The 72,089-nt window shown below is 44.8% G+C and overlaps 2 protein-coding genes across 2 annotated transcripts; one reads left to right on the top strand and one right to left on the bottom strand.

Annotated features, from left to right (window-relative positions):
• Positions 1–42,931: 42,931 nt before the first annotated feature.
• On the top strand, positions 42,932–44,397 carry LOC123402388 (salt tolerance receptor-like cytoplasmic kinase 1). The gene is made up of 2 exons (XM_045096301.1): positions 42,932–43,519; positions 43,606–44,397. The coding sequence occupies exons 1-2, from the start codon at positions 43,168–43,170 to the stop codon at positions 44,298–44,300; spliced, it is 1,047 nt and encodes a 348-aa protein (XP_044952236.1). The 5' UTR covers positions 42,932–43,167; the 3' UTR covers positions 44,301–44,397.
• Positions 44,398–46,088: 1,691 nt separating this feature from the next.
• On the bottom strand, positions 46,089–51,772 carry LOC123404360 (aldehyde dehydrogenase family 3 member F1-like). The gene is made up of 10 exons (XM_045098276.1): positions 51,439–51,772; positions 51,241–51,309; positions 51,047–51,143; positions 47,844–48,050; positions 47,590–47,714; positions 47,394–47,498; positions 47,114–47,274; positions 46,905–46,995; positions 46,678–46,827; positions 46,089–46,557 (listed from the first exon to the last, which is right to left on the bottom strand). The coding sequence occupies exons 1-10, from the start codon at positions 51,649–51,651 to the stop codon at positions 46,321–46,323; spliced, it is 1,455 nt and encodes a 484-aa protein (XP_044954211.1). The 5' UTR covers positions 51,652–51,772; the 3' UTR covers positions 46,089–46,320.
• Positions 51,773–72,089: the final 20,317 nt, after the last annotated feature.

The following is a 72,089-nucleotide window of genomic DNA, read 5'->3' as shown; positions in this document are numbered from 1 at the left end:
GTTATCGTCATGAACTAATCAACGATTATGGAGGCATTCGAGGTGTTCTAAGAAACCGACAGGCATGAACTTCGAGGAACTAAGATCAAACTCTAATGGTGGAGGACTGACCTGGTGATGGCGACCGGAGGCGACCGAGGAAGATCCGCGGCGAGTGATGCGCGTTTAGCTAGCGTCGGGATGCGTCGGATGCGACGGCCGGATACGGAGGTCTTCGGGCGGCAACGGAGCTCTCGGTACAGTCGCAAGGAAGAAGGGGACGACAAGATGGGTAGGTGGAAATGTTCCTTGTCCCTTCCCCCAGCCTATTTATTAGGTCAGGCGCTGGAATCAAGACGCCTCGCGCGGGAACTGCCAATGGGATAAAGAATCGCTATGAAGGCGCCCAAAATTTTCGGGATATCTGTGCCAAAGGATCCGTTGGGGATTGCGTCATTATCTCTTCCAAGATTAAAGGGATAGGATGATGCCAACAAGAAGTGGTTCGGCGACTTAGGTATCTCCACAACAGATGGTGGTTTAAGTGTATGATGCATAAAAGGAGCAGAATGAGTCGCCCCTAACTAGGTAAGAATATTGGCGTCAACAGGTTCAAGTCAATCTGGGGCCTAATTGGGGATATTATCTGCGGTGTGACCCGCCCTAGTTGGGCCGGGTCACCAAGTGGGCAACTCATCCTTTTGCGATTTAAGCTTTGGCCCAATAGGCCCGGGAGCTGGATGGCGGTTCAAGATCCTCGTGGAGAACCAATTATCGGGGAGTATTCCAGTCTTGGAAAGCACAGCGACTTAGAGATAGAAAGACTCATGACTTGCATGAGGGCAAGGACTCTTGTAAACCCTAAGGGCTCGACCTATATATAAAGGCGAGTCCCAGGGAAGGAGGGGTAGGTTAGAAATCATCGAGTGCTAGGTCAGGCGAGTTATGCCCTCCTTGTAATCGAAACACCATCAATACAACACTAAGCAGGACGTAGGCTTTTACCTCCTTATGAGGGGCCGAACCTGGGTAAATCTCTGTCTCGCTCCTGATCAACCCCTTTGAGTCTCCACCAAGGTGCGATGGCTCCAACACTAAGTCCTTTCACGAGGACATCTGTCGTGACAAAACCACGACAACTCTGGAGTAGTACACGTCCTTGTCGACCTAAGAGGTTTGGTAGTGACTTGATCCGAGGCTTCGTGGTCACTATCATCAGCTTCCACTTCAATTGGTGTAGGCGCCACAGGAACACCTTCATGCGCCCTGCTACACACTGGTTGAAGTGATGGTTCAATAACCTCATCAAGTTTCCACCGTCCTCCCACTCAATTTTTTCGAGAGAAACTTTTCCTCGAGAAAGGACCCGTTTCTAGAAACAAACACTTTGCTTCCGGATCTGAGATAGGAGGTATACCCAACTGTTTTGGGTGTTCTATGAAGATGCATTTATCCGCTCTGGGTTCGAGCTTATCAGGTTGAAACTATATCACATAAGCATCGCAGCCCCAAACTTTTAAGAAACGACAACTTAGGTTTCTCCAAACCATAGTTCATGCGGTGTCATCTCAACGGAATTACGTGGTGACCAAATTAAAGTGAGTGTGGTTGTCTCTAATGCCTAGCCCAAAAAACGATAGTGGTAATTTGATAAGAGAAATCATAGTATGCACCACATCCAATAGGGCGTGGCAATGACGTTCGGACACACCATCACACTATGGTGTTCCAGGTGGTATTGGTTGTGAAACAATTTCCACAATGTCTTAATTGTGTACCAGATGCGCAACTCAGATATTCATCTCCATGATCATATCATAGACATTTTATCCTCTTGTCACGATGATCTTCAACTTCACTCTAAAATTACTTGAACCTTTCAATAATTCAGACTTGTGTTTCATCAAGTAAATATACTAGTATCTACTCAAATCATTTGTGAAGTAAGAACATAATGATATCCACTGCGTGCCTCAGCACTCACTGGACTGCACACATCAAAATGTATTACTTCCAATAAGTTACTTTCTTGTTCCATCTCACTGGAAAACGATGCCTTCAGTCATCTTGCCCATGTGGTATGATTTGCATGTCTCAAGTGATTCGAAATCAAGTGAGTCCAAATGATCCATCTGCATGGAGTTTCTTCATGCGTTTATACCAATAGACATGGTTCGCATGTCTCAAACTTTTCAAAAATGAGTGAGTCCAAAGATCCATCAGCATGGAGCTTCTTCATGTGTTTTATACCAATATGACTCAAGTGGGAGTGCCACAGGTAAGTGGTACTATTATTACTACTTTATATCTTTTGGCATCAATATTATGAACATGTGTATCACTACGATCGAGATTCAATTAACCATTCATTTTAGGTGCAAGACCACTGAAGGTATTATTCAAATAAACAGAGTAACCAATATTCTCTCTAAGTGAACAACCGTATTGCGATAAACACAATCTAGTCATGTCTATGCTCAACGCAAACACCAAATAACAATCATATAGGTTTAACACTAATTCCGATGGTAGAGGAAGCGTGCGATGTTTGATCACATCAACCTTGGAAACACTTCCAACACATATCGTCATCTTGCCTTTAGTCAGTCTCTGTTTATTCCGTAGCTTTTATTTCGAGTTACTAACACTTAGTAACCAAATCGGTATTTAATACCCTGGTGCTACTAGGAGTACTAGTAAAGTACACATCAATATCATGTATATCCAATATACTTTTGTCGACTTTGACAGCCTTCTCATCTACCCAGTCACTAGGGTAGTTCCGCTCTAGTGACCGTTCCCCTCATAATAGAAGCACTTAGTCTCGGGTTTGGGTATAACCTTGGGTTTATTCACTAGAGCAGAAGATGGTTTGCCTTTCATGAAGTATCCCTTCTTGCCCTTGCCCTTGTTGAAACTAGTGGTTTTATTAACCATGAACTCTTGATGCTCGTACTTGGTTTCTACCTTCGCGGTGTCAAACATCGCGAATAGCTCAAGGATCATCTTCTCCATCCCTGATATGTTATAGTTCATCACGAAGCTGTGTAGCTTGGTGGAAGTGATTATGAAGAACTATGTCAATCACCATCTCATCCACTCGATTCAAGCAATTGTAGCACTCACACAATCTGAGCAAATGCTCAACGATTGAGATTTTCTCCCTCACTTTGCAGACAAAGAATCTTGTCGGAGGTCTTATACCTCTCAACATGAGAACGAGCATGAAATCCCAATTTCATATCTTGGAAAATATCATATTTCCCGTGACGTTCGAAACGTCTTCAGCGCCTCAATTCTAAGCCGTTTAAGCATTACGCACTGAACTATCACGTAGTCATCAAAAATGTGTATGTCAGATGTTCGCAACATCCACACACGACGCTCGAGGTTCAGCACACCGAGCACTGCATTAAGGACATAAGCCTTCTGTGCAGCAATGAGGACAATCCTCACTTTACAAACCTAGTCCGCATAATTGCTACTATCATCTTTCAACTAAATTTTCTCTAGGAACGTATATTAAAAACAGTAGAGCTACATCGCAAGCTACAACATAATTTGCAAAGATCTTTTGACTATGTTCATGATAATGAGTTCAATCAATCAAATTCTTTAATGAACTCCCACTCAGATAGACCTCCCTCTAGTCATCTCAGTGATACATGATCCATACGACTAGGCCGTGTCCGATCATCACGTGAGACGGACTAGTCATCAATGGTGAACATCTCCATGTTGATCGCATCAACTATACGACTCATGTTCGACCTTTCGGTCTCTCATGTTCCGAGGCCATGTCTGTACATGCTAGGCTTGTCAAGTCAACCTAAGTGTTTTGTGTGTGTAAATCTGGCTTACACGCGTTGTATGCAAACATTAGAATCTATCACACCCGATCATCACGTGGTGCTTCGAAACAATGATCCTTCGCAATGGTGCACACTTACGGGAAACACATTTCTTGAAATTTCAGTGAGGGATCATCTTATTTATACCCTCGTTCTAAGAAAATAAGATGTAGAAACATGATAAACATCACATGCAAATCATAAACTGACATGATAGGGCCAATATCATCTTGTGCCTTTGATCTGCATCTTCGGGGCGCGGCATGATCATCATTGTCACTGACACGACACCATGATCTCCATCATCATGATCTCCATAACTGTGTCTTCATGAAGTTGTCTCACCAACTATTACTTCTACTACTATGGCTAACAGTTAGCAATAAAATAAAGTAATCATATGGCGCTTTTCATTGACACGCATGTCATATACTAAATTAAGACAACTCCTATGGCTCCTGCCGGTTGTCATACTCATCGACATGTAAGTCGTGATTCCTATTACAACAACATGATCAATCTCATACATCACATATATTTCATCACATCCTTTTGGCCATATCACATCACATGGCATACCGTGCAAAAACAAGTCAGACGTCCTCTAATTGTTGTTCCAAGCTTTTTACATGGTTGCTATGGGTTTCTAGCAAGAACGTTTCTCACCTACGTTACAGCCACAACGGTGATATGCCAATTCCTATTTACCCTTCATAAGGACCCTCTTCATCGAATCCGATCCGACCAGACTGGGAGAGACAGACACCCGCTAGCCACCTTATGCAACAAGTGCATGTGAGGCGGTGGAAACAGTCTCACGTAAGCGTACGTGTAAAGTCGGTCTGGGCCGCTTCATCCCACAATGCCGCCGAATCAAGATAGGACTAGTAACGGTAAGCAAATTGACCAAATCATCGCCCACAACTTACTTGTGTTCTACTCGTGCATAGTATCTACGCATAGACCTAGCACATGATGCCACTGTTGGGGAACGTGGTAATAATTCAAAATTTTCCTATGTGTCACCAAGATCAATCTAGGAGATGCTAGCAACGAGAGAGGGAGAGCATCGTCATACCGTTGAAGATCGCTAAGAGGAAGCGTTACAATGAACGCGGTTGATGGAGTCATACCCGCGGCGATTCAAATCGCGGAAGATCTGATCCAAGCACCGAACGAACGGCGCCTCCGCATTCAACACACGTACAGCCTGGGGACGCCTCCTCCTTCTTGATCCAGCAAGGGGGGAGGTGAAGTTCAGGGAGAGCTCTGGCAACATGACGGTGTGGTGGCGGTAGAGCTCATGGTTTTCCGGCACAACTTCGCTAAGCACTACAGAGGATGAGGAGGTGTAGGAGGAGGAAGGGTTGTGCCAGGGGCAAGGGGTGAGGCTCCCATGCGCCTGCCCGCTATATATAGGGATGGAGGGGGCTGGTTTCTTGCCCTTCAAGTACAATTGGGGCGTTGTCAAAGGTGAGGGGAAATAAATCCCATCCTTTCCCTTCCCCTCCGATTGTTATCCCCCCCTTTTTAGGGATCTTGATCTTATCCCTTCGGGATATGATCATATTCTTTCTTAGGGGGGGGGGGGTCCTGGTGCGCCTTAACCAGGGGTGTGGGGCTTTGATACGTCTCAAACGTATCTATAATTTTTGATGGTTTCACGCTGTTATCTTGTCATCTTTGGATGTTTTATGTACCTTTTATATATTTTTTGGGACTAACTTATTAATTCAGTGCCAAGTGTGAGTTCCTGTTTTTCTGTGTTTTTGGCTCTTTTTAGATCTAATTTTGGAACAGAGTCCAAACGGAATAAAATCCCTGAAATGATTTATTCCCGAACAGAAGAAGATCAGGGGGGCTCCTGGGAGCCCACAAGCCCCCACTCCGCCACCAGGGGGAGGCCGCGGTGGCAGGGCTTGTGGCCTCTCTGGCCGCCCCCTAACCTAGATCATTGGCCTATATATTCCCTAAAATACAACAAAAAATCAGGGGCGCCTCGAAAACACTTTTCCACCGCCGCAAGCTTCCGTTTCCGCGAGATCTCATCTGGAGACCCTTCCTGGCGCCCTGCCGGAGGGGACTTTGGAGTTGGAGGGCTTCTTCATCATCATCATCGCCCCTCCAATGACTCGTGAGTAGTTCACTTCAGACCTACGGGTCCGTAGTTAGTAGCTAGATGGCATCTTCTCTCTCTTGGATCTTCAATACAAAGTTCTCCATGATCTTCATGGAGATCTATCCGATGTAATCTTCTTTGGCGGTGTATTTGTCGAGATCCGATGAATTGTGGATTTGTGATCAGATTATCTATGTTATATATTTGAGTCTTTGTTGATTTCTTATATGCATGATTTGATATCCTTGTAAGTCTCTCCGAGTCTTGGGTTTTGTTTGGCCAACTAGATCTATGATTCTTGCAATGGGAGAAGTGCTTGGTTTTGGGTTATACCATATGGTGACCTTTCCCAGTGATAGTAGGGGCAGCAAGGCACACATTAAGTAGTTGCCATCAAGGCTAACAAGATGGGCTCTGTCGTTGATATGAGATTGTTCATCTACATCATGTCATCTTGCTTAAGGCATTACTCTGTTCTTTTGGACTTAATACACTAGATGCATGCTAGATAGCGGTCGACGTGTGGAGTAATAGTAGTAGATGCAGAAAGTATCAGTCTACTTGTTTTGGACGTGATGCCTATAGATATAATCATTGCCATAGATACCGTCACGACTTTGCGCGGTTCTATCAATTGCTCGACAGTAATTTGTTCACCCACCGTCTACTTGCTTTCATGAGAGAAGCCACTAGTAAACACTATGGCTCCCGGGTCTATTCACATCTATCGTTTACACCTTCGCTTTTACTTTGCTTTGTTACTTTGTTGCTTTCAGTTCTCACTTGGCAAACAATCTAAAAGGGATTGACAACCCCTTCATAGCGTTGGGAGAAAGCTTTTTGTGTTTGTGCAGGATCTTGTGATACTCCTCCACTGGATTGATACCTTGGTTCTCAAACTGAGGGAAATACTTACCACCGTTGTGCTACATCACCCTTTCCACTTCGAGGGAACACCAATGCAAGGCTCCATAGCCGTAGCACAAGGATTCCTGGTGTCGTCGACACGACTATTCCTGTCACCGTTGCCAGGGAAGCACAGCTGACATCAGGCCTTACCCCCACTACCCACGTTCATGTGAGTCCCCCATGCAGGTAGGCCCCACTCTGGAACCTTCTAGAACCTTCTCGGTACAATACCGAGAAATCCCGAACATTTTTCGGTGACCAAAATAGGACTTCCCATATGTAAATCTTTACCTCTGGACCATTCTAGAACTCCTCATGACGTATGAGATCTTAACCGGGACTCTGAACAACTTTCGGTAACAACATACAATTCACATTACAACTCTAGCGTCACCGAACCTTAAGTGTGTAGACCATACAAGTTCAGGAACCATGCAGACATGACCGATACACCTCTCCGGCCAATAACCAATAGCGGGGTATATATACCCATATTGGTTCCCACAAGTTCCAGGATGATCTCATCGGATGAACCACGATGTCGGATTCACTTAATCCCGTATACAATTCCCTTTGCCCATTGGTATATTACTTGCCGGAGATTCGATAGTCAGTATCCCTATACCTTGTTCAATCTCGTTACCGGCAAGTCTCTTTAATCGTTCCGTAACACATGATCCCGTGGCTAACTCATTAGCCACATTGAGCTGATTATGATGATGTATTACCGAGTGGGCCCAAAGATACCTCTCCGTCACACGGAGTGACAAATCCATGTCTCGATTCGTACCAATCCAATAGACACTTTTGGAGATACCTGTAGTGCACATTTATAGTCACCCAGTTACGTTGTAACGTTTGATACACCAAAGAATTCCTACGGTATCCGGGAGTTGCACAAACTCATGGTCTAAGGAAATGATACTTGACATTAGGAAATCTCTAGCAAACGAACTACACGAACTTGTGCTATGCTTAGGATTGGGCCTTGTCCACCACATCATTCTCCTAATGATGTGATGCCATTATCAACGACATCCAATGTCCATGGACAAGAAACCATGACCATCTATTGATCAACGAGCTAGTCAATGAGAGGCTCACTAGGGACATGGTGTGGTCTATGTATTCACACATGTATTACGGTTTCCGGTTAACACAAATATAGCATGAACAATAGACAATTATCATGAACAAGGAAATATAATAATTACCAATTTATTATTTCCTCTAGGGCATATTTCCAACATCTAATGATAGAAGAAGTTGGTCTGGCATGCTAGGAAGCAAAGATTGTATGCATTGGACTTGGAAAAAATTCCCAAAGGCATGGTAGGGAATGTATTATGGCAAGTCTTGTGATGCAACAATTATGCTAGAGGTCGTAGTATCCGAGGATTTATGGATTTGGCATTTATTTTTTGAAATGCTGGGTACTCTCAATGATATCAATGTGTTGCAACGGTCTCATTTATTTGTTAGGCTTGCTAGTGGTGATGCTCCTGCTTACAGCTACACTATCAATTAAGGGGCATGAATACACAAAGGGGTACTATCTTGCATATGGAATATAGCCTCATTGGTGCACATTTGTCGAGAGCATAAAAGACCCCCAAACCAGGAAACAGTGTAAATTCGCAAGGGCACAAGAGGCAGCCCGAAAAGATATTGAAAGAGCATTTGGGGTTTTGCAATCTAGGTTTTCCATTGTTCGTGGTCCTGCTTGTTTTTAGGACAAGCGGTCCTTGAAAAACATCATGACATGTTGTGTTATTCTTCATATGATTATCAAAGATGAGGGAGGCATGAACTTGGAGTTCTTCTATGACAATGTGGGTAGCCGTGTCAAACCAGCTAGAGACCCTAACCGCATTAGAGCTTTTCTTCACACCTCCAAGGAGATCGAAAATGCCCCACTTTCAGCTTCACGAGGATGTCATTGAGCACCATTGGCAAAGGTCTGGGCATTAACACATTCCATTTTCCATTCATTTTCATTTAATTCATGTGTGATTTGTATTCGAGCAAGTTTTGTATTGAATTATTTAGTTTGCTTTGGTAATTTCAATAATTATTGTAAGTTGAACTGGATTATCGGAATCGCTTTCAAATTAGCCTGTTGGGTGTTTTCGGTTTGCGGTTCGACGCGGCAGCGCCCGAGAAGGCCCCGCGTAGCCGACCCATAAAAGAACATCTTCTGCAAATATCCTTTTTACGGGTCCATTTTGCGTGGTCTAACTCTACCCTGACCTGCGCCTGCCCGCAAAGCCGTTTTTCCGCAAACTGTAAACGCGTTTTGGAGGTCAGCATTATACGGGGTTTGCTAGAGATGCTCTAAGGGCGTGTTTGGTTGCCCACATAAGGTCCAACTATTGGGGATCGTAGTGATTTCAAAATTTTCCTACGCCATGCAAGGATCTATCTATGGAGAAACCATCAACGAGAGAGGTTGTAGAGCATCTTCATACATTTGAAGATCGCTTAGCGGAAGCGTTACTAGAACGCGGTTGATGGAGTCGTACTCGCAGCGATTGAGATCGCGGTGGATTCCGATCTATGCGCCGAACGTCGGTGCCTCCGCGTTCAACACACGTGCAGCCCGGTGAAGTCCCCAACACCTTGATCCACCAAGGATGGAGGAGAAGTTGAGGGAGAGCTCCGGCAGCACGATGGTGTGGTGACGGTGGAGCTATGTGGTTCTGGGGCACCGCTTCGCTAAGAACTACAGAGGACGAAGACGAGGAGGAGTATGGCTGCACCGTGGAGAGATCAATTGTGTGTCTCAAAAGGGCCAAAACCTCAAATATATATAGGAGGAGGGAGAGGGGCCTTGGCTCCTCCTCCAAGGAGGAGGAGTTCGGCCGAACTAGGGAGGAGTCCACCTCCCACAAGGGAGGTGGATTCCTTTTTTTAAAATCCTTTTTTGCCTTATCTCTTTATCCCTAGCCACATGGGACTTTAGGGAAGGGCTTGGCCAGCCCAATAAGGGCTGGTACACCTCCTCTAACAGCCCATGAAGTCCTTTGGTCGTCACACCCCTCACGGGGTCGTCAGGCACCCTCCCGGCACTCCCGGTACACTACCAATGAGCCCGAAACTTTTCCGGTGACCAAAACAGGACTTCATATATGTCAATCTTTACCTCCGGACCATTCCGGAGCTCCTCGTGATGTTCGGGATCTCATACGGGACTCCAAACAACCTTCGGTAACCACATACACTAATTCCCTATAACCCTAGTGTCATCGAACCTTAAGTGTGTATACCCTACGAGTTCGGGACACATGCAGACATGACCGAGACATCTCTCCTGCCAATAACCAACAGCGGGGTCTGGATACTCATGTTTTTTCCCACATGTTCCATGATGATCTCATCGGATGAACCACGATGGCAAGGATTCAATCAATCTCGTATGCAATTCCCTTTGTCTATCAGTATGACACTTGCTCGAGATACGATCGTCCGTATCTCTATACCTTGTTCAATCTTGTTACCGGCAAATCTCTTTACTTGTTCCATAACACATCATCCCGTGGATAACTCCCTAGTCACACTGAGCTCAATATGATGATGGATTACCGAGTGGGCCCAGAGATACCTCTCGGTCACACGGAGTGACAAATCCCAGTCTCGATTCGTACAACCCAACACACACTTTTGGAGATACAGGTAGTGCACCTTTATAATCACCCAGTTACATTGTGATGTTTGATACACCCAAAGCACTCCTACGGTATTCGGGAGTTGCACAATCTCATGGTCTAAGGAAATGATACTTGACATTAGAAAAGCTTTAGCAGACGAACAACACGATCTAGTGCTATGCTTAGGATTGGGTCTTGTCCATCACATCATTCCCAAATGATGTGATCCCATTATTGATGACTTCCAATGTCCATGATCAAGAAACCATGATCATCTATTGATCAACGAGCTAGCCAACTAGAGGCTCACTAGGGACACATTGTGATCTATATATCACACATGTATTACGGTTTATGGTTAATACAATTACAGCATGAATAATAGACAATTACCATGAACTGGAAATATAATAATAACAACTTTATTATTGCCTCTAGGGCATATTTCCAACACCAACCAGACCCATGCGGAAAGAAAATATCCTGATTAGTTGTCGGCATACACTATTGGGCCTACATCCCATGAACTTTAAAGCAGTCATGAAGCACGCTCAATTCGGTGGTTTCTCGCGAGCAAGGCCCGCACGAGGCACGTGGGGGGCGCGAGCTCCACGCAAGGAGTCACCATAGAGAAGCCGCATTTCTTCCCTCACCGCTCTCTTTCCCCTCTCCGCTCTTCCCTCTCTCCACTCACCTACGTCGACGGCGGCGTGTATCAGATTGGAGAACAACAAGTCGACCTCTGGCCACCTTCACCAGCATCTGCGGCGCATCACTTCGGCAATAGCGGTAATCAATTTTTCCCCTCCGCGCCTACTACTTTGCATTTGATTCGAGTTTAGGGTCGATTCGCGTTAGGGGAATGGGAATCGAGGTATCATAACATCATCATGACTAGTGATGGATATGAGGTTCCCGATCCGGATTGAGTACAATAGGGATGGGGATTGGGGTTCATCTTACACAGTACGCATGGATCTTAGCCTCGGGGACCCCGGAGGCGATTGGAGCGGCGGGTGGCCTTGGACTTGGTCTTGGTTTTCTCCTTGACCTGCACCACCTTCTTTTCTTCCTCACCGGAGTCCAGCTCGATGGGCATGCTTTCGTGTCATGGCTCTGCCGTCCTCACAATCATGGCCACTGCATCTTCTTCCACCTTCATAGACACCGGTTTTTTTATTCTTCTCCAAGGCACCACCATAGTGTTTGTGGTGAAGTACACTGTGACACGATGGTCATGAGGATGCCGGTAGTGTGTGTACTTGGCCCACTTTCCCCTCTGTCTAGCGTCATCAAAGTCGGCCTGATTCATGGCCTAGGAAATATGTCGACTGAAATAGCGCCCTTCGCTGGGTTAGAAATCAGTGTCTTCAACTCCTCCGATGTGGCCTTCTTCACCATAGCAACTGACTCTTTGTGCAACTCTTCCATGCTACTGAAGTTTGATCACACTTCCATGGTGTTCTCAAACTTGGCGCGGTCACCGAGCGAGCACCTAGGAAGAATGCCCTCCATCCAATGCCCCAAGGGGTTGGGGTGGGCATGGGGTTGGGGTTTGACTTGTTATTGGAGTTCATGTCGATGGGTTGGAGGAAGAGTGAGAGACATATAGGTGGAGTGGTGATCACTAGGCTGGCTAAATAAAGGGGTTATGGGCGATGTGTTTTAATGACAATGTTGCAATTTCATATTGCAGATCTTGACCATTTGAACCTCTTCATAATGTAGATCGACACGGAGAGCAAGTTGAAGGAGGTGGTGCCACCAAAGGAGCAAGACTAGGGCAAGGACATGGTGCTGCCCTCAGAGAAGAAGCCCGTCCAGGTGGCACCCGTCTAGAGCCCTCGCATGAATGATGACTAGCCAAAGGAGCCCCCGAGAGGCCAGTGTCGGAACTACGACCTCTACCATGAGATGGGAGGGCCAACCAACTTCTGTAAGGTGATCATGGCCCCCAGCTGGAGGCCACACCTATGTCGCTGGACTTCACGAAGCACATCTTGGCGGTGTCCAAGAGTTCAAGGTGAATACGAACACGGCTGCTCCCGTAGGGTGATTGTCCGGTTATCGAACATTAGGGTCACCCTTGATCAGGCCTGGGCCACCTTCGTTGTCGTCCATCAGATTAAAATAGGCTTCATGGTGAACTTCAAGCTGCTCGCTTCTCACATGCTAAAAGTCATCGTGTTCAATGAAGATGGCATTGAAGTGGTGACGAGGTGTGAAAAGCACGACGACGCCTTCACCGTGAACCCCTAGGACAACCCCGACATGCTCCACATGCTTTCAGTATAATCTCGAACTAGTTTGCGTTTAAGCTGATGTGCGTATTTTAATTGTGGCATAATATTTATATCTGCTTACTATTATGTTCTATTATGTGTGTTTTTCCTGAGGTCGTTGTGTGATGGTAACCTCACCATCGCATCCAAGAGGTTACCACACAACACGTGGTGCATGCCATCAAACAACATATTGTGTGTTTACGCGTACACAAACAGACAATCAAACATATTGTGCTCACCTCAAGAAAAAAAACTCACCTAATCTTTTGAACAAAACTAGTACATACTAAAAAATTCTCTAAATTCTGCATGAGTCACGGCACACCGTGCCTACACGCTCACTCCGCCACTGCAAACAACATGCCTAGATTGACACCTCATGCATCTAAAGTATGTATAGACAACCAAAATAAATGCAAATGTTAGTTTTGATCTCTTTTTACCTTAGTCAAGTGTTGTTTAACCAGGTTCCGCGGATAAGTCCGAGCAACTACGCCTACCAAACACGTCCTAAGGGCAACTCCAACGGGCCAACCCAAACGGACGACGAATTCGTCCGCTTTTTGTCTGCTTGGGTCGGCCCAGCGGACACGAATGTCCACTTCGGCGTTTGGGTTTGTGCAAGCGCCCAACGCTGGCCTGGACCATTTTTGTCGGCTTGCGCAAAGAAATATAAGTATTTGCAAAATTACTAAACATGCATAATTAAACATTAAAAGCCAGCCACGAAGGCTGGCGAGAGTCCAGGCGTCCGCATTACATTAATTAAACATAGAAAAAACCTAAAACTACGAGGCAACCCTAGGCGTCGTCGTCGTCGCCGTTGGGGCCGGTGAGGCCGGTGATGAAGTGACGGAGATGGAGAGAAGCTGGTATGAACTCGACCTATCTCATTTTTGTAAATATGATTAGCTCATCGTTCTCGATTCAGCTCGTTATGGATTGAACAAGTTTGCAATGACAATTATAGATTATAGTTACCTATGTCATGCTTAATTAGCTATGAGTGAATAATGGTTTGTCTTGAGTGCCAACATACATATTAAAATGGTTGTGATGTAGTTTGATAGAATGGTATCCTCCTTCGAATGATTCGAGTTGCTTGACTTGGCAAATGTTCACACATGTAGTTGAAACAAAACCAACATAGCCTCTATGATGTTTATGTTCATAGTGATTTATATCCTACTCATGCTTGCATTCAATGTTGGTTAATCTCAAAGCATGTTTATGACTGTTGCCGCTCTCTAGTTGGTCGTTTCCCAGTCTCTTGCTAGCCTTCACTTGTACTAAGCAGGAATACTTCTTGTGCATCCATTTCCATAAACCCAATGTTGTTCCATATGAGTCCACCATACCTACCTATATGCGGTATTCAATTGCCGTCCTGAGTAAATTTTCATGTCCCATACTCTAAACCTTCAAACAAATATTCTATTTTGTATGCCCGAATCGCTCATGTGGTGACCAGGGGCTATCAGTATCTTCCATGCTAGATGGGTTATTCTCATGATATGTGTTGATTCACTATGATTCACGAGAAAGTGGATGGTAATCCGGATGCCTAGTTCCATGCTCAAAAGTCAAAACAAATTTAATGAAACAAAACTCCCCCATGATTGATGTTTGTATGGACGGTACCCGTGGATTTGGCCCGCCGTGGAATATGATTGATTGGTGGAGGGGGAGTAAAAACTTTATTATTCTGTTTGGGAACCGCCTATAATGTATTTAGCATGGAAGATATTGATAACTCTTAGTTGTTACATTGAGAATGAAAGCATACCATCCAAAATTTTGATTCAACCATGTTTTAAAAAGCTCCAGCTCTCGCACCTCTCCAAATCAATGCTTCCCTATGCGAAGGGCTTGTCTATTTTACTTTACTGTTGAGTCATCCTCTTCTTATAAAAAAGCACCAGTTAGAGAGCACCCCTCTCATTTGTATGCTTTGTTATTAAATGATATTGAGTATCAGTATGACTGGATCTCTTTTACCATGAATTACAATGTATTGTCAGTCCTTATTCTTCAAAAGTGCTTTGTATTTATGTTTGGCGGTCTCAGAAAGGGCTAGCGAGATACCAGTTTATCATATTGTATTATGATTGTTTTGATAAAATTGTTGTCATCCAAGACTTATAATTATTGATCGCTAGTTTATTATGCCATTGATATAAGTAAATATAACACCTAAATGTTATTGTGAATGTGGTTAGTCTATAATTTGAGCTAAAAAATCTAAACATAAGTTAGACATATTTACAACAACAAGATCAAACAGAGTTTGTAAAAGTTTTTCTTTATCACTTTCAGTTTATCAACTGAATTGCTTGAGGACAAGCAAATGTTTAAGCTTGGGGGAGTTGATATGTCTCCAACGTATCTACTTTTCCAAACTCTTTTGCCCTTGTTTTGGACTCTAATTTGCATGATTTGAATGGAACTAACTCGGACTGACGCTATTTTCAGCAGAATTGCCTTGGTGTTATTTTTGTGCGGAAATAATAGTTCTTGGATTGACCTGAATATTTACGGAGAATATTTCTGGATTTAATAAAAAATACCGGCGAAAGAATCTACCGGAGAGGGGCCACCCCTAGGTCACAAGCTTGCAGGGCGCGACCCCCCTAGGTCACGCCCCCTTGCTTGTGGGACCCCTGAAGCTCCACCGACCTAGTTTCCACTCCTATATATTCCTATCTGCAGAGAAACAAAATCAGAGAGAAGAGTTCATTGCGTTTTACGATACGAAGCTACCGCCACCTCCCGTTCTTCCTTGGGATGGCAGATCTGGAGTGTGATTTGGGCTCCGGAAGGGGAAATCGACGCCATAATCATCACCAACCATCCTTCATCACCAATTTCATTATGCTCTCGATCGTTCGTGAGTAATTCCATCGTAGGCTTGTTGTACGGTGATGGGTTGAATGAGATCTATCATGTAATCTGATGTCAGCTATGCTAATGCACAAAATTCCTTCCAATGGCACCAGAAACAGGTGTGTCGACGGCAACAGGAATCCTTCAGCTGCGGCTACGCCTTAAGGGACTTCCTAGGCAAGTATGCAAAGGATTTCCCCCGTGGCCTTGGAGCCTTGCGTTGGTGTTCCCTTGAAGCGGAAAGGGTGATGTAGCACACTGATGGTAAGTATTTCCCTCAGTTTGAGAACCAAGGTATCAATCAGGTGGAGGAGTATCTCAACACCCTGCACAAACACAAAAGCTTGCTCCCAACGCTATGAAGGGGTTGTCAATCCCTTATAGATTGTTTGCCAAGTGAGAACTGGAAGCAACAAAGTAACAAAGCAAAGTAAAAGCGGAGGTGTAAACGATGGATGTGAATAGACCCGGGGGCCGTAGTGTTTACTAGTGGCTTCTCTCATGAAAGCAAGTAGACGGTGGGTGAACAAATTACTGTCGAGCAATTGATAGAACCGCGCAAAGTCGTGACGATATCTATGCAATGATTATATCTATAGGCATCACGTCCAAAACAAGTAGACCGATACTTTCTGCATCTACTACTATTACTCCACACGTCGACCGCTATCCCGCATGCATCTAGTGTATTAAGTCCATAAGAACAGAGTAACGCCTTAAGCAAGATGACATGATGTAGAGGGATAATCTCAAACCAATGATAAAACCCCCATCTTTTTACCCTTGATGGCAACTACTTGATGTGTGCCTTGCTGCCCCTATGTCACTTGGAAAGGTCACCAAATGGCAGAACCCAAAACCAACCACTTCTCCCATTGCAAGAATCATAGATCTAGTTGGCCAAACAAAACCCAAGACTCAGATAGACTTACAAGGATATCAAATCATGCATATAAGAAATCAGCAAAGACTCAAATATATATCATAGATAATCTGATCACAAATCCACAATTCATCGGATCTCGACAAACACACCGCCAAAGAAGATTACATCGGATAGATCTCCATGAAGATCATGGAGAACTTTGTATTGTAGATCCAAGAGAGAGAAGAAGCCATCTAGATACTAACTACGGACCCGTAGGTCTGAAGTGAACTACTCACGAGTCATTAGAGGGGCGATGATGATGATGATGAAGCCCTCCAACTCCAAAGTCCCCTCCGGCAGGGCGCCGGGAAGGGTCCCCAGATGAGATCTCGCGGAAACGGAAGCTTGCGGCGGCGGAAAAGTATTTTCGAGGCTCCCCAGATTTTTTGCAGAATATTTGGGAATTTATAGGCCAAATACCTAGGTCAGGGGGCGGCCAGGGAGGCCACAAGCCTGCCCACCGCCGCCTCCCCCCTGGTGGCGGATTGGGGGCTTGTGGGATCCCTGGAGCCCACCTGGCCTGGCCTAAAGGTCGTTTCGGGGTTTTTCTTCTGTTTGGACTCCGTAACAAAATCAGATCTGAAAAGAGTCAAAAACACGGAAAAAAACAGGAACTGGCACTTGGCACTGAATTAATAAGTGAGTCCCAAAAAAGATATAAAAGGTACATAAAACAACCAAAGAAGACAATATAACAGCGTGGAACCATCAAGAATTATAGATACGTTTGAGACGTATCATAATCGAGTTAGTTTTGTTAGGGTTTGATCCCTAGTATGCATTATGTTCTGAGATTGATGTTGCTATGACTTTGCTATGCTGAATGCTTGTCACTAGGGCCCGAGTGCCATGATTTCAGATCTAAACCTATTATGTTTTCATGAATATATATGTGTTCTTGATCTTATCTTGCAAGTTATAAACACATATTACGAGTTATGATGCGCATGCCCCAGGGTGACAATAACTGGGATTCTTTCTAGTGATTACCATAGTTTGAGGAGTTCATGTATTCACTAAGTGCTAATGCTTTGCTCCGGTTCTCTATTAAAAGGAGGCCTTAATATCCCTTAGTTTCCATTAGGACCCCACTGCCACGGAAGGGTAGGACAAAAGATGTCATGCAAGTTCTTTTCCATAAGCATGTATGATTGTATATCGAATACATGTCTACATTACATTGATGAATTAGAGCTAGTTCTGTATCACCCTATGTTATGACTCTTGCATGATGAATGCCATCCGACATAATTATCCATCACTGATCCATTGCCTACGATCTTTCCACATATTGGTCTTTGCTAAGTTACTTTTCCGTTGCTACTGTCACGATCACTAAAAAACTGCTACTGTCACGCTTGCCACCATTACCATTACTTCCATACTACTTTGCTACTAAATACTTTGCTGCAGATATTAAGTTTTTCATGTGTGATTGAATTGAAAACTCAGCTGCTAATACTCAAGAATATTCTTTGGCTCCCCTTGTGTTGAATCGATAAATTTGGGTTGAATACTCTACCCTCGAAAACTGTTGTGATCCCCTATACTTGTGGGTTATCAGCTATCTTCTGGTAATGTGGGTACCTAGATTTGCATGGGGTGAGCACTTCTAACACGTAGTAGACTAGCTTGTGCACCCCGGAACTTGTGACCCTCATCCCCTTGTTCGACAACGAGAACCGCACTGACCACTTAATTTGTGGCTAAAATGTACAACAACATTGGTTCACCTATATGGGGTACTGCTAGTATTGGATTGCTATCCAATAATGTTTTAATTTCTTCTAGTGCGGTCGTTTCTTCGTCGGTCCATTCGAAGTTTTTGGTCTGTTTGAGTAGTCTGTAGAGCAGTAGTGCCTTTTCACCAAGTCGAGAGATAAAGTGTCTTAAAGCCGCCATGCATCCCACTAATTTTTGAATGTGCTTCAACTCCATAGGGATCGCTAGTTAGGATAATGCTCGGATTTTAGCCGGATTGGCCTCTATTCCTCTATGGTAGACGATAAATCCGAGCAGTTTACAAGCGGGAACCCCGAAGACGCATTTGTGTGAGTCGTATATCGTAAGCCCATAGATTATCAAATGTTTGGCGGAGGTCGTCCACTAACTGGCTGACGTGTTTTGTCTTGATGACCACGTCGTCCACATATGCCTCGTCTGTTTTGTCGATTTGATTTTCTAGGCATGTATGAATCATGCACTGGTATGTGGTGCCTACGTTTTTAAAATCGAAGGGCATTGTGTTGAAGCAGAATGGCCCGTATGGGGTGGCGAAGGCGTTTGCGTCTTGGTAAGTTATACGTCTCCAACGTATCTATAATTTTTGATGGTTTCATGCTATTATCTTGTCAAACTTTGTATAATTTGCATGCCTTTTATATTTTTTTTGGGACTAACTTATTAACTCAGTGCCAAGTGCCAATTCCTGTTTTTTCCATGTTTTTGACCCTTTCAGAGGAGATTTGGAAACAAAGTCCAAACGGAAGAAAATCCCCGAAAAGATTTTTTCTGGAAAATATCAAAAATACCGGAAGAAAAAGATACCGGAGAAGAGTCCCGAGGAAGCCACAAGCCTGTGGGGTTCCCCCACCCCCCCGGCCGCGCCCCAAGGGCTTGTGACTGCCTCGTGGGTCCCCCTGACTTGTTCTCGATGCCTTATGGTCTTATAAATACGGAAACCTCCAGAAAGAAACCAAGGTCGGGAGTTCTGCCGCTGCAAGTCTCTGTAGCCACCAAAAACCAATCTAGAGCCCATTCCGGCACCTTGCCGGAGGGGGAATCCATCTCCGGTGGCCATCTTCAACATCCTGGCGATCTCCATGACGAGGAGGGAGTAGTTCTCCCTCGGGGCTGAGGGTATGTACCAGTAGCTATGTGTTTGATCTCTCTCTCTCTCGTGTTCTTGAGATGTCTTGATCTCGATGTATCGTGGGCTTTGCTACTATAGTTAGATCTTATGATGTTCTCCCCCCTCTCCCTTCTTGTAATGGATTGAGTTTCCCCTTTGAAATTATCTTATCGGATTGAGTCTTTGAGAACACTTGATGTATGTCTTGCACGTGTCTATCTGTTGTGATCAACTTGCGGGTTTGTGACAATTGGGAACCTATGCAGATGGGTTGGCACGCGTGGATTCATGTGAGTACTCGATGTATGTTTTGGTTATCAACTTGCGGGTTCGTGACATTGGGAAGCTATGCATAGGGGTTGGCACACGTTTTGACTCTCTGGTAGAAACTTTGGGGCACTCTTTGAAGTTCTATGTGTTGGTTCAATAGATGATTATGAGATTATGTGATGCATATCGTATAATCATGCCCACGGATACTTGAGGTGACAATGGAGTATCAAGGTGACATTAGGGTCTTGGTTGATATGTATCTTAAGGTGTTATTCTTGTTGGAAATATGCCCTACAGGCAATAATAAAATGGTTATTATCATATTTCCTTGTTCATGATAATCGTCTATCGTTCATGCTATAATTGTATTAACAGGAAACAGTAATACATGTGTGAATGAATAGATCACAATGTGTCCCTAGCAAGCCTCTAGTTGGCTAGCTCGTTAGTCAATAGATGATCATGGTTTCCTGATCATGGACATTGGATGTCATTGATAACGGGATCACATCATTGGGAGAATGATGTGGTGGACAAGACCCAATCCTAAGCCTAGCACTAGATCGTATTGTTCGTATGCTAATGCTTTTCTAATGTCAAGTATCTTTTCCTTCGGCCGTGAGATTGTGCAACTCCCGGATACCGTAGGAGTGCTTTGGGTGTATCAAACGTCACAACGTAACTGAGTGACTATAAAGGTGCACTACGGGTACCTCCGAAAGTGTCTGTTGGGTTGGCACGAATCGAGATCGGGATTTGTCACTCCGTGTGACGGAGAGGTATCTCTGGGCCCACTCGGTAGAACATCATCATGAGCTCAATGTGACTAAGGAGTTAGTCACACGATGACATGCTACGGAACGAGTAAAGAGACTTACCGGTAACGAGATTGAACAAGGTATAGGTATACCGATGATCGAATCTCGGGCAAGTTCTATACCGACAGACAAAGGGAATTGTATACAGGATTGATTGAATCCTTGACATCGTGGTTCATCCGATGAGATCATCGTGGAGCTAGTGGGAGCCACCATGGGTATCCAGACCCCGCTGATGGTTATTGGCCAGAGAGGTGTCTCGGTCATGTCCGCCTGTCTCCCGAACCCGTAGGGTCTACACACTTAAGGTTCGATGACGCTAGGGTTATAGGCAATTGTTATACGAGATTACCGAAAGTTGTTCGGAGTCCCGGATGAGATCCCGGACGTCACGAGGAGCTCCGGAATGGTCCGGAGGTAAAGATTGATATATAGGACGGATGGTTTCGGACACCGGAAGTGTTTCGGGCATCACCGGTAACGTACCGGGACCACCGGGACCACCGGAGGTGGTCCTGGGGGACCACCGAAGGGGGGTGACGACCCCGGGAGGCTAGATGGGCCAAGTGGGGAAGGGAACCAGCCCCTAAGTGGGCTGGTGCGCCCCCCACCCAGCCCATGTGCACCAGAAAAAAGGGGAAGGGGGGAACCCTAACTAAGGTGGGCCTTAGGCCCACCAGAGGGGTGCACCACCCCTCCTCCTTGCCCTGGCCGCCACTCCCCCCATCTGGGAGGGCTGCCGCACCCCCTAGGGTGGGAACCCTAGGGGTGGCACCCCCTCTCCCCTTCCCCTATATATAGTGGGCACTTTTGGCCTTTGGAGGACACGGTTTTCCCTCTCCCTCGGCGCAGCCCTGCACTTCTTCCTCCTCCTCTCTGCCGGCGCTTGGCGAAGCCCTGCCGGGAGACCTCGTCTCCCCACCAACACCACGCCGTCGTGTTGCTGGTCTTCTTCCCCAACCTCTCCCTCCTCCTTTCTGGATCAAGGTGCGGGAGACGTCACCGGGCTGCACGTGTGTTGAACGCGGAGGTGCCGTTGTTCGGCACTAGATCGGAATCGCTACGAGTACGACTCCATCAACCGCGTTCTAGCAACGCTTCCGCTTAGCGATCTTCAAAGGTACGAAGATGCTCTTACCCCTCTCTCGTTGCTGGTCTCTCCATAGGAAGATCTGAACATGCGTAGGAAAATTTTTGAATTTATGCTACGTTACCCAACAGTGGTATCCGAGCCAGGTTTTCTATGCGTAGATTCTATGCACGAGTAGAACACAAAAGTTGTGGGCGATGGTTTGTCAATTTACTTGCCGTTACTAGTCTTATTCTTTTCCGGCGGTATTATGGGATGAAGCGGCCCGAACCGACCTTACACGTACGCTTACGTGAGACTGGTTCCACCAACACACATGCACATCGTGCATAAAGGTGGCTAGCGGGTGTCTGTCTCTCCTACTCTAGTCGGATTGGATTTGATGAAAAGGGTCCTTATGAAGGGTAAATAGCTTTGGCATATCATCGTTGTGGCTGTCACGTAGGTAAGAAGGCGTTCTTGCTAGAAACCCAAATCAGCCACGTAAAACTTGCAACAACAATTAGAGGACGTCTAACTTGTTTTTGCAGGGTTTGACATGTGATGTGATATGGCCAAAGTTGTGATGTTGCATGTATGATGTATGAGATGATCATGTTATTGTAATAGGTTTCACGACTTGCATGTCGATGAGTATGACAACCAGGAGCCATAGGAGTTGTCTTAATTTATTGTATGAGATGCAACGCCATGTGCTTACTATTTTACTTCATTGCTAACGGTTAGCCATAGTAGTAGTGATAGTAGTAGTTGGCGTGACGACTTCACGGAGACACGATGATGGAGATCATGATGATGGAGATCATGGTGTCACGCCGGTGACAATGATGATCATGCGATGCCTGAAGATGGAGATCGAAAGAGCAAAGATGATAATGGCCATATCATGTCACTATATGATTGCATTGTGATGTTTATCATGTTTTACATCTTATTGCTTAAAACGACGGTAGCATAATAAGATGATCCCTCTTAAAATTTCGAGAACGTATTCCCCTAAGTGTGCACCGTTGCAAAGGTTCGTTGTCTCGAAGCACCACGTGATGATCGGGTGTGATAGATTCTAACGTTCGCATACAACGGGTGTAAGCCAGATTTACACACGCGAAACACCTAGGTTGACTCAACGAGCTTAGCATGTACAGACATGACCTCGAATACAAGAGACCGAAAGGTCGAACATGAGTCGTATGGTTGAATACGATCAGCATGAAGTTGCTCACCATGGTGACTAGTCCGTCTCACGTGATGATCGGACACGGGTTAGTCAACATGGATCATGTATCACTTAGATGACTAGAGGGATGTCGGTTTAAGTGGGAGTTCATACTTAATTTGATTAAATGAACTTAATTGTCATGAACTTAGTCTAAAAGTTGTCTTTATAAATATTGTAGATGTCCAGCGTCAACCTCAACTTCAACGCATTCCTAGAGAAAAACAAGCTGAAATATGATGGTAGCAACTATGCGGACTGGGTTCGCAACCTGAAGCTCATCCTTGAAGCAAGTAAAAAGGCTTATGTCCTTAATGCGCCGCTAGGTGACCCTCCCGCTCCCGCAGCAGCCCAGGACATTCTAAACGTCTGGCAAGCGCGGAGTGATGACTACTCTCTGGTCAGGTGTGGCATGTTATACAGTTTAGAAACGGGGCTCCAAAGACGTTTTGAGCAACACGGGGCATATGAGATGTTCCAAGAGCTGAAGCTAGTTTTTCAAGCTCATGCCCGTGTCGAGAGATATGAAGTCTCCGACAAGTTCTTCAGCTGTAAGATGGAGGAGAACAGTTCTGTCAGTGAGCACATACTCAAAATGTCTGGGTTACACGGTCGTCTGACTTCACTTGGAGTCGAACTTCCGAATGATGCTATCATTCACAGAATCCTCCAGTCTCTCCCACCAAGCTACAAAGGCTTTGTGCTTAACTACAACATGCAAGGGATGCAGAAAACCATTCCCGAGTTGTACTCGATGCTCAAGTCTGCAGAAGTAGAAATCAAGAAGGAGCATCAAGTGTTGATGGTCAACAAGACCACTAGTTTCAAGAAAGGCAGGTGTAAGAAGAACTTCAAGAAAGACGGCAAAGTTGTTGCCGCGCCCGGTAAGCCAGATGCCGGGAAGAATAAAAAGAACGGACCCAAGCCTGAGACTGAGTGCTTCTATTGCAAGGGAAAGGGTCACTGGAAGCGGAACTGCCCCAAATACTTAGCGGGCAAGAAGGCCGGCAACGTTAAAAGTATATTTGATATACATGTTATTGATGTGTACCTCACCAGCGCTCGTAGTAGCTCCTGGGTATTTGATACCGGTGTTGTTGCTCACATTTGCAACTCAAAGCAGGAACTGCGGAATAAGCGGAGACTGGCCAAGGACGAGGTGACGATGCGCGTCGGGAATGGTTCAAAGGTCGATGTGATCGCCGTCGGCACGCTACCTCTACATCTACCGTCGGGATTAGTTTTAAACCTTAATAATTGTTATTTAGTACCAGCTTTAAGCATGAACATTGTATCAGGGTCTTGCTTAATGCGAGACGGCTACTCATTTAAGTCAGAGAATAATGGTTGTTCTATTTATATGAGTGATATGTTTTATGGTCATGCTCCGCTGGTGAATGGTTTATTCTTGATGAATCTCGATCGTGATGTTACACATATTCATAGCATGAGTACCAAAAGATGCAAAGTTGATAATGATAGTCCCACGTACTTGTGGCACTGCCGCCTTGGTCATATCAGCGTTAAACGCATGAAGAAGCTCCATACTGATGGACTATTAGAGTCTCTTGACTTTGAATCATTTGACACATGCGAACCGTGCCTCATGGGCAAGATGACTAAGACTCCATTCTCAGGAATAATGGAGAGAGCAACCGACTTATTGGAAATAATACATACTGATGTGTGTGGTCCAATGAACGTTGAAGCTCGCGGTGGTTATCGTTATGTTCTCACTCTCACCGATGATTTGAGTAGGTATGGGTATATCTACTTGATGAAGCACAAATATGAGACGTTTGAAAAGTTCAAAGAATTTCAGAGTGAGGTTGAGAATCAACGTGACAGAAAAATTAAATGTCTACGATCTGATCGTGGAGGAGAATATTTGAGTCACGAGTTTGGCACACACCTAAGGAAGTGTGGAATCGTTTCACAACTGACGCCGCCTGGCACACCGCAGCGCAACGGAGTGTCTGAACGTCGTAATCGCACTTTATTAGATATGGTACGATCTATGATATCTCTCACCGACTTACCGCTATCATTTTGGGGATACGCATTAGAAACTGCAGCATTCACTTTGAATAGGGCACCGTCTAAATCCGTTGAGACGACACCGTATGAACTGTGGTTTGGCAAGAAACCTAAGTTGTCGTTTCTTATAGTTTGGGGCTGCGATGCTTATGTGAAGAAACTTCAACCAGAAAAGCTCGAACCCAAAGCGGAGAAATGCGTATTCATAGGATACCCTAAGGAAACTATTGGGTATACCTTCTATCTTAGATCCGAAGGTAAAACCTTTGTTGCCAAGAACGGATCCTTTCTAGAGAAAGAGTTTCTCTCGAAAGAAGTAAGTGGGAGGAAGGTAGAACTTGATGAGGTAATTACACCCCCTCTCGAACAGGAAAGTAGCGCAACGCAAGAAGTTGTTCCTGTGGTGCCTACACCGACTGAAGAGGAAGTTAATGATGATGATCATGAAGCTTCGGATCAAGTTACTACTGAACCGCGAAGGTCCACAAGGTACGCTCCGCACCAGAGTGGTACGGCAACCCTGTGATGGAAATCATGTTGTTAGACAACGGTGAACCTTCGAACTATGAAGAAGCGATGGCGGGCCCGGATTCCAACAAATGGCTTGAGGCCATGAAATCCGAGATAGGATCCATGTATGAGAACAAAGTATGGACTTTGGTGGACTTGCCCGATGACCGGCGAGCCATAGAAAATAAATGGATCTTCAAGAAGAAGACTGATGCAACCGTTTACAAAGCTCGACTTGTCGCAAAGGGTTTTCGACAGATTCAAGGAGTTGACTACGAAGAGACTTTCTCTCCCGTAGCGAAGCTGAAATCAGTCCGAATCATGTTAGCAATTGCCGCCATTTATGATTATGAAATTTGGCAAATGGACGTCAAAACGGCGTTCCTTAACGGGAACCTTAAGGAAGAGTTGTATATGATGCAACTAGAAGGTTTTGTCGACCCTAAGGGTGCTAACAAAGTATGCAAGCTCCAGCGCTCCATCTATGGGCTGGTGCAAGCATCTCGGAGTTGGAACATTTGCTTTAATGAAGTGATTAAAGCGTTTGGGTTCATACAGGTTTACGGAGAAGCCTGTCTGTACAAGAAAGTGAGTGGGAGCTCTGTAGCTTTCCTCGTACTATATGTGGATGACATATTATTGATGGGGAATGATATAGAGATGTTGGAGAGCATAAAGGCCTATTTGAACAAGAGTTTTTCAATGAAGGACCTTGGAGAAGCTGCATACATATTAGGCATCAAGATCTATAGAGATAGATCGAGACGCCTCATAGGTCTTTCGCAAAGTACATACCTTGACAAGATATTGAAGAAGTTCAATATGGAAAACTCAAAGAAAGGGTTCTTGCCAGTTTTGCAAGGTATGAGATTGAGTAAGACTCAGTCGCCGACCACGGCAGCAGATAGAGAGAAGATGGGTTCTGTCCCCTACGCTTCAGCCGTGGGCTCTCTAATGTATGCCATGCTGTGTACCAGACCTGATATAAACCTTGCGATAAGCTTGGTAGGTAGGTACCAAAGTAATCCCAGTGCGGAACACTGGACAGCGGTCAAGAATATCCTTAAGTACCTGAAAAGGAGTAAGGAAATGTTTCTCGTTTATGGAGGTGACGAAGAGCTCGTCGTAAAGGGTTACGTCAATGCTAGCTTCGACACAGATCCGGATGACTCTAAGTCACAAACCGGATACGTATATGTGTTGAATGGTGGGGCGGTGAGCTGGTGCAGCAGCAAGCAAGAAGTCGTGGCAGCATCTACATGTGAAGTGGAGTACATAGCTGCTTCAGAAGCGGCTCATGAAGGAATTTGGATGAAGGAGCTCATCACCGACCTTGGAGTGGTTCCAAGCGCGTCGGGTCCTATGACACTCTTCTGTGATAACACTGGAGCCATTGCCATAGCCAAGGAGCCCAGGTTTCACCGGAAGACGAAGCACATCAAGCGCCGCTACAACTCCATCCAGGACCATGTCCAGAGTGGAGTGATAGATATTTGTAAAGTACACACGAATCTGAATATTGCAGACCCGTTGACTAAACCTCTTCCACGAGCAAAACATGATCAGCACCATAATGCTATGGGCGTTCGATACATCACAATGTAACTAGATTATTGACTCTAGTGCAAGTGGGAGACTGTTGGAAATATGCCCTAGAGGCAATAATAAAATGGTTATTATCATATTTCCTTGTTCATGATAATCGTCTATCGTTCATGCTATAATTGTATTAACAGGAAACAGTAATACATGTGTGAATGAATAGATCACAATGTGTCCCTAGCAAGCCTCTAGTTGGCTAGCTCGTTAGTCAATAGATGATCATGGTTTCCTGATCATGGACATTGGATGTCATTGATAACGGGATCACATCATTGGGAGAATGATGTGGTGGACAAGACCCAATCCTAAGCCTAGCACTAGATCATATTGTTCGTATGCTAATGCTTTTCTAATGTCAAGTATCTTTTCCTTCGACCGTGAGATTGTGCAACTCCCGGATACCATAGGAGTGCTTTGGGTGTATCAAACGTCACAACGTAACTGGGTGACTATAAAGGTGCACTACGGGTACCTCCGAAAGCGTCTGTTGGGTTGGCACGAATCGAGATCGGGATTTGTCACTTCGTGTGACGGAGAGGTATCTCTGGGCCCACTCGGTAGAACATCATCATGAGCTCAATGTGACTAAGGAGTTAGTCACACGATGACGTGCTACGGAACGAGTAAAGAGACTTACCGGTAACGAGATTGAACAAGGTATAGGTATACCGACGATCGAATCTCGGGCAAGTTCTATACCGACAGACAAAGGGAATTGTATACGGGATTGATTGAATCCTTGACATCGTGGTTCATCCGATGAGAGCATCGTGGAGCTAGTGGGAGCCACCATGGGTATCCAGACTCCGCTGATGGTTATTGGCCAGAGAGGTGTCTCGGTCATGTCTGCCTGTCTCCAGAACCCATAGGGTCTACACACTTAAGGTTCGATGACGCTAGGGTTATAGGGAATTGTTATACGAGATTACCGAAAGTTTTTCGGAGTCCCGGATGAGATCTCGGACGTCACGAGGAGCTCCGGAATGGTCCGGAGGTAAAGATTGATATATAGGACGGATGGTTTCGGACACCGGAAGTGTTTCGGGCATCACCGGTAACGTACCGGGACCACCGGAGGTGGTCCCGGGGGACCACCGAAGGGGGGTGACGACCCCGGGAGGCTAGATGGGCTAACTGGGGAAGGGAACCAGCCCCTAAGTGGGCTGGTGCGCCCCCCACCCAGCCCATGTGCACCAGAAAAAAGGGGAAGGGGGGGAACCCTAACTAAGGTGGGCCTTAGGCCCACGAGAGGGGTGCACCACCCCTCCTCCTTGCCCTGGCCGCCACTCCCCCCATCTGGGAGGGCTGCCGCACCCCCTAGGGTGGGAACCCTAGGGGTGGCACCCCCTCTCCCCTTCCCCTATATATAGTGGGCACTTTTGGCCTTTGGAGGACACGGTTTTCCCTCTCCCTCGGCGCAGCCCTGCACTTCTTCCTCCTCCTCTCTGCCGGCGCTTGGCGAAGCCCTGCCGGGAGACCTCATCTCTCCACCAACACCACGCCATCGTTTTGCTGGTCTTCTTCCCCAACCTCTCCCTCCTCCTTGCTGGATCAAGGTGCGGGAGACGTCACCGGGCTGCACGTGTGTTGAACGCGGAGGTGCCGTTGTTCGGCACTAGATCGGAATCGCTGCGAGTACGACTCCATCAACCGCGTTCTAGCAACGCTTCCGCTTAGTGATCTTGAAAGGTACAAAGATGCTCTTACCCCTCTCTCGTTGCTGGTCTCTCCATAGGAAGATCTGAACATGCGTAGGAAAATTTTTGAATTTATGCTACGTTACCCAACAATTCTAGTACGAACTCTTGAATAGATCGATTAGAAAGAATAACTTTGTGGTGGTTTCGTACCCGACAATAATCTCTTCGTCTGTTCTCCGCTATTAGTGACTTTGGAGTGACTCTTTGTTGCATGTTGAGGGCTAGTTATATGATCCAATTATGTTATCTTTGTTGAGAGAACTTCACTAGTGAAAGTATGAACCCTTGGCCTTGTTTCCAGGCTTTGCAATACCGTTCGTGCTCACTTTTGTTACTAGTTACCTTGCTCTTTTTGTAATTTCAGATTACGAAAACCTATATCTACCATCCATATTGCACTTGTTTCAGCATCTCTTCGCCGAACTAGTGCACCTATACAACTTACCATTGTATTGGGTGTGTTGGGGACACAAGAGACTCTTTGTTATTTGGTTGCAGGGTTGCTTGAGAGAGACCATCTTCATCCTATGCCTCCCGTGGATTGATAAACCTTAGGTCACCCACTTGAGGGAAAATTGCTACTATCCTACAAACCTCTGCACTTGGAGGCCCAACAACGTCTACAAGGAGAAGGTTGCGTATTAGACATCAACCATTTCTCTGGCGCCGTTGCCGGGGAGGTTAGCGCTTGAAGGTATATATTTAGATCTTGCAATCGGATCTTTTTGTTTCTTGTTCTTTCTCTAGAAAACTACAAAAAATGGAATTGAGGATGCCTCATATGCTCCATATTTTCAATGTCTTTCGTGAGCATGATGGGAAGGAGAATTGTGCTCAAGTGCTGAAAGAAGAATTACATAGAATGCTTGGCATAGAATATGTGAATGATGAGCATGATTTCAATGTTGTTAGCATGAATTCTCTGAATACCCATGATTCTAATGATATGCAAAGCCACAAGCTTGGGGATGCTATATTTGATGAAGAGGATCTTTTTAGTTCTTCCACTTTGAATGATCAAAATTATTTTGATGAAAGCATGCCCCCTTTCTATGATCATTATTGTGAGGATACTTATGCTTTAAAGAAGAGGGATAATAAAACTTGTCATACTCTCGAGAACCCCTTTGCTAAATCTTGCTTTTTCATTGTGGACACAATTTGTAGTGCTCAAGTCTTTTACGATACTCCCACTACTATTCTTGAGAATAGATTTCCTTATGTGGAGAGTAGTAAAATTCCTATGCTTGTAGATCATGAAAAGAAAGCCTTAGGTGCTGGTTATATTGTTGAATTCATTCATGATGCTACTGAAAATTACTATGAGAGAGGATCATATGCTTCTACTTATTGCAATAGTATCAAGCTTCCTCTCCATGTGTTGAAATTTTTGAAGCTATGCTTGTTTTGCCTTCCTATGCTAATTGATTCTTGATTCAATAAATTGTTTGATCACAAAATCCCTATGCATAGGAAGTGGGTTAGACTTAAATGTGCTAGCCATATGCTCCATGATGCTCTCATCGTGTTTCAATGCTTACCTTTTATGTGAGCATCATTGAAATCAATGCCTAGCTAAAGGCGTTAAACGATAGCGCTTGTTGGGAGGCAACCCAATGAATTTATTTTTGCTTTTTCTTTCTGTTTTTCTTTTTCCACACCATCATAATTATGTTATGATTGTGCTTTTCGTGTTTTAATTAGTGTTTGTGCCAAGAAAAACCTTTATGATAGCTTGGGTGATAGTTGTTTGATCATGCTGGAAAAAGACAGAAACTTTCTGCTCACGAAATTATTTTTCATTTCTATTCATAAAGAGATTTTGAGTTGATTCCTTTTGCTGCTGGTAGATATGCTTTTTCCTAGGCCATCGTAATGTTTCAGATTTTTTGAGGTACCAGAAGTATACGAAGTATACAGATTGCTACAGACTGGTCTGTTTTTGACAGATTCTGTTTTTGTTGTGTTGGTTGCTTGTTTTGATGAAACTATGGTTAGTATAGGAGGGTACTAGCCATGGGAAAGTGAGAATACAGTAGCCCAACATCAATATGGGTAGAATTTAAGTTTGCTACAGTACCAAAAGAAGTGGTAGTTTGTTTTCTTGTGCTAATGTTATCACGAGTTTCTGTTTTAGTTTTGTGTTGTGAAGTTTTCAAGTTTTGGGTGATGTTCTCATGGACGATGAGATAAGGAGTGGAAAGAGCTCAAGCTTGGGGATGCCCAAGGCATCCCAAGACAAATTCAAGGACACCAAAAAGCCTAAGCTTGGGGATGCCCTGGGAAGACATCCCCTCTTTCGTCTTCAATCCATCAGTAACATTACTTGGAGCTACATTTTTATTCACCACATGATATGTGCTTTGCTTGGAGCGTCTTGTATCTTAGGAGTCTTTTGTTTTTGTTTGGTCACAATCATCCTTGCTGCACACCTTTTTGAGAGAAACAGACATGCACTCATCGTGATTTTGCTAGAATGCTCATAGTGCTTCACTTATATCTTTTGAGCTAGATACTTTTGCTCTTGTGTTTCACTTATATCTTTTGAGCTAGAACCTTTTGCTCTTGTGCTTCACTTATATCTTTTGAGCTAGATACTTTTGCTCTTGTGCTTCACTTATATCTTTAGAGCACGGCGGTGCGCGATTTGGTAGTTGGCTTATGCTATGAAAGTAGTCCCAAATGTGATAGGTACCCAAAGATGATACAAAAACCTCCATCTTCATGTGCATTGAATAGAAAGAGAAGTTTTGATTCCTCTCAATTAGTTTTGAGACGTGGATTCGGTAATATTAAGAGCTATGTTAGTAGGGTGTTGTGAATCTAGAGATACTTGTGTTCAAGTTGGTGATTCCCGTAGCATGCACGTATGGTGAACTGCTATGTTAGAAAGTCAGAGCATAATTGATCTATTGATTGTCATCCTTTGTGTTGAGGTCGGGATCGCGCGATGGTTAATACCTACCAACCCTTCCCCTCGGAGTATGCGTTTAGAACTTTGTTTCGATTACTAATAAAAACTTTTGCAACAAGTATGTGAGTTCTTCATGACTAATGTGAGTCCATGGTATAGATGCACTTTCACCTTCCACCATTGCTAGCCTCTCTAGTGCCGCGCAATTCTCGCCGATACACAAACCCACCAAATCCCTTCCTCAAAACATCCACCATACCTACCTACTATGGCATTTTCAAAGCCATTCCGAGATATATTGCCATGCAACTCCCACCGTGCCGTCTCATGACTTGTATCGTCACTCTCATATTGCCATTGCATGATCGTAAGATAGTTAGCGAGATGTTTCAACGTCATACGCCATGCTAGATCGTTGCACATCCCGGTACACTGTCGGAGGCATTTCCTATAGAGTCATCATCATTTTGAGCTGTGAGTAAATAAAAGTATGATGATCATCATTATTAGAGCATTGTCCCATGTGAGGAAAAAAAGAGGCCAAAGAGCCCAAAAAAAAAGGGAGAAAATAAAATTAAAAAAGAGGTCTAAGAGCCCAAATAAAAAAAGAGAAAAAGAGAGAAGGGACAATGCTACTATCTTTTTCCACACTTGTGCTTCATGATAGCACCATGTTCTTCATGATTGAGAGCTTCTTGTTTTTTCACTACCACATGCTAGTGGGAATCTTCATTATATAACTTGGCTTGTATATTCCAATGATGGGCTTCCTCAAAATTGCCCTAGATCTTCTTGAGCAAGCAAGTTGGATGCACACCCACTAGTTCTACTTTTGAGCTTTCACATACTTATAGCTCTAGTGCATCTCTTGTATGGCAATCCCTACTCATTCACATTTATATCTATTAGTGGGCATCTCCATAGCCTTTTGATACGTCGAGTCAATGTGACCATCTCCTCCTTTTTGTCTCACAACCACCACCACACTCTATTCCTCCTATAGTGCTATATCCATGGCTCGCGCTCATGTATTGTGTGATAGTTATAAAAAGTTTGAGAAAGTAAGAGTGTGAAAACAATTACTTGGCCAATACCGGGGTTGTGCATGATTTACATTAGTTGTGTGAGGATGATGGAGCATAGCCAGACTATATGATTTTGTAGGGATAACTTTCCTTGGCCTTGTTATTTTGAAAGTTCATGATTACTTTGCTAGTTTGCTTGAAGTATTATTGTTTCCATGTCAATAGCAAACTATTGTTTCGAATCTTACGGATCTGAACATTCATGCCACGTGAAAGAAGTTGCAAAGGAAAACTATGCTAGGTAGCATTCCACATCAAAAATTCATTCTTTATCACTTCCCTACTCGAGGACGAGCAGGAGTTAATCTTGAGGATGCTTGATACGTCTCCAATGTATCTATAATTTTTTATGGTTTCATGCTATTATCTTGTCAAACTTTGGATGATTTGCATGCCTTTTATATTTTTTTGAGACTAACTTATTAACTCAGTGCCAAGTGCCAGTTCCTGTTTTTTTCCATGTTTTTGACCCCTTTGAGAGGAGATTTTGAAACAAAGTCCAAACGGAAGAAAATCCCTGAAAAGATTTTTTCTGGAAAATATCAAAAATACCGGAAGAAAAAGATACCGGAGAAGAGTCCCGAGGAAGCCACAAGCCTGTGGGGCGCCCGCACCCCCCCTGGTCGTGCCCCAAGGGCTTGTGACTCCCTCGTGGGTCCCCTGACTTGTTCTTGACGCCATCTGGTCTTATAAATATGGAAACCTCCAGAAAGAAACCTAGATTGGGAGTTCCGCCGCCGCAAACCTCTGTAGCCACCAAAAACCAATATGGAGCCCGTTCCGGCACCCTGCCGGAGGGGGAATCCATCTCCGGTGGCCATCTTCATCATCCCGACGATCTCCATGATGAGGAGGGAGTAGTTCTCCCTCGGGGCTGAGAGTATGTACGAGTAGCTATGTGTTTGATCTCTCTCTCTCTCTCTCGTGTTCTTGAGATGTCTTGATCTCGATGTACCGTGGGCTTCGCTACTATAGTTGGATCTTATGATGTTCTTCCTCCTCTCCCTTCTTGTAATGGATTGAGTTTCCCCTTTAAAGTTATCTTATCGGATTGAGTCTTTGAGAACACTTGATGTATGTCTTGCACGTGTCTATCTACTGTGATCAACTTGCGGGTTTGTGACAATTGGGAACCTATGCATATGGGTTGGCACACGTGGATTCATGTGAGTACTCGATGTATGTTTTGGTGATCAACTTGCATGTTCGTGACATTGGGAACCTATGCATAGGGGTTGGCACAGGTTTTGACTCTCCGATAGAAACTTTGGGGCACTCTTTGAAGTTCTATGTGTTGGTTGAATAGATGATTCTGAGATTGTGTGATGCATATCGTATAATCGTGCCCATGGATACTTGAGGTGACAATGGAGTATCAAGGTGACATTAGGGTCTTGGTTGATATGTATCTTAAGGTGTTATTCTAGTACGAACTCTTGAATAAATCGATCAAAAAGAATAACTTTGTGGTGGTTTCGTACCTGACAATAACCTCTTCGTTTGTTCTCCGCTATTAGTGACTTTGGAGTGACTCTTTGTTGCATGTTGATGGCTAGTTATATGATCCAATTATGTTATCTTTGTTGAGAGAACTTCACTAGAGAAAGTATGAACCCTAGGCCTTGTTTCCACGCTTTACAATACCATTCGTGCTCACTTTTGTTACTAGTTACCTTGCTGTTTTTGTAATTTCAGATTACGAAAACCTATATCTACCATCCATATTGCACTTGTTTCACCATCTCTTCGCCGAACTAGTGCACCTATACAACTTACCATTGTATTGGGTGTGTTGGGACGCAAGAGACTCTTTGTTATTTGGTTGCAGGGTTGCTTGAGAGAGACCATCTTCATCCTACGCCTCCCGCGGATTGATAAACCTTAGGTCACCCACTTAAGGGAAAATTGCTACTGTCCTACAAACCTCTACACTTGGAGGCCCAACAACGTCTACAAGGAGAAGGTTGCGTAGTAGACATCAGTCAGGCTCCTACATTTTGATTTGATGGTATCCAGAGTAGGCATCGAGGTAGCACAGTGGGTCATGTCTCGCGGTGGCATCGATGATCTGGTCTATGCAGGGTAAGGGAAAGGGATCCTTAGGGCAAGCCTTAGTTAGGTCTCTGAAGTCAACGCACAACCACCACGATTTGTCTTTCTTTGTCACCATGACTACATTGGCCAACCACTCAGGGTGTTTGATTTCTTGAAAAAATCCAGCTTCGAGTAGTTTTGCTAGTTCTCCACCCATAGCTTGACGCTTGGGTTTGGAAAATCGGCATAACACCTGTTTTACTGGCTTGAAGCCTGTGATTATGATCAGGCTATGCTCCGCTAGTCTTCGTGGGATTCCTGGCATATCTGAAGGGTGCCAAGCAAACATGTCCTAGTTTTCACGCAAGAATGTGCGCAATGCTTCGTCAACCATGGGGTCCAGCTTAGCTCCAATGGACGTTGTTTTGTTGGGGTCCGATGGATACACCGAAAATTTGATGATTTCATGTGGTGGGTTGAAGATGTGGATTTGGACCTATTACCGAGCATTACATCATCCCTATCTACCATTGAGGGAAGTGTTGTTAATTCATGTGCCGCGAGAGTCTTGAACAATACCTCGAGGCCGAGCAATGCTATTTTGTTTTCGGCCCGAAGAGCTCTGTCTGGGTTACTTATAATTGTGATCATGCCATTGGGCCCTGACATTTTGAAGTTCATATACCCGTAGTGTGGTATGGCCTGAAATCTTGTGAAGGCATCACACCCAATAGGGCGTGATAACCGCTATGAAAAGGCACAATATGGAAGAGAAGTTCTTCACACATGTAGTTTTCAGGGGTGCCGAATACCACATCAAGAGTAACTCGTCCGGTGCAACGTGCCTCTTTTCCGGGGATGATCCCTCGGAAGGTGGTGTGGTTTTGTTCGATGTGAGATTTGTGAAATTGCATTGTCCACGGTATCCTCGTAAATGAGGTTTAAACCGTTGCAGCCGTCCATTAGCACCTTGTGGAGTCTGAAGCCATCTACTATGGGATTGAGGACCAGGGCGGCATGTGTTCGCCGAGGCGGGTTCTCTGCTGGTTTGCCTTGCCGAAGGTAATGGGTGTGTTTGTCCACGAATTGGTTGCTGCCACCTAGTGTATTTTGGTGAGTTCTCGAAGAGCTCTCTTCCTATGATTTTTTTGAGGATCTCGACGTTGTTATCCAATGGCGTTGCTAAATGTCTGCTTGAGGGTGAGATCCCGTGGATGGCATCTCCGCTTTTTGCGACTTGCCTAATGTAACATCCCAATTTTTCCTAATTGGGAATGTTTTACATTGTAGCTAAGCATCTATGCATATTAACTTAAATAAAGTTTGCATTTGAATTCTTTCGACTTTTGCTTTTGCATTTCTATTTTTTCTTCACACGAGAAATGCCGGGAAATAATCTCTTGCATGCAAGAGAGAGCGGAGGAAAATGTCCCTCCAAAATGTGAGGCATCTCTGAAATATTTTGAGCCAAGAAAGCCAAAGTTTTATCGTGAAAATAATTGCAAAAAGAAAATATAGCATAAGGGATTTTTTCTGAAAAAAACATTTTTTTTTTAAGTTTTTATTTTTGCCTTGGAAAAATGTTAATCGAGTAGTGGATATTTTTCTGATCATTTTGGTATATAATATCCTATATTAATTATTTTATTTGTTTCCTTTTTATTTCGTTTTAGTTTCTGTTAAAAAAACACGGGAGATATTTCTGCTGCCTCCCCATCGCGAGGAACAAAACCCTCGCAACCGCAGCGCATCCCTGGCAAACCGCAAGCACCACCCCCTTCCTTGTGTTTTTTTTCTTTCCCACTTTTATTTTCTTTCTTTTTTTCTTCTCTCTCTCTTTCCTTCCCTCTCCTTCTTCCTTCCTTTTTTCTGTCTACCGTGACCTTCCAGCGAGCTTGCCTTCCATGGCAGCCCTTGATTTCTTTCCTCCTCGGCCACCCCCTCCCCCTATAAAAACCGAACCCCCACGCAGCCCTCGCCTCGTTCCACCCCCACGCCGCCCTGCCCAGCCACCACTCCGCGCCCGCACAGCCGCCGGAGCTCCCCTTCGAGCTAGCAGCAGAAAAACTGTTGCTGCCTCCCCGTCGCCCCGGACGCCTCCCCTGCTGCCTCCCCGACGCCCCGGAGCCGACTGCCCCCTCCTCTGCCGCCCCACCCTACCGGCAACCAGCCCCCCCCGCCGGAATAGCCACCGGAGCTGCCCAGCTTCTCTCAGCCATGGTGAGCCTCTCCCTCCTCTAGTTTTCTTCTTGTTGTTTTTTTCCACCGTAGGATCTTAGATCAATGGGTTAGATTAGATGTGCATACCCCTTCGGTTCTTTTAAAAGAACCGACGGTTTTTCTGTCACTTAAACTGAGCCGGGTAGTTTTCTTTAGATTGAGACCGTGTGTTAGTTTTCCCTCACAGCAAACACCCATCAGCAAATCAGAAACTGCCACGTGTACCACTGTCTGTTAGAATCTGTTTTCTCTTTTTCTGTTTAATTCCAAAACAGAGAAAGTTTCAAATTTGTTTTGATCATAGCTTTTGATACCGAATTCCAATGGAGTTGAAACTTGTTTCAGTAGATCAAAAAATTTCTGTAATTTTTAAAAACATATAATTTGTCTATGTTTGAAATTTACAAATTTGAATTAGATCAGATTTAGTTTAAACCTTGTTTTGCTTATTCCAGGAGTTTAAAAAATGATTTTGATTTGATTCTTTTTCCTACTGCTTCCTAGTGATTATATCTTACTGTGGTATAAGTTTCAAATTTGTTTAAATATTGTTACTTGGGGTTTAAACAGAAACAAGTTTCTGCCTTAGCGACGTATAGTGAATTCTTTCACTTAGGCCATAGCAACTATTTACTTGTGATGTTATTTTTACTTGTTGTTTGATTGTAGTGCTTATGGTGTGTACTTTTTGTATCGGTAGATCACCCGGAGTGTGAAGCTTGTTACTTAGAAGCGCTCGATCAAGACAAACTATCATCAAGGCAAGTCATTTTGATCATACTATCTCCTATGTTTTTTGATGCATGGTAGTTTCACCTTTATCGCCCAATTGCATGCTGCTTAGGTACTTGGAAATTTTAGTATAGGTTGTAGTATCATGTGGTAGGCACACAACAACCCCGATACTTGGCCCCGGGACGACAAATTTCATATTGCTATGCTTGAGTAGACGGGATTTCGGTTGAGTGCATAACACGAGTGATGCGAGGTTGATTAAATAATCAAGACCGGTTAAGACAAGATTTTCAAGACCTCGTGATGCAATGCAACTCTGGGTGAAGGACGGTTGATCGGCTCCCTGGAGAAACCAGTGGATGATCCGGGATGCTGGAGACGACCATGACATCTTGCGGAAAGCTTCACCCAGGCTCGAAGAGACGGACGGAGGCTTCAAGACCCAAGGCTTACCTGCACAGCCACAAGTCATTATGGGCTCTGGCTTGGTTGGACAACGCGGCGACTCTGGACAGGCGATGCTAGCAGATGTAGAAGAACGGTAGGAATGGATGGGCACCGACAGGGATTCAGAGGGACCCGTTGAAAGACCATGTTTTGATCATTCGGTCTTCAAACACCCTGAAGTGCGAGGACATACTCGGAGGCGATCAAATCTTGTGGGGAACGTGTGCAAAACTCTGCAGAGTGCCCAACCTAATCGATTAGCCGTGTCCACGGTCATGGACAACTTGAGCCGAAGGCATTGAAATTCCCCTGAACTCTCGACACAACTTAATAATGATGTGGGTGTTAACAACAACTCGGGTACGAGAATTGGTTGGCGGAACCATCTCGTTAACAACAAACAATGTAGTAATATTTTGTTTCCAGCCCCTCTTGTTGTAGGAGAAAATTGGCTTTATGCAAAACTTGTAGCCCCACCTACCAAATATGCATGTAGAGATAGTTGATTATTATTTTTACCCCTCTCTTTGATGACTTGCCGGCATATTCCATATGCTGACCTACACGGCTGCAACGTATCATGTTGCAGAGTACTTTTCCGACCAGGAGTGAGGCTACGATCTACGCTCAGCGACATTCCCTGGAGTCGGATGGACTCGTCTACCTGATGCTTCCGCTAGTCTTCGTTAGATATCTCATGAGATGGCCTTCAGCCACTTTATTGTAATCCATTATTGTAATAAAGTACTCGATATGAGATTTCGATTAATAAAGCCGTGTGATTGAAATCTTGATATATACATTGATGTACTGAGTGTGTACCAGCATGATCTTGGGATGGTACGGAAACACCAGAGGCTTGACTCGTCTTGAGTCGGGTCGTTACACCTAATGATCCAGCAAGCTCGATGGCTATGAGTTGGGTTCGTATTCTGCAGGACGGAGTGTATGGGGCACGACTTGTCCAATAGTTGGTCAAGGACAGTTCTGGATCCTGCAACGGGTTTGTTATTTTTCTCGGCGGGCTCATGTTCGGCTGACAGTCATGGGGGCACGCTCTACCTCCGAGATCTTCTGGGTTTGTCGTCATGGATTGACTCCGTGCGCATCTGTTGAGTCTGCTAGATGCTTTCTGTGGCGAAGTATTTGCGTACGAGAGCCGATAGCTCGGTGAAGTTTTGAACGTGGTGACGGGTGAGGGCGTTTAGCATTAATTCATTATGGTAGTTATGCCGGAAGGTTCCTATGATTTCCTGGCCGTTGCAGTCCGCTATATTGTTTTTGGTAAGTAGGAATCTAGCCCAGAAGTGATGGACCGTTTCCCTTGGCTGTTGTTTGATGCGCAATCGGTCCCATATATCGGGCTTCCCCAAATTACTTGGAGAGTCTTCGACTTGGGGTGTGGGTGGGGACAAACTTTGTATCCCGTAGAATGTGGGTCCGAAGCTTTGGCGCTCGTGTAATGTACCATTGTGGAATCTGGCGCGTCGAGTTCGGGGTCAGGATTATGATCGAACACCGCCACTCGAAATCCAGGTCATGCGCTAAATCGGGGTTCGATACTAAACTTTTTTTCCGAGGCGAAGTCCGGATTTGAAACCAAAGGAACGATCCTGATGGTGAAAAACCCAAACATAAACCATTCTCACCTCCAACGATTGAGAGGGCGAACCTTCGGGCGGGTCCTCGAAGGTGGCAACCAAGTGTGTGATAGGTGGGACATAAATCTCCTTGTCGTCGGGTTTAAGTCCGGTTTGATCATAGGCCGAGGGTTGGACGTTAGTTATCCCCATGGCTTGATCCGGCTGAGTAGCTCATTTAATGATGAGATATCTGTGGAGTCCATGCTCATGGAGTTTATGGGTTCGATCCGCAGTACCATTGCTGCACGGGCGCTTAAGGTCGCACCCGGGCAGTGTTCGGCCGAAGATGATCTGGGTGTATGAACGAGATCGGGCATTAAGGCCGAACCCAGGGTGCAGGTCGCCCTAATGGCGTGGTCCACCGCTCCCGACATTAAGGCATTGGGACTTGCGAGCTCTTCAAGGGGAGCCGAAAGCTTTGTCAGAATAAGATCTCCCCGGGTGTCGCCGAAGAACTCTAGGTTTCCAAACCTGATCTCCTGACCAGGGCGAAGCTTCCGACCAGGCCAAGGCGGCCGGTCAGATCAGTGTGTTGCATGATGTTGCCGAACGCGAATATTTGTCCCGGGACTAATACTTTCTTGTTGCAGACATCATGGTTGATGATTGGACGAACCATCGATCATTTGGCGATCCTACAACGAAACTCTCAATGAAATCACCAATGTCGGTGTCAAAAACGGCAGATCTCGGGTAGGGGGTCCCGAGCTGTGGATCTTGGATCAATGGGGAATAGGAAACACACGGATAGTATTTACCCAGGTTCGTGCCCTCTCGAAGAGGTAAAACCATACATATTAATTGATTATATTGATATGTGTATTACAATTATGGAGTCGATCTACCACGTGATGAGATGAACTAAATCCTAGATGAGTAGGATAATGATTCTTCCACCTACGAACTAAACCCTGTGGTTTATATGAACACCAGGGGTACCTAGGGTTACCCATGGTTGGTTGTCATCAGGGAATAAACACGCCGATTCTACCATCTTGAGTTGCAGGACACACCAAGGCTTCAGAGGTTTCCTTCATGAACGCGGAGTTGTTTTATAGCTCGACCTTCCATAGAGCGGCCCACCTGTCCGACCCACAAGAGATAGACCGACAGCTCGAGGACCCTCTAGTCCCGGACTCCCTCACCTGGCATGAACGATGACTAGTCGAAGGAGCCCCCGAGCGGCAAGCGTTGGAACTACGGCCACTACCATGAAGTGGGATGGCCAACCAACTTCTGCAAGGTGATCATGGCCCCCAGCTGGAGGCCATACCTATGCCGCTGGACTTCAGGAAACACTTCTCATCGGTGCCACAGGAGTTCAAGATGAAGACGAACATCGACTCCTCCTCGAGGGTGACTATACGGTTGTTGAACGACAAGGTCATCCTCGATTAGGGCCAGGCCACCTTCATCGTCGTCCATCAGATCTAGATAGGCTTCATGGTGACCTTTCTACTCACTTCCGACATGCTAAAGGTCATCATGTTCAATGATGATGACATTGAAGTGGTGATCAGGTGCGGGAAGCACGACAACGCCTTCGCCGTGAACCCGTAGGACAACCCTGACATGCTCCAGGTGCTTTTAGTTTAATCTTGAACTGGTTTGCGTTTAAACTGATGTGTGTGTTTTTATTGTGGCACAATATTTATATCTGCTTACTATTATGTCTTGTTATGTGTGTTTTTCTTAAGGCCGTTGTGTGTTGATAACCTCACCATTGCATCCAAGAGGTTATCAGACAACAAGCTGTGCATGCTACCAAACAGTTGTTTGTTCGTTTTTGCACATACAAACGGGTAATCAAACAACGAGCGACGGAGCGAGGAAAGAAATGAAAGGTGTGCACACCTCAAGAAAAAATACTCAACATAATCTTTTGAGCAAAATTAATACATACTAAAAAAACTCCAAATTCTGAATGGGCCACGGCCCATCGTGCCTACACGCTCGCTCCATCACTACAAACGGCATGCCTAGAATGACATCTCATGCAGCCTAAAGTATATGTAAAGAACCAAACTATATATAAATATTAGTTTTGTGTCTGTTTTTTTTACCTCAGCCAGACCTTGTTCATGCAGGCTTCACTGGCCGGTTCCAGCAACTACGGCTACCAAACACGTCCTAACTACAAAGGCGTGACGATGATGCGTTTGACATACACAATATGCTGTGAAGTCAAGCACCACGAGTAGTTTGTCGCCCTAGGGTCGGAGCTCTTGTGCAGTCATGGATCTGTGCCTTTCCTAGTCAACGTCCGAAGCGCGTGCTCGGGCCCGCATGTGCTTGTCCTAGCGGTGTTCATACTGCATACACGCGTATGCCAATCGTCTCTGAAATGTTTATTTCTAACCAACACAGTAGTCGTTGGGTTTGGGTAGGATAATAAGATGCAATGCATACTGCCGTGCTCCACTGTGAAAAAGCAGAAATCCACGGACGGTAGCAGGATCTGCATCGCACTATGGGCGGGCCCTCTGGCGCGCAGTAAATCCGTCGACAGCCATACGGAGGCTCTCGTAATAAACTAGTAGTAATGGGCAGCAAGTAGGATAGGATCTGGATACTGGATAGTGGGTTCACAGTGCCATGTGTTGGCCGGCCGCACAACGGTACGTACCTTTTGCAGCGCAGTAAAAGCAAGCACGTCCGTCGAAACTCGAAAGTCGATTTCCCATTGGCCCGTTGCTCCTGTCTGCTCCACGACTGCTCCATCTCCGTTCGGGATCTTTTGGTACGTACTGTACGTACAGTATAGAACGCACTTGCCCTGGGAACGGGATGAGAGATCCCATCAGAAATGCTTTGTTAAATGGAACAGGCCCCGCCACTTGGTGCCGCCCGCCGGTAGGACGTCACGCTCCGTGCGTCCGATCTAGCGCGCGCGCGCGCGCGCCCACTGTTGGTTGACAGATGGAAATACCTGTCGAAATGAAGCACCCACCTCTCCCTCAACAGTCCAATCAGGAATTCGAGAATGTTTTCTTAAGGGTTGCCGAAAAAAACACATGCCGATAGGGGTACCCAGGCAGGACTGCAGAGGCATATATCACGCATCTCAAAGCATGCCTAGACCTTTCTTTACGCACAATGATTAGTGGAGCCCCACCCAAGGATGCGACTGACAGCTCGCGTAGTAGGAGTATATAACAACGGAGTCCAGTGGCCATTCTTTGACCGGGCCCTCTCCCGCAGGCGCAGGCATCTCCCAAGCGCAGCCAGGGAGGAAAATACGCGCTCCTACCTAGCAAGAACAGCGACGGGAGGGCAGCCTCTTTCCGATCTAGCACTGTATTCCATTCCAGTAGGCAGTAGGCATCTCCATCAACGACGCTCCTCGGCGCTCCACGCACGGTGCGTGTGCGTGCGTGTGTTGCTGCGCGCAATGGCAATGTTGCCCCGGTGCGGGCTGTTGGACTGCCTCCGCGGCGGCGAGCGCGAGACCCCTGCGCATGACCCCCGCGTCTCGGCCGAGCCGAGCGGCAAGAGCGGGCGGGCGAGGCGGCTCGATTGGGCCGAGGTGGAGTCGGTCACCGGCGGCTTCTCCTCCCGCGTGATCGGCCAGGGCGGCTTCAGCACCGTCTACCTGGCCTCGCTCACCTCCTCCCGCCTCGGCGCCGTCAAGGTGCAGCGCAGCAGCGAGCGCCTCCACCGCCTCTTCCGCCACGAGCTCGACGTGCTCTTGTCCCTGCGCCATCCCCACGTCGTCCGCCTCCTCGCCTACTGTGACGAACGAGGTACACACACACCCACCCACGTCTTGGTCAACCATCTAGAGTTAGAGTGTCTCTGTAGCTGATCTTGTTTTGTTTCCCGGGTGCAGAGGAAGGCGTGTTGGTGTTCGAGTACGCCCCCAACGGCGACCTTCACGAGAGGCTCCACCGGAGCGGGCAGAAGCGGGCGGCGCTGCCGTGGGCGCGGCGGATGGCCGTCGCGTTCCAGGTGGCGATGGCGCTGGAGTACCTCCACGAGAGCCAGGACCCCGCGGTCATCCACGGCGACGTCAAGGCGTCCAACGTCCTGCTCGACGCCAACATGGACGTCAAGCTCTGCGACTTCGGCTTCGCACACGCCGGCTTCTCCGCCGCGGTCCTCCCCGCCGCCGCCGCCAGGGCGTCGGCGCGCCACGTCATGGGCTCCCCGGGGTACGTCGACCCGCTCTTCCTCCGCTCCGGCGTGGCCACCAAGAAGAGCGACGTCTACAGCTTCGGGGTGCTGCTGCTGGAGCTCGTCACCGGCCGGGAGGCCATCTGCGCGGACACGGGCTGCCGGCTCGCCGTCACCGTGGCGCCCGTGGTCAGCGAGGGCAGAGTGGCCGACGTGGTGGACCGGAGGCTGGGAGACGCGTACGATCGCGAGGAGGCCGTCACCGTGGCGGCGCTTGCGTTGCAGTGCATCAACGCCAGCTCCGGGCTCCGGCCCTCCATGACGGACGTGGTGCGCGTCCTCCAGGAGAAGACGTCGGCGTTGATCTCCGCCGTTGGGCCTAAGCCGGCCAGCAAGACGGTCGTTTCGTAAAGGTGTACCATACGTACGTACTACTGTCGTAGGGGTGTAAATGCTTAGGTAGGGCAGCAAACTTTTTCTCACTTAAGTGGATCAGTTAGCGGTTGAACATTGGAGTCCCGTACAATTTTTGTGATGTCATGGATGGGGTTGCAGGCCGGCACGTAGTGGCTCATTAATCAATTCCGCTTGTAGATCTTACACAGTTGTTTTTTGTTTGAGATAATACATGGGGTTACGTCTTACGTGGTTAATAAGCTAGTAATACAAACACCCACCCATGTGATCTTGTGGCCGTACTAGTTTGACTCTTTGAGTTTGAGGCGAGTTTACTCCTCAGGAAATCAAAGTCGATCTTCAGCCGATATCCCGCCATTCGCTGCGTTGAGTGAATGCATGTGATCCACCATGGTCAGAAGTGTTGTGTTTACTCAGCTTGGATGCACGTCCATGCATCATGCACTCCCTCCTCCCCTGCCGATCAAATGGACACAGATCCATCTCGTTGCTTGCAGCCGAGTCCCCAACAGTGGTTCAGTTTATTATTCTCCCTCTTTTCTGCTTGGATGATTGCAAGCAGGAGAGCAAACGAGCAATGCAGAAGCACGAGCGTGCGCGCGCGTCTCTCTGTCGTGCCATGCATGCGTGGATTATAAAAGGGGAGGCACGAAAATGACCAAGTCACTCACGGTCACGGGAAAGGAGTCGCACGAAAATTCGTGGATCGGTTGCTGCTGTTGACGCCCTAATCGACAGCCTAATGACGGCCTGGATTGGGATTTTTTTTTTAACAACGTTATTACTAGCGCAAGTTATCCACGACTGAAGCCTTCGAGAACACTACGGGAAGGCGAGGCCAATTAAATGTGCCGTGCGTAACAGTTCACAAACTGCCCTGGTCGATAAGTCACCCGCTGGAGAGGTGAGTTGGGTCTCGTTAGTACTTAAATTGCTGGTTGCGACGCATGATGGAACGCATTGCATCAACTTTTTTTTTTGAGGAGTTCAATGTGAGGGTATGTGCAACTAACTCTTGGCTAATCGGTTGGCTTTGCGAGATGAAAATATCGATTCAATTCTGGATCGACTGCCATGATGCAAAAAAAAAGGGGTATAATTAAGTACTCCTGAAACTAACCTGAAAGAGTCCTGAAAGAGTATGTGCAACTAACCTGAAAGAAAGAGTCCTTAGACATTACAGCGCGGCCGTTTGGAATACCGTATGATTAAGTATAGTACTCGCGTCCACATCCCCTGCCTTCCGCGAGGCCGGACAGAGAAGAACTTGTATATAGGGTACTCAACGACAGCTGGGTTTCTGAGCTGAACGGCAAAGCTGGTGAATTTTAGCGTTTCTCGCGCTACCAATCACATGCAGACCAGATCGCTTCGCGCACAAAAGTCTCCCCTCTTGCTGTTCGTTCGTGTTGAATTAGCGCGAAAACAAATGCTCGCAACGTGATTTGGGAGCAGCAATTATGCCTGGCACCAAGTATTTAGGCTAGCTGTTCTTGCTTGGTGCGGTCTGAAACCATCGTTTCTATACGGTTGGCCCCTGCTCATGCCACATGTGAGATTTGGGAGCCATCGATCAGTTTGCGTTCTTAGTTTCCCATTGGTCGGTTTAACGATCAACTGCTAGCGTGCTGCATTATTGCTCGTTTTGTTAGTCTTAGAATAAAACTGTGGAAAATGTTGTGCCTTGTGGAGTGTTCAAGGGGGCTGCCCGGATCCAGTCTGAAATTGTTTATTTGTACCCATAAAAAACTGCTGGATCAGGAATCCGCTGTGTAAACGTGGTTTCGCCGGCACAGGTAAACACCTAGGGGTGTTCTCCCGAACTGTATTATATTGCCAAACTTTTGAGGAATCACAACACTTAACAGAACCTGTTTACACACTTAGATAATCCAGTTTTATTATGAACAAAAGTATATAGCATTTATGTGGTTTGAGTCCATATGCTTTCGTTCATCTGGCGTAGCTTCTCTTGGCTATTTCGCCCGGCCTCTTTCTCCCGGTTTTTCTTCCATCATCTCCTCAAGCCGAGCAGTCCAAGGAGTAGAAGTATGTAGTTCGTGTTGAAAACATGTCTCAGCATCCCGATTTTACTGTCATCCCATGGCGGGTATCTGAACATGAACTCGATTAGGAAGCTTCTCTTGAACACCGCCTTTTTGTTGCTGAAAAGCTCGAAGCTGTATTTGCCGTGGTACTGTCCGAATCCGCTTTGCCCGACGCCACCGAACGGGAGGCCTTCCACTACATACTGCAACAACGAAGTAGTCATGATTACATCAATCTCAACCGTGAAAAGAATGACAACACAAAGTTTTATGCTGCGAAAACGTGCGCGGTTCGGAGGAATGAGGTGGACAAGTTTGCATACCTGCACAATTGCGTCGTTTAACGTGATGCTCCCGGATGACGTTTCATTTATAAATCGCTGTTTTAGTTTCTCGTTTTTGGTGAAAGCATAGATTGCCAATGGTTTCGGCATCGATGTCACAAATTTAATGCTATCTTCGATCTTCTTCACCTAAAAGCCCACATGTACGTACACCATCAGCACCATAGTATTGTGACCTGTCACATAATATTGTCCATTCGACATACCGTGATGATAGGGAGCAATGGGCCAAATATCTCCTCAGTCATGATGTCAGAATCGAGTGGCGGATTTAACAATATGGTGGGTTCAATGGTCCTGCACCATAGGCAATTAGGCATAATGTCATGAAACACCAATTTGTCAATTTATTTTGTACATTTACATACCCATAAGAAGGATGCAGACACATGAAAGTGAAATTCTCGGAACTTACAATGTCTTATGGTTCACTGATCCCCCGTGCACCACTGAACATGCCACCCTCTTATCGTCCAAAAAGTTGCTTAACCTCTGGAAATGCTTTGCGTTCAATATCCGGGCCATGCACTCTGGTGTAGCGATAAACCTTTTTACCGTCGATTTCAGTAGCTCAATCTTCATAGAGACAAAAAATAATGCATGCTCAAGAAGTAGTCGGAAGATATATGTGGTGTATGTGCCATGAGCTTATATAGTGCTGTAGTTAACTGGACATCGGAGTGGACCATATATACCAGAATAGGAGCAAATTTCTCCTCGACCAAGATGTAGTCGATGGCAACACAAGCTTGTCCGGCACAAACTGACCACTTCGCTCCCGCTATTCGATTCACTGCAATCTGTATAACCAGCACATGAGGTACATAGTTAGCTCGTCACTCATTGTGATTCTTGTTGCAATTTGAAATATGAAAACATCCTGAGAATTACCTGCCTATCCCTCTTACTATCGAGCTGATCAACAATGCACGGACATTTCGACCCAAGTTCAAGGGCGACAGGGGTCAAGTGCTTTGCTGCTTTTGTCAAAATAATACGCCCTACATTGGCGCTTCCTGAACAACACAAATAAAAGGTCATCACATACATTGATACATACACACAGAAACAACAATTTGATGGCATGCTGTCTGTAGTGACATCATTTGTGAAGAAGCAAGGTGAATTTTCAAGTTTTCTGTTACCGGTGAAAAGAACTTTGTCCCATCTGTGCTCCATTAGTTGTTCTCCAACTTCAGGTCCACCTAAGACGACCTTCACAGCCTTAGGATCAAGGTACCTTGGTATATTGGCAGCAAGGAATGCGGCGGTGGATGGAGCAAGCTCGGAGGGCTTTACAACTACAACATTGCCAGCTGCTAGTGCGCCAGAGAGTGGCTCCAAAGCCAAACCTGCATTACAACACACCGCCATACCCATATTAGGTAACTATATAAACTTTTCCTAAGGAGGGAGACAAGGTAAGGATTAATTGTGCAAACATGTACCCACGAGCGCGACATACACAAATCAAGCTTCAACTATGATCATTAACATATCATGAATATAGTTAGATTCTACAAGAGTAAACAACAATGCGGTGTTAGATTTTGGGAACATTTGTTGAAGACATGGACTTCAATTCCGCATACATTTCTACAATCCGGAAGGAACTATTTTGCTTCCCAAACAATTTGACACCGCTTTAATTTTTTGAATACTAAGAACACCACCACCAAAAGAATTCATAAAATCGTTGAAAGGGATTTTTAAAATATATTTAGGGAAATATGTACACCGATTAGCAGGTGTCTGGCTCCACCGCGGTTTATAGAGATCGTGAGTAGCCAGGTTGTGAAAATACATGATCATGCTAGCCATAGTTAAAGAGCAAACCACAAACACAAACCATGTTACATGATTGAGAAAGAGTAGTCAAGCTATCCAAACAAACATGACACATGCTCACCTTGGGTATCACCGACACCTCAGAGGAAGGGATTGCTGATGGTATACCTCAGTTGAACTTAGAACCATCCATCTCACCTTCCTTGTTAAAATTGTCCATTTGGATGTAGAACTCACATGTGTGGCCCTTTTATGTGTGCCTGAGGATAGCTTGAAAGAGTTGGTATATTTTGCGATTCTACAATCGTGGGAGGTATTTCTCACCCATTGCGAGGCGGAGGGCGAGCGCTCTACTGGGTCAGCCCGTTACTATAGCAGCGACAAAAGTTTTTTCATGTGTGGTTCTTATATCATTTTTCTTACCATCCGCAGAGATTTTCTTTGGGTTTCTCTTGTTTTCCTCGGGTTTTTTCTCTTCAGGTTACTTTGTTTCTTTCCTTGTTGTCATCGTTTTCATTGTCTTTCATATTCTTTTCTTTTCATTTACATTTTTTCTAACACATGTCTACATTTTTTTGTATACATAGTGAATATTCCGTATACATCAGGAACATTGTTTATACATGTTTACATACATTTTTTAAATACATGATTAACATTTTAAAAAATATATATGTTTTGATGTCTATTTTTCTCCCACGCAGTTTACATTTTTTTATACATACAAACATTGTTTATAGACGTCTAACCATTTTTTCAACTACATGTTTTTGAAAAAATGAATACGTGTTAAACATTTTTAAAATACATGCTGAAAACATTTTCTTGAATAACACACAATCTTTTTTTAAATTATGGAAACTTTTTTCATTATATAAACAATTTTTAAAATGTCTCAGACATATTTTCAAAACAAGTGAATATTTATTACCATATGACACCTTTTTTTTGAATTACATGAACATTGTATACATATCAAAAGATGTCATGTATTTTTTGAATGCGTGAACATTTTAAAATATCACGAGTATTCCTTTTCATGCTATCAACATTTTTAGATGATCAACATTTTAGATGAATTAATAGTGAAGATTTTTGTAATATTATTTTTATTAAGTTACTTTAAAATATATGTATTATATTTATCTAACAAATATGAAAAAGAAATAGAAAACAAACGAAATTTATACTGAAGAGGTACCAGCATGATTACGGGTGGGCCCATCGAGAATGTCCTTGAGGTTGAGTAGCTTGTGTCTCGCTTCGGGCGACAGACAAACGCACCCTACTAGGATGATCCTTCTCTTCTTGGAGTGAGGCGGAGCCTATCGGAGTGTATATGTACCAACATGCTGCGTGATACTTCAACTCCGCTTTCATTGTTGGTTTACACATATAGGCTTCCATTGGTTTGAACGAATTTAGTAGGAACTCTATAGGATAATATTCTTACAGAAAAGTTTTCCTTAGAGGGTACTTTCTATATTGCAATAGTATAGCCTAAATGTAATTGAACATAAATGAGATTCTTGCCTAGTCAGGGAATACTACCCATGTAGATGTAGCTAGATGTGTAGGCACAGAGGGTTGTGGTATATGCACGGAGTGGCTGTACATTTCCTTGATTCGTGGCCTTGCTCAGGATGTTATGCAGAGGATCGACATCGAGCACAAATAGAAGAGGGGACAACGATCCCCTTGTCATAATCCTCTCCCATGTCGGATAGGGTTGCCAACAGTGTCATTTAGCAAGACTCTTGAGGAGGCTGATGAGAGGAGTATGGAGACCCAACCTCGAAAACGTGTCGGAAGCCAAGATACCGCATGAGATCCATAAAGTAGTCCCGATGAACCGAGTCAAAGGCGTACTTGATAAGTAGTCCGAACCTCTATTTCTTTGGTTTGAAGGAATTTCATCGGAATTCTATAGGATAGAATTTCTATAGGAATTCTTTGGTACTCCTTGTTTTGCGGGAAAGTCCTATTCTACTTCCGAGCACAAATGCTCCCTCGTGAACAGTAAAATCGAAATAAATAATAAAATAGTTCAAAAAATTCTGTTTTTTTATGATAAACTTTGACAAATGTCTTACATGCGTATCAAAATTCAGTACTAAACAAAATTTGTGGAAGTCGCAGCGAAAACAACAAAATCAACTGTCCAAAATGTATCAAAAACTAGCATTTTTAGAGCAGCGATTTTGTTTTTTTCGTCACGACTTTCACAAATGTTATTTCGATCTGAAATTTTGTAAGCATACAAAACATTTATCAAAGTTTATCACAAAAAAATAGATTTTTTTGAATGTTTTTACTATTTTTTTGATTTTATTGTTTATGAGGGAGCATATGAGCTCGGGATTAAAAACTCCATGTCCTTGTTTTGCACCATTATAGCCTAAATGTAACTGAACAGTAATCAGATTCTTGCGCAGTCAGAGAATACTGGGATACTGCTCAAGTAGTTGTAGCTAGATGTGTAGTGCACACGTCGCAATTAGGAAACGGAAAAGTAAAGGGAACAACACTTGTGTCGCTAGAGAAAAGAAGTTAGCGTCACCTAGTGGCAAATTCCAGCAGGAGAATACGAGCACGACGCCGAGAGGCTCTGGCACCACCAGCGCGGTCGCCGGGAAAGAAACCAACGGCGCTTGAGCCTACAATACAGGCACCAAAACAACAAGTCATGGCCTCTACAATCAACAGCAGCAGCCTGCTTAATTAAGCTTTTCAGCAGCTGTGGAGGGAGCTTGCCTTCTCGGGAGCCGCCCATCTCTCGAGGTTTTTCAGCGTGTGGTTGACGGACTTGACGAGAGCCCCAAGCTGAAGACCACCAAAACAAAACAACTTCACGCAGATGCACTGAAACCGAAATTCATGGCCCAACCAGCTAGCGGACTGAAGCATGGCATGGACGCTGCCAGATTTCGCGCGGACCCTGCCTGTGCGTACCTCGTCCCTGTAAGATTCAGCGCGGTGCTTGCCGAGGTCGTCGTGGAGCGCGTCGAAGATCTCCTCCTCCTTCTCCGTCAGCAGCCTGAGGAGCCCCCTGAGCTGCGACCGCCTCCACGCGAGGTCCTTGGTCCTGCCGCTGTGGTACGCCTCTCGCAAGCCGCTCAGCAGGCCGCCGAAGCCATGCTCGGGCTTCTCATGCAGGCTTCCCATGGGAAGAGAGACGGAGGAGCTATGGCTCACGGAGTGCACGCTCGCCGGTTGATGGCCGCGGTGTCGCGCTTCAGCTTGCGGAATGAAGCGCGCTCCGGATGTCGTGTTAAATAGCGCCAACGCGCCAACTAAACAGAAAACGAAGAAAGGCGTGTAGTAGTACGCCGGGCCGTGTGGTTGAAATAGGGCGGGCCGTTCATCAATGCGGTGGTTTATTGTCATCGTATGCACAGTTGGATTGGCTGTGCTGGAGAACGTGGCGGTTAGCTTTGCCTGTCCAAATTAGATATAATAACGTATTACTAACATTACTGTACTACTACCAGTAGTAGATTGTTGTGGTGATCGCTGGTTGCCGAAACGGGCTTTCATTCAGCTTTATAAATAAAGTAAACATCAAACCAAATACACGATCGAACGATATAAAATGATGAGGTAGCCCTCATACAGTGCTGATTTCAAGATCACCGGCTCACGCAAAACCTACTACGCTACCGAAAGAAAGTATTGGGAGAACTGAATACAACGAGAGAATTGATTTTAACCCCCCTTCCCTCCCGCTCGCACGCCTTCGATTTTATGCCCCCCATTTTGCTTGCCTTCCTCTGAAGCCCCCGATGCGGCTTAGTTTTTGTTCCCTTACCCCCCTACGCTGTTATCTCTTGATTTAAGTGGACAAGGAAAGAATCCAGGCTTAATATATTTGCAAATGCCAAATCTGCCCCTGTCCATTTTCCTTCCAAAAGGCACGAGACGGAGCCTTCCCTCCCTGTCCCGACCTAACCGCCACATCTCCCCCAGCTACGCCTGACCTAGCCGCCACACCCGCTGCGCCCGCCGTACGTCGCCCCCTGCTCCGCCACGTTTCCCCTCATCCGTCGCCTTCCATTGCTGGCCAAGGTAAGGCAACCTCTCCCCCTTCTGTTTTACACATATTTTGAGCTCTTCCTCTCATACGGTTTCTAAATCATTGAACCCTAGGTGTTGTGTGGGATTTACATGGGGTTTTGAGTGTGATGGGATGGATTGACGGAGGGGTGTGATGGATCTGAAAAGGTAACATCATATTCCCTATTTTAATTGAAGTATGCATGAGTTTTGGTGTGTGAAATTTTTGAAGTCATGAAGTCATGTAGAACATGGTTGAACTTATTATCTATGTTATCATTGAATGGATGTGAGACTGTTATTCCTAGTCTATTTGTGTTAAAAGCTATTGATTGTTGCAAAATATTTTGTATAGAGTTCAACTCTTTTAAATTGAAGGGTATTTTGGTCTATTCATGTTTCTGTTTGATAGTTATATGCTAACATACTTGTTAATCATGTTAAAGAGGGTATCGGCAACAGTTAGACAAAACCGGGGGGAGGGTTGAGAGGAAGGCAAGCGAAGAGGGGGGCATAAGATCCAAGGTGCGTGAGCTGGGCGGGGGGGGGGGGGGGGGTAAAATCAATTCTCCCGAATACAACACCACACAAAGCCCTAAACACCTAAGCTCACATTGCGCAAATCAATGATATTTAGCTTGCCTTAACTCGCGAAACCTTGCTTCATTTAAAGGTTTTGTGAAGATATCTGCAAGCTGTTTATTAGTGTTGAGGTAGATGAGGTCAATCTCCCCGCGCTTGATATGCTCCCGGATGAAGTGGTGACGAATACTGATGTGCTTCGTCTTGCAATGCTGAACCGGGTTGTTGGAGATTGAGATGGCACTAATATTATCACAATAAAGAGGCACTTTGTCACATATGACACTGTAATCCTTTAAAGTTTGCCTCATCCAGAGTAACTGAGCACAACAACTTGCAGCAGCCACATATTCAACCTCGATGGACGAGAGAGAAACACAATTTTGTTTCTTGGAAGACCAACTAACCAGAGAGCGACCAAGGAATTGGCAGCCTCCGGAGGTTGACTTCCTATCCACACGGTCTCCCGCCCAATCCGAGTCTGAATATCGTGAGAGATCAAATGAAGCCCCTTTGGGATACCATAAGCCAAAGTTTAGGGTATGAGCCAAATATCGAAAGATTCGCTTGACCGCCACATAGTGGCTTTCCTTAGGTGCGGATTGAAACCATGCACAGATTCCCACACTCAACATAATATCCGGTCTAGATACACAATGGTAAAGTAGAGAACCGATCATAGAGCGGTATACCTTTTGATCCACAGCTTTACCATTGTGATAGAGATCAAGATGGCAGTTGACAGGCATTGGAGTGTTGGCCTTGGCAGGTTTTATATCATCCATCTTGAACCTTTTGAGCATGTCTTGAGTGTATTTTGCTTTATTGATGAAGGTGCCTTGACTTCGTTGCTTGACTTCGAATCCAAGGAAAACTTCAACTCTCCCATCATAGACATCTCAAACTCTTTAGTCACCAGAGCAGCAAATTCTTCATTAAAAGCTTTGTTAGGAGAACCAAAGATAATATCATCAACATATAGTTGGCATATGAACAAGTTCCCCTTGAGCTTCTTAGTAAAAAGAGTGGGGTCGATTTTCCCAACTTCAAATCCACGGTCATGTAACATCTCGGTAAGGTGCTCATACCACGCCCGTGGGGCTTGTTTAAGGCCATAGAGTGCCTTCTCGAGAACATACACATGATCAGGGAACTTGGGATCCTCGAACCCCAGGGGTTGTTTGACATAGACCAAATCCTTAAGAGGACCATTAAGAAATGCACTCTTCACATCCATTTGGTATAATTTGAAGTTATGATGAGATGCAATTGCAAGCAACATGCAAATAGATTCAAGGCCAGCAACATGAGAAAAGGTTTCACCGTAGTCGATACCCTCAACTTGGGAGTAGCCTTTTGCTACCAATCTTGCCTTGTTCCGAGTGACGACATCGTTTGCATCTTGCTTGTTCTTAAAGATCCACTTAGTACCAATGACATTGTGGTTCTCGATGGGTCTCGGCACCAGTAGGCATACATTGTTGCACTCGAAGTTGTTGAGTTCTTCATGCATGGCTTCAACCCAGTCCATGTCTTCGAGAGCCTCTTGTACCTTTAGTGGTTCAATGCAAGAAACAAACGCATCATGGCCACTAAAGTTTGATAATTGACGATGAGTAGTTACCCCTCTCTGTAAGTTGCCATAGACATTCTCCATCACACGAGAAAGTTTTTTGAGCGTTTTGGCATTCTTGGCATCGCATATTTTTTGAATCTCCTCAGGGGTAAGCTGAGGAGCCTCTATACGACCTTTGCCGCCTTTTGGAGTTGGCACCTGATCTTGAGCTTGATTTTGTTCATGTGCTTGCTCTTGATCTTGAGCTTGGTCTTGATCTTGAGCCTGCTCTTGATATTGAGCATTCTCAGAGGGGTGTGCAGGATCAAGGACATCAGTTGGTGCAGGACCATCTTGAGGTGGATCTTCTCCTTGATCGGGATTACGGGGATGAGGGCCGTCAGAGTGTTCTTCGGAAGCATGTGGGTCTTGCTTCGGTGATGGTTCCATGTGAGTGGAACATTGCCCTTCTCCTTCAGTCATAGGGGGTTCCTCAACGGGCAGGAAGTATCCCACACCCATTCTTCTTATGGCTTGGGGAGGAATTTCATCACCTACATCACAAATACCACTTTGCTCCACGTGGGAGCCATTATTCTCGTCAAACTCCATGTTACACGTCTCCTCAATGAGTCAAGAGGACTTGTTGAGGACACGGTAAGCGCAAGAGTTTGAAGCATAACCAACAAATATGCCTTCTTGAGCTCTAGGTTCAAATTTGGACAAACGAGCACCTTTCTTAAGAATGAAACACTTACAACCAAACACTCGGAAGTACTTGAGGTTGGGCTTGTTGCCGGTAAGAATTTCATATGGAGTCTTGTTCAAACCTTTGCGAAGGTATAGCCGATTGGATGCATGGCATGCGATGTTGATGGCTTCAGCCCAAAAGTTATACGCAGATTTAAAATCGACCATCATAGTTCTTGCCACATCCACAAACGTCCGGTTCTTCCTTTCTGCCACACCATTTTGTTGAAGAGTGTAGGGAGCCGAGTATTGATGCTTGATTCCTTCATCACTCAGAAATTCATTTAGGGTGTAGTTCTTGAACTCGATGCCATTATCACTTTTGAACACCAATATCTTTGCATTGTGTTGGCGTTGAGCTTCATTAGCAAAGTCGATGACGGTTTGTTGAGTCTCGCTCTTTCTCTTGAAAAATTATACCCAGGTATATCTTGAGTAATCATCCACTATAAACAAGCAGTACTTTCTTCCCCCAAGGCTATCATAGGATGGAGGACCGAAGATATCCATGTGGAGGAGCTCTAAGGTCCTTTTTGAGTAGATGATAGCCGTGGGGCAGTGAGCTGTCTCATGAATGTTTCCTTCAATACATGCACTGCAAGCTCGGTCTATGGAAAAACTCACATTTGTTAGTCCAAGGACATGATCCCCTTTGAGGAGACTTTGCAAAGATCTCATATTGACATGGGCTAGTCGACGATGCCAAAGCCATCCCACATCAACTTTAGCCATTAGACAAGTCGCGATCCGTGTGGGTTGCTCCGAAAAGTTAACCACATAAAGACCATTCTTGACATGCCCAACAAAGGATACTTTAAGAGTCTTGCTCCACAAAAGGGCCAGCGAGTCAATACCAAAGAAAGTATTAAAGCCAATAAGTGCAAGTTGATGAACGGAAAGTAAATTGTGTGCAAGAGTCTCAACAAGCATAACCTTTTCAATGGTAAGTTCCGGAGAAATTACCACCTTGTCGAGACCCAATACCTTTGAAATCGGGTCATCACCAAAGGAGACTTGGGTGGCAATGGATGGGCCGGGATGAACATCCACCACCAAGTCCTTGATTCTGGTCATATGATTTGTTGCTCCACTATCAAGCAACCATGACACCCCACGGGAAGCAAACTCCTGCATAAGATCAATGCTTGGATTTAGGTACCATTCTTTAATGGGTACTCTCATGTTAGTAACAAGGGTCTTAGGAACCCAAATGGACCATGCAATGTACTCGTCATAAGAGCCAACAAACTTGGCAAAAACATTTCAATCATTCGCACGACACAACACATAGGCGGGGTTAAAGTTGTCTACTGTGTTGGGTAGAGGGGGTATTTACCTTCACGACATTACCACCCTTAGCTTGTTTCTTTTTCTTCCCATGAGTATCCTTCCTAGATTTAACAAAGGTTTCCATAAGCTGGGAAGGTTGCTTGGTCTTCTTCTTCTTGTTCTTCTTCTTGGTCTTGGGTGCAAACCCAACTCCTTCCTTTGCAACCACTTCCTTTTGACAACTCACAAGGTCATTAAGATTCTTTTCGCCTTGGATGCATGTCACAAGGCCTTTATCAAGCTTCTCTTTTAATTTGGATTTCTCCTCCCAAGATGTCATGCTCACAGCAGGGGTTAGCAGCATGGACATTATAAATTAAAACAAAAGGAGAGCAAGTGGCTATTTCCTTAGTGAGTTTTACTTGAAGTTGAGCATGAGACTCTTTTAAAGAGACATGAGTACTCTTCAAGGCCTTTTGAGCCTTATCAAGTGTTGCAAGCTCTTTCTTGAGTCTAACATGATCAAGCCCAAGTGCACTCTTTTTGGATTGAAGTACACTAGTAAGAACAAGAGCATGATCAAGATCTTTCTTTAACTTAGCAATGCCATCGTTAAATGACTCCTCAAGAATCACACGAAGTCCTTGCTCCTTTTCAAGAGCAATGGAAAGATCCGCAATCTCATCGGCATAGTCACGACTATGACTTTGAAGGGTATAGATGGCATCTTCATGAGATTCAGTAATGTTATTGGCCTCACCGAGTTGTTCCAAGAGAGCAACAACATGCTTCTTGGACTTACCCTTGAGATTTCTCATGAATTTATCAAAGGAGTTTCTCTCCTCCTCTACCTCTTCCATTTTATATCCGCTATCCATGGTAGCAGAAATGATAGCTTTGATGTTGGAAGTTTAAACATTGTATGTTACCTTGTCATATGCCTTGTCCATCAGACACTTGGCCATGCGGTTCTCGTTGGGGTCCTTGAAAAGAGACACCTTGCTTGGAGAAGAGGATGCAATGACCAATGTGGACATTCCCATTGTTTCACCACCTATCTCTTTGTCATCATCCTCATCGGAGAGGTACTCTTCTTGAGCCACCTACCCCTTAGGGGGCATCTTCTTCGGGAAGTTGTTCCTGTTTGGGAAAGACTTGGTCTTGTCTTTTGCGAATGAGCTTGCCACCATTGTCTTCCCTCTGCCCGTAGGGACAATCTGCCACAATCTGACTCACATTGCCACAATTGTAGCAAGTTCTCACTCGTTGCTTTCCCTTAGACCCGTTTGAGTTATTCTTGGAGAAGTTGGGTCTTGATTTTTTCTTGCCCCAAAACTGCCTTGATGCAAGAGCCATATGCTCATGGTAAGCATACTTGGTGTCTTCAGGACAAGATTCTTCTTCGTCTTCCTCATCTTCCTCTACAGCAGCCTTGGCCTTCAAAGCAAGGTTGGGGGAGTCCTTTCTTGACCGTTGAACTCGGCCTAGAGAACTATCAGAGGTTTTGTCCAAAATATTCATGGCAATGAACTCATCCAACACATCACTTGAGGACAAGGCATGAAAGTCTGGCCTTTGACGAATGACGGAGGAGATGGACTTGTTGAAAGGTATGATGGCATTGAGAAACTTGCGCTTAATCCATGTGTCATCCACATCTTTGCTTCCATGATCTTTAAGAGCCACAAGAAGAGTTGTAACTCTCCGATATAACTCACGAGGGTCCTCATCCTTGATCATAGCAAATTCATCGGCCTCATCGAGAACCACTTCGTAGTTGGACTACTGAATGCTAGAGCTTCCCTTGTACATGGAGATGATGTGCTCCCAAAAATCTTTGGCATGAGTGAAGGGATGCAAGTGAGGAAGGTCTTTAATAGGTATGACTACTTGAAGAATGAACAAGGCAGAGTGGTTGAGCTGATTGTGTGCCTCTTCTCTCGGCGTGAGATTTCTTTGATCATGTGGGTAGTGTCCCTGCTCAATGATTCTCCAAAGTTGTGTTGAGCTTGGTTCAAATGAGACTTGATACGAAAAACCCAGTTAGCAAAATCATTCTTAACAATCTTTGGTGGAGGACCTAGATTATAATATGCGGTGGGTGAACCGATCCTCCATAGACCAAGGGAGGAGGAACATAGGTAAAGGCATTAGCCCCACTTGTTCCTTCAGGCATTTAATCCTTTTCACTACTAGCATTTCCCTTTTCGGAATTGCCTCCCGAATCCGAAGATGTGGGATTCGCCACGAACAATGGGTTGGTAGACGGCTTGTAATTATCAAGGAAATCCTTAAGCATATTTTTGACTTCGATAGTCATAGAGGATTTAAATGTGGACATGACCTCATTCAATTCCTCACGGGTGACCGAATTTGCAACAACTCCATCGGGCACCTCATCAACCCGTTCCCCGTCGTCAGCCATACTCTTTGGATGGTAAAACCCTTAATAAAGAGACGAGGCTCTGATACCAATTGAAAAGATCAATATGGTTGACTAGAGGGGGCAGGGTGAATAGGAAACTAACAAATTTTAAGATTTTCTTTAAACAAAATAGGTTTAGCAACAAATAGGTTGTGTAGATATGCAACTAGGTGAGCAACCTATATGATGCTAACACAACAATAATAAGCAAAGAGTGAACACAAATAAAGGTAAGAAATAACCAAAAGTAGAACCGATGAAGTCGAGGGTGTGTTTCCAAAGTGCCTCCCCTTTGAGGGGAAGTACGTCTCCGTTGGAGCGGTGTGGAGGCACAATGCTCCCCAAGATGCCATTAAGACCATCGTATTCTCATCACACCCTCACACAATACGAGGTGTCGTGATTCCACTAAGTGATTCCCTTGAAGGTGGCAACCGGACGCTTACAACAAGGTTGGGGCTCTCCCACAACTTAATTGGAGGCTCCCAACAAAACCACGGAGCTTCACCACAATGGAATGTGGCTCTCAGGTGACCTCTTCCGTCTAGGGTGCTCAAACATCCAAGAGTAACAACACCCACACAAGAACTTGGGGGAATCAATTTTCCTTTGGTGTAAGTGTACATCTAGGTATCCTCCTTCAATCCCTAGCAAGACAACCAGTTTGGGTGGATAGGGAGAGAGATCGGGCGAGAAAGCTTCAGTGCATCAATGAAGGAGAGATAGAGGTAGGAGATAAGGGGGAGGAAGAAGAACACCCACCTTATATAGGCCCCCCAGTTTTCTAACTATTACAACAAAAGTTGCACTGGGCGATACAACTGGTTGTTGGGCCGATACAACCGGTGTTCCTATTTTAGAGGAACAACCGGTCAACCACCGCCCTATAGCTGGGCCAAAACAGGAAGTTGTCCCATGGGTGTCACCATCCATGGCTGCTGGGCGTGGAAAAGTCCCAAGCGGTACAACCGCTTGGAACACCGGTAGTACCAAGTATATTTAATATAGAGGTACAACAGGGCAACCACCTCCCAACAACTGTAGTGAAACAGAACCGTGTTCGGTGGTGACCCGGTGCAGGGCCTGTACAACCGCCCAGCCACTAAGTGGTACAACCGCCCATAGCAACAGTACAACCGGCCAGTACAGAAAACTTGGATTCCCTTCTCTCCAAGATGTGATGGAACACGATGGGTGCAACAGAGTTAGAGAAGAATTGATTCGCCCATAGCCTTCCAATGTGGATTCCCTCTTAATAGTACGGGATCCCTACAACCAAAGAAAATAAACACGTAGGGACCATGTCTTTGATCTTTTCCGCCTGGAGGGAATGCCTAACCGTCTTGTGTCGTAACAAATGATACCTGCATACTGGACACACGATTAGATAACATAGTGAGTTTTCATCATCACCAAAATACTTAAGCAGGAAAATGCCCTTACAAGTACTATAGTAAAGAACCACCACAGGGGGAGGGGGGGGGGCTTAATGTCCACTAGACACTAGGCCGTGCCAGCCCCCCTTTGGCAGGCTAATGTCTAGTGGGCACCTCGTGGCCCATCTTGGCGTGATTCCAACGCCCGAAAATCCTATAAATATAGAAACCTCCAGAAATTACCCTATATCAGAAGTTCCACCGCTGCAACTATCTGTATCAACGAAAAGCCAATCTGGAGAGAAAATAATAGTGAAAACAGGAGAGAAACAGAGAGAGGGATCCAATTCCGGAGGAGCTAGACCGGAGGGGCTCTCGCCCCTCCGGGAGCCATGTAGGCCAAGGACCAGATGGGACAACCTCTCCCCATCTTGGGAGATGCTATGGAGGAGGAGGCCTAAGAGGGGAGACTATCTCTCCCTCTCTTCCGATGGTGCCAGAGTATCGCCGGGGGAACCATCATCGCGGTGATCATCATCATCCACATCGACGTTTTCATCGCCCTCCTCGTGTATTTTTAGCAGTCCACTCTCTCGCATCCCGCTCTAATCTCCTACTTGAACATGGCGTTTCATGCCACATAGTATTAATCAACGATTGATTGCTATCCTATGATGTTTGAGTAGATCGATGTTGTCCTTTGGGTTGATTAATGATCTTGATTAGTTTGAGTGTATCTTTTAATTTGGTGTTGTCCTAAGGTGCTTTCCGTGAGGCGCACACATGAAATATCCACACTGGAGATTGTTGCAATATGTTAATGAATCTCTTATAGTGGGTGGCAAGAGTGACAGAAACTTACACCCGAGTAAGAGAATTGTGTGCGTATGGGAGTAAAGAGGACTTGATACTTAAGGCTATGTTTGGGTTTTACCTTAATGATTTATAGTAATTGCGGATGCTTTATAGATGTACAATCGTAAGTTCATATGATCCAAGTACGGAAAGTATGTTACCTCATGCCTCTCCCTCATATAAAGTTTCAAGAATGATTACGGATCTCGTCATCAATTGCCTAGGATGATTCCGCACACCATACCATCATTATTCTACACTCGCTATTTGTAATATATTGTAATATATTCTAACTCTATTTAATGCAACAACTATTTTCATATTTTAGTTCTCAAATATGATGCAAAGGTACCCTCTTACGCCCACAATGCAATTTTATTTCTCGTTACTAGATAGAAGCAAACACTTGGTGTACGTAGAGTCGTATCAGTGGAAGATTGGACTTGAGAGAATATTGACCTTACATTTATCTCCTTGTGGGTTCGACATTCCATACTTACCACTTCTATCTTTGGAAAGTGCTACGATGATTCCTTGCACTTGGGAATTATCAAGTTTTTTTCTGGCGCCGTTGCGAGGGAGCAATAGCGTGGGGTTAATATTTTCCTGTATGCTTGTTTGCTTCTATCACTAAATAGATTTTGTTTTTGTTTTCTTGTTTTCTTTATTTAGTTGTGGGTGAAACAAACAAGAAAATTTTAAAATAAAAAACACAAAAAAATTACTTGCCTTTTATAAGAGAATCGATTGGAAAGTTGTGCATTGGAGAAGTGAGGGCCGACTTTGAACACTTGCGTTCATGATCACAGAAACAATGTAAAAAATTTCATGGAAGTATCTTATAAAAATAATTATCTCGTTGTAAATACTAGTGAACCATAAAAATAATATCCATGATGCTCTTTTGCATGTTTAGTCTACAATCTTTATATGAGCATCAACGAAATCATCATGCCTAGATAAAAGGCATTAAAGAACAGCGCTTGTCGGGAGACAACACAACACTTTTCCTCTCTGTTCTTATGTGTTAACATTATTAAGCTACTGTAGTAATCAAGTTTTGTGTCTTTTATTTCAGTAAATTGCCAAGTAATGCCTTTGGGATAGTGTGGATACTTGTTTGTTTGATTTTGTGCAAAAAACAGAAAGTTTTGCGCCCAGTAAATGAGTTATGTGATTTTACTAGAGCATCAAATAATTCTGAAATTTTTAAAAAAACGTTTAATGCAAATTCTCTGCATTTTTCTATTTGCCAGATTTTTTTGAGTCAGATAAGTGTGGTTTTAATGCAGATCTTCACAGACTTTTCTATTTTTGACAGATTCTGTTTTTGGTGCATAGTTTTCTTGTTTTAGTGTTTCCATAACTTATATTGAGTGATAAAATTATAGAAATGATAGAATACAGTAGGTATTATGTGATAACAATTATTAATCTTGTCTTGACAGTACCTAAGTGAATGATCTATATTTATCATACTAGCCCACTTCACGAAGTTCCGTTAAATTTTGTGTGATTGAAGTTTTCATGTTTTGAGTGAGATACCAGTATGAGGAGAATAAATATCAGCAATAACCTAATCTTGGGGATTACCAAGGCACCCCAAGGTAATATCCAAGGAAGCCTCAATCGTCTAGGATTGGGGATGCCCCGGGAGGCATCCTCTCTTTCATCTCCTACATTATCGGTATATCTTACTTGGAGCTATATTTTTATTCGTCACATGATATGTGTTTTTCTTGGAGTATCATTTTATTTTATTTGTACTCTGTTAGATGTTAGTTGTAATCTTGTTTTTCAATATTTTTTTTTCAAGAATGGCCTTTAGAATGCTTGAATTGCATGTGTGATGTGTGCTGTACAAAAATAGAAACTTTTCCTGTAGTATTTGAATTATCATATTTTACTGGAAACGTGGAAAGTATCTGAAATTTTTACACAGTACTGTCATACAAATTATTTATCACTTCCTAAATTTTCATATGTTTTGGAGATACAAAAGTACACTTTTCAAATAAATTTCTATAGACTGTTCTGTTTGGATAGATTGCTGTCATAGTTTTGTTATCTACTTATCCTAGATTTTCCATAGCCTATATTGGTAGATATAATTTGTGGAAATGATAGATACATTACCTATTGTTTTAAAATTATTATGCAACTTGTCTTGTGAGTACATGAAGTGTTGATTTACTTTTATGTCTACTAACCTATCTCACAAGTTCTTTTCAAGTTTTGTGTGGATGAAGTTTTTGAGACTTAGGTGAAACCATGATATGAGAGGAATTAAGGAGACAGAAAAGCTCAAGCTTGGGGATGCCCAAGGCACCCCAAGTAAATATTTCAAGAATTATCAAGCATCTAAGCTTGGGGATGCTACACATCCCACCTTTATTCATCAACAACTATCGATATTGAGCCTAAATTTTTATTTTTCCTCATGATATGTGCTATTCTTGGAATGCATTTTTGTGTAGTTTGATTTTTGAATAAAATTATCAGATATGAAAATATTTATTGAGAGAGAGTCCTCACTTAGCTACTTGACTGTTTAACTACTCATTGATCTTCACTTATATCTTTTCAGAATAGTTTGATTGTTTGCTCTTGTGGTTCACTTATATCCTATGAGTAAACTGTTGAATGAATCGAATACCATGAAGTTTAAATTTTATGTTCATGTCATGCCTAGTAGTAGCTTCACATTGGGTTTATGTGACAACCCGATGCCGATGTTCTAGAAGATTCTCCTTTATTTCCGTTACCGTCGTGTGATTATTTTTGTTTGTTGCATCATCATTTAGTTTGCATCATGGCATCATGTCAAGTGTGTTATTTGTCTGTGTTGCTTGTTGCTCCTTGTTGTTGGAGTGTTAGTGCATTGTGAGTGTGGCATTGTATTGTTGGTGTGATGAGAGTGGGTGCAACAAGAGCCACTTCAAAACCTTGTTGCACCATGGACATAAACCCTTCTCTCCTCTCTTATTTTATTTTGTGGCTGCTTTAAAGTTTCAGTTTTGACCCCAATAAAGATGCTCGTCTTCTTTTAGAAATCCTTTTATTAAATGTGGAGGCAACCCTTCTGGTTTTTCTTTATTTATTTATTTTGTTTTATTTCCAAACAGAGTCTCATTTTTTCTTTAAAAGGGTTTTATTTTTATTCTTCAAAAAGTCCCAATCTATTTTTATTTATTGGGGCATGTTTTAAGGAGCCCAAAAGTATTTTTATTTTCGTTAAATTCTTTTTCTTTTGTGTGTGGTTTTCTATTTTTAAACCAACTTATTTTGTGCGAGACCTTTTAGCCTGAACAGAGCCAGGCCCACCCGAAGCCCACTCCAGCCGGCCAGCTAGGCCCAGCACACCTACGGCCTCCTAACCTAGCCCGGGCGTGCTCCCCCGCCTTTCTCTCCCCCTCGTCTCGACAGCGCCGCCGGTTCACGCATCGAGGCAAGCGAGAGCCCCACTCCCGAGGCTTGTCCCCGTGCTCCCCGTGCCCCAACGCCTCGTCGACCCCGCCGCCTCCAGGAGCCCCCGCGCCGGCGTTGACCTCCCAGGCAGCCCCGCCCAGGCAGCCATGGCGGATTCACACGAGTTCCTGCCTCCATCGTTTTGCCGCCTGAGGCTGCCGGCAGAGCAGCAGCAAGGTCCTGCACCAACGCTCGTTGCCCTCCTCCTCCTCCTCCTTTTCCCGTATAGCTCTCTCCCTCTACCTAAATCTCCATTACCGTCTCTCTATCTTGCAGGCTGCGCAATGCCATGGGAGCTCGAGATCCCTCGCAGGTTGCTCTCGTCGTTTCTGGAGCTGCTGGTCAGAGCCTCGCCATGGTACCACCGCAGTCCTCAGCTCGCCTCGCCCCCGTGCCGCAGGACCTAGCAAGGACCGGATCCGGGCGGCCTCGGCCAGAGGCAGCCGTCCCATAGCCTTCCCCCGTCGGCCCTCCGCTACCACAACAACAGTTGCCGTTGACCTCCCGTCGCGGCCAGGTTCCTCCCAAATCGATGGTGAGCAGGCCTGGCAGTGGAGTTAGCTTAGAATAATGAGCACCCACATTTTGCATAAGCACTTGTACCAGCGCAGCGGTTAGCGCCCTTGTCTCCAGCCGAGGGGTATGGGGTTTGAATCCCAGACAACCCTAATTTTCCTTTTCTTTTATTATTTGGTTCAGGTTAACTCCTTACATAGGTTTTAGCGAGGGATTTGTCACAGTCTGTTTGTAGCCAGTTGGTTAGTGAGCAACGCTAGAACCAGGGAGGTCCTGGGTTCGAATCCAGGATGCTCCAATTTTTTGCTTGTTTTTGACCAAGCCATTTGTTGCACACTCAACCCCTCGGGTAATTCGAGTCTTGCTTCGTTGTATGAGTTGCGTTGTTGCCCGTTTCGTAGATGCCATTAGTTGCACGTACCCCATAGTTATGCCTCCGGCACATGGGAACCCGATAACCGGGGTCACCCAATCATTCTTTGGCATGACACGCACACGCTCACAATTCATTGGCACCGATACCTCTTCGAGTTATCGGGACTGAAACGTTGCCGTGGCATCGTTTCTGTTTTTGCCGCCTTGGTTCCCTTTCGTGCGCCAGGGAGACACATGCTTCTTTTCCTTCTTGCCTGTGTTGTTGTAAATTTGCATGCATGATGCAATCATGGCATAATATCTTGTGTTGCATGTTTCTTGTGACGTAGCGCCTTTCAAAGTCCCGTGTGTTAAGCGACTAGGACGACATGTAGAATCGCCTGCTTCACCCTTGCCATGTTAACAACATTTTAATATTGCCGTGTAAATAAACGGAAGTGAACTAAATAATTAAACGTGGAGTTTCGTCGATATGCAACTCGTTGTTTATCGAACTTCACTTAATGTGTAGTGTTTGCCTGATGTGAATTGCCATGCCATCCCTTGCATTTTGAACTGTTCATGCATCATATTAGGTTGTGCTTCATGTCGTGCATTTCCCGTGGTGAATATCTGTGTTGATGCTTGTTTTCGGTTTGCTCCGTCTTGATAGAGTTCCGCAGGCGTGTCGGAATGAGAGGACCCATTCGACTACGTTGGTTCGCCGACTTCACGGAGTTGTTCTTCTTACAAGCGGGATCTCGGGCAAGATGACCATTTCCCCAGATACCATTACTATCCTTGCCATGCTAGTTTTATCGCTTCTATCGATTATGTCTCATTGCCTACCACATGTTAAATATCAGCCTCTCAACAATGCCATGAAAACCTTCAACCTGTTCAACCTAGCAAACCACTGATTGGCTATGTTAATGCTTGCTTAACCATGTTGTTAGCGTTGCTAGTTGTAGATGCAGTTGCTTCCATGTAATAACATGGTTCCTTGTTATATCACCATATTAATGCTATTTAATCTAATGCACCTATATACTTGGTAAAAGGTGGAAGGCTCGGCCTTTCTAGCCTGGTGTTTTGTTCCACCTTTGCCCCCTTAGTCTCCGGCTACCGGTGTTATGTTCCATAATTGAGCGCTCCTAACACGACCCGGGTTCTTATGGGGACCCCCTTGCTAATTCGTTTTAGATTAAAGCTGGTCTGGCAAGGCCCAACTTTGGTACTACATTTGCCTAATAACTAATGAACCGCATAGGGAGTAATTAACCCGAGGAAATTTAATCAACCCCCAGGCCAGTGCTCCTCATGAGTGTTGGTCCCACCTGAACGATGTCCGGCACCCCCTGGTCACCCAGGGTTTTAGCGATCCCGATGTCTAGCTCATCCGTCGTGTCCTGAGAACGAGATACGCGGCTCCTATCGGGATTGTCGACACGTCGGGCGGCCTTGCTGGATTAGTTTTACCTTTGATGAAGTATATTGTGCATCGGGATTCCGGTGATGCTTTGGGTATTCTCAGAGTTGAGGTTTTCCACTAAGGAATCCGACGAGATCGCGAGTGTCGTGATCGAGGATTTCTATGCGGCTTGTGGTAATTTGTGATGGACTAGTTGGAGCACCCCTGCAGGGTTAAATCTTTTCGGAAAGCTGTGCCTGCGATTATGTGGCAACGTGGAAACTTTGTTTAACACTGGTTCTAGATAACTTGAAGTTAACTTAATTAAAATATGCCAACTGTGTGCGTAACCGTGACTGTCTCTTTCGTGAGTTCCTTCTCCGACCGAGGACACGGTGGGGTTATGTCTGACGTAGGTAGGTGTTCAGGATCATTCATTTGATCATTAGTAGTTCACGTCCGTTATGCGTAGATCTTCCCCCTCTTATTTCTTGTACTCGTAAGTTAGCCACCAAATATATGCTTAGCCGTTGCTGCAACCTCACCACTTAACCTTACCTCACCTATTAAGCTTTGCTAGTCTTGATACCTTTGGAAATGAGATTGCTGAGTCCCCTGTGGCTCACAGATTAGTACAACACCAGTTGCAGGTATAGGTAAAGGTTACTTGACGCGAGCGCGTTGATTGTTCATTTGGAGTTGCTTCTTCTTCTTCTTCTTCTTCTTCATCGATCTAGGATGGGTTCCAGGCCGGCAGCCTGGGATAGCAAGGATGGACGTCGTTCTTCTTTTCTCGTTTGTTTTCGTCCGTAGTCGGACCCTGCTATTATTCATGATGATTATGTATTGTACAGATGTGACTCTGATGTAGCTTGTGGCGAGTGTAAGCCAATTATATATATATATCTCTTCTTTTCAGTACATGTACTTGTAACTGAAAAGACCTTGATGACGCCTAGAGGGGGGTGAATAGGCTATTTAAAAAAACTTCTTCGGATTTGGCTTCAACCTAATGCGGAAATAAACTAAGAGGGTACTTGTCAAGCACAAATCCTAAATGCACTAGGCACTGCAACGTGTATCAACAACATGATCTACCAAGATGGACACAATACAGTTACTAACAACCACAAGTAAGTTACACAAACTTACTTGAGCTATATCACACGACAAGTAGGTGAACAACACAAGATACTAGATCACACTATATCAACACGATGTATCAAGGGATGCAAGTATGAACGTGTGGATATAGAGGGTATGCTTGAATGATTGATCTTGTACAAGACATGGCCAACACAATATAATTAGCACAAGCAATATGCGATGTATGTATGCTCAGATAACACAAGCAAACCACAAGTAAGGAGTTAGGGTTAAGGATAACCAAGGTCACTGAGACGAAGATGTATCCCGATGTTCACTTCCTTGGAGGGAAGCTAGTCACCGTTAGAGAGGTGGATGTTACCACGAAGGCACACCAACACCACGAAGGCTCACCCTATTCTCCCTTTGAGATAACACCACGAAGGCGTTTCTCAACCACTAGTGGTAAGCCTTTGAGGTGGCTTCCAAACCCTCACAAACTTTTCCGGGGGAAATCACACGGATTGATTCCTCTCCGAAGAACTCCTACCGCCTGGGAGTCTCCAACCTCCAAGAGTAACAAGATCACGGGGAATGCTCAAAACTTGCTCAAATCACAAATAGCTTGGGTTGAGAGAAGGAGAGGGAGACGATCAATCTTTTGATTGGAATAACTCTCAAAGGGGCTCACAAATGCTCTTGGGATCTAAGATTTGGAGTGAGCAAATGTGTGTGAGGTGGAAATGTGTTCTTATGAGGATAAGGCTGTGTTAGGCCACCCTCTCACGAAGTGGGAGGGGGGTATTTATAGTGGGGAGAGAAAAAGAGCCGTTGGGGATACTTTAAGTCACACAGGGTCCGGACGTCCGACAGTTGTCGGAAGTCCGGGCGTCCGCGAGGGGTCGGACGTTCGACAGGGGTCGGTCGTCCGAGGCCTATAGATACGACTAAAACTATTTTGAATTAAACAGCGACCGGACGTCCGACAGGGGTCGGTCGTCCGAGGCCTGAAGATATGACTGAACCTATGTTGAATTTATCAGCCACCGGACGTCCGGAGAGGACCGGAAGTCCGAGTTATACATCTCAACTTCTACTGGTGGTAGGTTCCGGATTTCCGACGGGTGTCGAACGTCCGGCGCTCGGACGTCCGGAGGGAGCCGGATTTCCGAGATATAGAACTCATGTTCTTCTGGTGCACGGCTCTGGATTTCCGAAGCCAGTCGGTCGTGCGAGCCTTGACGGGCCCTCGGACGTCCGGAGGGAGCCGGAAGTCCGAATTATATGGCTCAAGTTTCTCTGGTGCATAGTTCCGGAATTCCGAAGCTGGTCGGCTATCCGGGCCTCGGACGTCCGGAGAGAGCCGGAAGTCCGAGTTATATGGCTCTGATTTCTCTGGTATAGGATTCTGGATTTCCGAAGCTGTCGGTCGTCCGGCCCTCGGACGTCCGGAGGAGGCCGGATGTCCGAGGCACTGGTTCTGTTTTCAGATAACAGCAGAGCAGTGGAGATGTGGTCTAAACAGAAAGTGAAGATGTAGTTTGAGTAAGTTCATCGCAAAACATGTGATCCCCTCTTAATAGTGCGGGATCCCTAAGGACTCAAGAATCATAAAAGAGTACTGATGATCCATACTTGAGTGTATACTTTTATTCGCTGATCATCACTCCGCACAACTAACGTCAAAGGAACTGATACCTTTGAGTTAGCCCTTTCACCTGAGCTTAATGTTGTTGTTCCTTCTTGGCTCAAGTTGAAAGCAAGACATGATGAAGTCTTCAAGTAGCTTTCCCATACACAATGCGGAAAGCCTAGCTTATGTATTCATCTTCATTTGTCCACCATGTGAACATCCACAAGAATCAAGCATGTAGTGCTCAGGAATGCTTATCTTGATCTTGTCCTTTTTAGCACATGAGGTTGTCCTTATCGACATCCTTGTTAGCTTATGTTTCAATGATATATTCGTGCTGATCCACTTGAACTTGCACACCACAATCTTGATGACGATCACCACTTGACGTCATCCTTCATGGGTTGTATGAGATCTTCCTTTTGACGCAAGCCCAATGAAAGCACACCTAACCCCCACACAGGAGTCTCACAAAGACCATGGGTTAGTACACAAACACGTAATGGACAATGCTTACCATACCATGGGATCACTTGATCCCTCTTGGTACATCTTATACGCTTTGTGTGTTGATCATCTTGATTTACTCTTTGTCTGAGATCTTGATCAACCTAGTGTTTCTATGACCATTCTTTGGATAATACCTTGAATAACATCTTGGTCATCATATAAAGTCCTTGAACCCAACAGATGGACTTCAAGAAATGCCTATGGACAAATCCTATAAATATAACTTAAGGCAACCATTAGTCCATAGGAATTGTCATCATTTACCAAAACCACATATGGAGATATATGCTCTAACAATCTCCCCCATTTTGGTAATTGAAGACAACCACTTCAAGAGAGTTTATGTAAAGAAATAAGCATAACCAAGTGCACACATACAAGGTAATAATGCATGTGTGCAAGATGTAAATGCTTACGCAATAAAAGCAAAACCCTCTAAACATATCCAAAGTAAACTCTCTAAACTTCTCCCGCATTGGCATCGGTTGCCAAAATGGACGAAAAGTTTAGAAAGCCAAAATAGTAGGTGGTCCTCCAAAAAGTGTGTACTTCTCAGCAAATGAGTGCAGAAAAATACACAAATACAATGATAAGTAGTTGGAGGAAAACAAACTATATTGAGGACCCAAAGATTGCAGATAAAAGGATCGTATGCCACAAAGACATACAAAGATAGAGGCAAGCAATCAAAGAATTCCAGATGGAACAAACAATCATATGGTCCTTCGAACCACATGAATAAAAGATACTATGATAGACGCAACATAGTGCTTTATCAAAAACTAGAGAAGCTCCCCATGATTTGTGCACTAATATGAGATTTTTGTATTTGACACAGGTGCACAAAATAGGATCGTTGCTCCCCCAGAATTAATAGAAACACACAACGAGTGCAAGAAGATAGATGAGACAATAAGCATATCAATTGCACAAAACTAATGGTTGAGCAACATGTAAAGGAAGCAACTTAGGAATAAGCTCAACCAAAGTAATGTGTGTGAGTCATGGAAAAGCACTTGAGAAGACTTAAGATAAGGATGAGCATTACTCATCAACATAGTCTTGATGAAATGAGATACAAAGTGCAAGACATATCATTCCCACACACACATACTAGAAAATGGGTTCACAAGCTTACTAATAAACAAAAGAAGAACCAACGCTTGTGACAACCCATTGTGAAGATGGGAAGGAAGAACCTTGTCAAGAGGAGGGATACTAATTGAAAATGGCAAAACCCTCATCAAGACAAGTATGAGGAAAAATAATCTTCACGGCCAAAAAGTGCATCAAGATGTAGGAAAACAAGATACGCACTCAAAACAAATTCTTTCACAAAGCCACCAAAAACTGAAGAAAGGAAATGTAACGATGGACGTGAAAGAAAAGAGGATATCAATTAGAGATGTAACTTCTCTCATGTGTAAAAGACTCTAAGTAGAAGACAATCATGATGATATTTATCCCACAAAGAAGGATATACACACAAAATGGTTACAAGAAGGAACAAACTAGATATCCTAAAGGAAGTCATAAATATATCAATGAGATCTTTTGCTTGGAAGCATAGCACATGGCCTAATATTTTCTTATTGTATAATATGAACTTCCGACATACGAACATCAAAGACATCCCAACTAGTAGTAAGACATCATCGTTCGGATGCTTTGAGAAAGCAAACAAGTACTACAAGAACGAATCAAGAGATTCATGCCATGATGCAACCTGGAAAAGAAAAGACAGGTTGGGTCCTTTGCAA

This window comes from Hordeum vulgare, chromosome 6H, assembly GCF_904849725.1.
Source record: "Hordeum vulgare subsp. vulgare chromosome 6H, MorexV3_pseudomolecules_assembly, whole genome shotgun sequence".
Lineage (NCBI taxonomy): Eukaryota > Viridiplantae > Streptophyta > Magnoliopsida > Poales > Poaceae > Hordeum > Hordeum vulgare.
This window is presented reverse-complemented; position numbering and strand designations above follow the sequence as displayed.

Coding starts and splice junctions, on each gene's coding strand:
- LOC123402388 (XM_045096301.1), top strand. CDS start 43,168: ATGGCAATGTTGCCCCGGTGCGGGCTGTTGGACTGCCTCCGCGGCGGC. Junction 43,520..43,605: donor CGCCTACTGTGACGAACGAG/GTACACACACAC, acceptor TCCCGGGTGCAG/AGGAAGGCGTGTTGGTGTTC.
- LOC123404360 (XM_045098276.1), bottom strand. CDS start 51,651: ATGGGAAGCCTGCATGAGAAGCCCGAGCATGGCTTCGGCGGCCTGCTG. Junction 51,144..51,240: donor GATGGGCGGCTCCCGAGAAG/GCAAGCTCCCTC, acceptor CCTGTATTGTAG/GCTCAAGCGCCGTTGGTTTC. Junction 46,558..46,677: donor TAAACGACGCAATTGTGCAG/GTATGCAAACTT, acceptor TCGTTGTTGCAG/TATGTAGTGGAAGGCCTCCC.